This window comes from Vanellus vanellus (genome assembly GCF_965231255.1).
Source record: "Vanellus vanellus genome assembly, chromosome: 9".
NCBI classification, from domain to species: domain Eukaryota; kingdom Metazoa; phylum Chordata; class Aves; order Charadriiformes; family Charadriidae; genus Vanellus; species Vanellus vanellus.
In genome coordinates this window covers 24552701-24624789 of record NC_138914.1, presented here as the reverse complement: position 1 = coordinate 24624789, position 72089 = coordinate 24552701, and the positions used below count along the sequence as shown (strand labels likewise).

General features: G+C 44.9%; 1 protein-coding gene across 1 annotated transcript; it reads left to right on the top strand.

The window, feature by feature from the left end:
• Positions 1–14359: 14359 nt before the first annotated feature.
• Positions 14360–49737, top strand: WNT7A (Wnt family member 7A; the record flags this gene model as incomplete). The annotated part of the gene is made up of 4 exons (XM_082487737.1): positions 14360–14549; positions 15389–15615; positions 27208–27479; positions 49258–49737. The coding sequence occupies exons 1-4, from the start codon at positions 14479–14481 to the stop codon at positions 49735–49737; spliced, it is 1050 nt and encodes a 349-aa protein (XP_082343863.1). The 5' UTR covers positions 14360–14478.
• Between the last annotated feature and the right edge of the window lie 22352 nt (positions 49738–72089).

Below are 72089 nucleotides of genomic sequence, written 5' to 3'. Positions count from 1 at the left end.
TGGCAAAAGTGGTGGCATTACTTCTGCAAACGCTGGCTGGTGCGGACGCCTGGCGGGTGCTTCTCAGGGCGAAAAATGCATCTGGGGTCACTCCAGCTCTGTACTGCACCTGAATGGAAAAGCTTGCTGCAGTGAGACACCATCTGGGGTAAATAAAGCAGATTTTGGAAGACACAACCACAGGCAATCTGTGCCCTGCTGCAGAGGGAGCCGCGTGCAGAGCTTGAGGCCGCATCTGCCCGTGCACGTCCCTCACCAGACACAGAGGAGGTTCCACCTCGCACGCAGTCTGCGCTTACGAGGAATGTGCCGTCAGGCTCGCACTGGCGTACGCCAAGGAAAGGCTCTTCCTGCTCTTCTCCGAGACCCGCTGAACAGCTGCCAGCAGCAGACGCCAAGACAGCCACGGAAAGTGAAACTGCAGCGCTGAGGGGGAGACAAAACGGGGAGAAGGTGCTTCTCAGGCGCTGCTCTTTTGCTCAGGTATTGAGGACTCGAGTTTACAGTCACCACAAAATTCTGGTGCCCTTTGCAACAGAAAGCCAATTTGCGGAGTATTTTTAATAATACAATAAATAAAAGCATTTCCCTGTTCTGATATCACATGGATGCCTTTCCGTCTCACTGCTCCTGAATTATGAGAAAGGGTAAATAGGATGGTTGCAAATGACCATTACGAAAACTGTTAACAGTTTTATATACCTCTGCCACAGCTTCCTTCTGAACTCAACAGCCGCCATCCTCTCATTGCTCCCCACAAGCCTTTCCCAAACATCTTGGATGTCTGCTGTTTGGAGATGGGTCCATCAGCACTTGAAGGGTGGTCTGGGGGTAAGACGAGGTCAGATTACTTAAACATCCTACTATTTTATTTGCTTGTTTAGCTGTATGCGGAGTTCCCTTCTGACCACAGTAACATCCCTCCCCTCTGTTTTTAATTTAGGGTTTAACAAAACGATTTTCATATTTTTATGTCCCCAAAACGTAAAACAAAAAAACCCATAAAAAAACCCACACCTTCAGTCACAGCCCTTCAGCTTGGACTCAGTCATGCCCCTCTCAGTGACAGGACGAGAGTAAACCACGTTATCAATCCGAACAGATCAGTTTCCTTTATGGTGGAGTTGTTTCCAGTGTGCTGTGATGTGTATTACAAAAGCCAAAGATATAAATGATCAACTGGAAGCTTGAATTAATTTTTCCTCATGTCTAAATTAGGAGAGTGAGTAATTGCTGCAGTAATCGCAAGCAGAGCCTGTTTATCAATGCCAGTGAATAATTGGCTATTAAACAATAGTGCACTTTGCCTTTGAAAATTCACAACACTCTAACAGGAAACACACTGCCAGTTTTATATTAGCTTGATGATTGATGAGAGGAGTGGCAGGATTACAAACGCAGTTTGGGGAAAAGCTGTCTGACGTGTCTCCCCCCAAAATCATCCCTGCGCCTAAAGAGTTATCCTCACTGCAAGGATAAGCACACAGTGGGCTTAGATTACAGCATCTGAAGTCACAGGGCCAAAATAGCACAAGTCTAATTCTGTAATCAATCACCTCTGATTGCCGGCAGCCAAACACCGAACCCAGAAACCACAGGCAGGAGCTGCCTCTTGTTTTCTGTTTTTGTACATGTGTCTGTCTGCCACCCGGCCACGGCTCTGACCTCACCCTTTGTTCATGGCAGTGTCTGGCCCTGTTATCTTCCTTATGCCCACCCATTTTCCATGCCAAACCTATCCTCTTCCCACCGTGCTCCTCATCCCTTCCCTTGACAACTCTGGATGAGTCCCTGTCCTCTGTCGTACCACCCTCTCCACTCACCCCTCACCTCCACCTGCTTGTCACTGCCACCACTGCATTTCTTTCCCCTCCCGGCTGTTTCCAAGCCCTGCGTGCTCACCCCAGGCACCCACAGCTCCTCCAGCTCTCAGGACCTCGCCTGTGCTCTCTTCCTCTTATGGGCATCTTCCTTTCTCTGACCTTCCTGGAGCAGGAGCAGACATGGTGTAAATGGTTGGGGCTCCCTCCCGTTCCTGCTGCTTCCAAGCCCTTTCTCTTGCCCAGCCTCTCCCCATCCTCCTCCTCCTTCTCCATGCTTCATCCAAAGCTCTTTCTCCTCCTCCCAGATTCCTGCTTCCACTTTTGGTAGTGTTGAGTTCTGACGTGACAACCCAATAGGTTTCTTATGTTGGTATCTCCATATTCTCGAGTCTTCGATTGATCTGAAGCTCATTTGACTCTCTTAGTCACTCTGAAACGATTAACCTGCTGTGCTTTTCACTCTGCACTCCTCTTCCTCACCCCTCCACTGTACAAATTCCCCCTCTGGTCACTACTTATCCAGATAATTCAATTAGTTTTTCTTTCCTCCTCTGTTTGCAGACTTCTCCTCCCTGTCCTTTTCTCAGTTTGAAAAATGCTCATTTGCTTTCAAGCCTCATTTCAGTCCAGTCTAGACTACGGTCCCAGAGTCTGGCCTACTGACTTCATTTCACCCCCCCCACCTTCTCCCAAAGCTATTAACACAGCAGCAAATTCATTTTCTCTACCTCTCTGTACTGTCACCTTCCCAATTAAGCAGCTGTAAGACGCAGCTGAATCCAAAGTATATCTGCAACTCTGGCTGATGCAACTTCTCACTCCTCAACCACTTTCTTCTCCTTTTCTCCCAGGACAGACGAGCTGGCTGGTTTTCCTCGTCTTTGTGGTAGGCACTGGTCTGTTCTCCTTTCCAATGGCGTCTCCATGCCATCTTAGTTCCCTTCATCCTTTTTAATTCTAATTATTCTTAACCCTTCTCATTTAACCTTGAATTCTTCGATTTTCCCTTCACTAACATCCTTTAGCATCTCCTTTCTTTGAAGTGTACCAAAAAGTCTTTGATTCCCCTCTTGCCCTTCCAGACACCGCTCCATCCCATAGCTCATTGCTGTTTATAGAACCCTGATGTTTCTCCAACAGTTTCTGCCCCTCACTTCTTACTGAAAATTCTCTGGTCAAGGTCTCTCATATCTTCTTCTTACCAAGGTTTCAGTCAGACACTCTCCACTATCCTCAGTTACTTTTAGCTTGTTGACTGCACTCTTCTTGAGATCTTGTTCTCAGGATTCTGCACCCTTCATCCTCTGCCTCGCATCACCCATTCAGCACGTTTGCTAAAGAATCGTCTTCACCAGCCTTGAACAGATCTTGGTCTCATTTCCCCTACCATCTCATATCCAGGAAAAAAACCCAACACCCACCAAAGAAACCAAAAGCCCCAAACTTGTTTCCATGTACAAACTCAATGACCACCTCTGCAGAGATACCTCCCGTTTTACTGCTCAGCTCCAGACTTGTCCCTTTTGTCCAAATAAAAAGTATTAGTACCTTTCCGTAAGGTCACCTCTTATTTAGATCTACTCGTAACTCAGGCTCTCCCTGGCTAAGGTGAAGCTCCTGCCCATGCCTCCCCACTTTCCTTCCTCACTGACAGTATGGCGACGCATCACTCGCCCCGCGACCCATCACGGCCTCTGATCTCTCTCCTAACGCCCAGTTTATGAGTCCTCGCCTCCAAATGAGGCTTAATTCTCTTGAAGTTTTTCTGCATAGGATCCTAAGGACTGACAGCCTTTCCCAGAGGTCCCCTTGGTTGAACTCTCACCGTCTCACCCCTTGATTAGGCTGTCAGTCTGCTCTCGCCTTTCTCACAGCAACCCAATGCTCTGCAGCAGAGTTAGTTTCCTCACCGGCATTCTGACATAACATTCCTCCTTTTGCATCCCTCTTCTGGCACCTCCTCTTTAGCACCGAGTGTGAGTCACTTGGCTTTGCTTTCAAGGCCCTTCATGACACACTGTCGTTCACTAACAAGAACCTGCTCTATGGCTGGTCCACTACAACGGTCTTTATCCCTCACTATCATATTTCCAAGGAAGTGTCTCTCTGCTTTCTGGGTGCTGAGTTCCCACTTAGAGCTCCCTATGAATATGCAAAAGAGCACTTTGTTCTTCTCCTGCAGCCACAGTGGCTGCTCGCCATACTGACAAGCATGGTTTCCTGCTTGCTGTCTTGTCTTCCACCCTCATCTTCTACTTACACACTGATTTTTTTTCTTTTTTGAGGATGGGACCTTTTTCTTCTGCATTTGTAGATGGTACCACAGAAAGGCAACCTGCTGAATAAATAGGTCTATGTAGAATCATAGAAAGGTTAGAGTTGGAAGGGACCTTGAAGATCACCCAGTTCCAACCCCCTGCCCTGGGCAGGGACACCTCCCACCAGCCCAGGTTGTTCTGAGCCCCGTCCAACCTGGCCTTGAACACCTCCAGGGATGGGGCAGCCACAGCTCCTCTGTGGATCACCACCCTCATAGTGGAAAATTTCTTCCTAATATCAAATCTAAATCTCCCCTCTTTCAGTTTTAAACTGTTCCCCTTCATCCCATTACTCCCCTCCCTGATCAGGAGTCCCTCTCCAGCATTCCTGGAGCCCCTTTAGGCACTGGAAGGGGCTCTAAGGTCCCCCCGGAGCCTTCTCTTCTCCAGGCTGAACACCCCCAACTCTCTGAGCCTGTCCTCCCAGCAGAAGTGCTCCAGCCCTCAGATCATCTTTGTGGCCTCCTCTGGGATATCACTATCAAGAAGCTCTGGCAGGCAAAGCACAGTGATCTGTAGTCTTCTCCTATCACGCATCCTTTATCAAATGTATAAATCCTCCCAGGGAGGATTTCAGTCCATGACCTCTGCTCAGTTTGAGCACCACACTGACACCTTTCAAATGGTCCCTACTCTCTGGTCCACAAGAAAATAGTTTCACAAGAGCATATATTTCTGAGATGTCTAAAGGGTTTGTGTGTGCACTTACATATCCCTTGGCTGTGGCTCCCAGATGCTTCCCAGGAATAGTCCAGTAAAGGCTGAATTCTTTTCCGGCTTTCCCTTCTGACGAGCAGCAGAGCAAAGACCCTTACTGACGAGAGCGCTCACTCGAACCAGACCAGCGAGAACACGGCTGGAAAGCCATTTTAACCTGAACCACAAGTTGAAGATTATATCTGGAAGTTGCTCCTAGTTCAGAGAGCAAACACAACATATTTCAGTTGTCCTCTGTGACTACATTACAGTCTTAGACCAACACATGAAGCTCATTAGAAAAATTAGCAGTTCTGGCAGATGGACACTAGAACCAGTAATTAAGCTGCTGAGTGCCCTCACCTGGCCATCAGAGACACGACCCCACCTCCAGCTCTGGGCTCAGTGGTTGCGCAGGAGCTGCAGCAGGAGGGCAGGGCAGCATTGCTAACGCAGCATAAAGAAACCCGAGTGTCCTGATGCTGAGTCTGGTCATCTGGCTTAAGCCAGCAACCTCTGCTGAAGTCAGAAGAGCTTTTTCACTTAGGAAGAAATTTTTCACTCTGAGGGTGGTGAGCCCCTGGCCCAGGTTGCCCAGAGAAGCTGTGGCTGCCCCATTCCCGGAGGTGTTCAAGGCCAGGTTGGACGGGGCTTGGAGCAACCTGGGCTGGTGGGAGGTATCCCTGCCCAGGGCAGGGGGGTTGGAACTGGGTGATCTTAAAGGTCCCTTCCAACCCAAACCATTCTATGATCATATAAGCCAGTGAGGCCAGAACAACCCACAACCACCAAAACCCTGGCCCATAACACACACCCACCCCCCCCCAACCCCATGTACTGATTTGCCTCCGCATTACATCTTCTCAACTGTATGAAGTACATGCTAGGACTCGATCACGTTGCCTTCTATATCATTAGACCCCCAACAGTTTCTAATTATATGTTTTGATACCTTTAATTTATTTACTCCACAATTACTGTTTGGAAATGTATAACTGGAGGGCTGTGTGATCCCTGCGAAGACATTAGCAGGCCCGTGGTAAACAGATGTGCCATAAGTGTCTGTACAAGCAACCTTTCCAAAAACACAAATTATCTTAGTCAAGCATTTTCCATGAACGCATTTTTGACAGATCAGTTAATATTGTTTACATAATTTTAAACTAAACACTGAAGCCTATTTTGCCTTACATCTTGACATAAAATATATCTCTATTTAGGTAGAAAAGTTCCTGGCTTTGCAAGGAGATAGGAAATTATTGATAAGAGCCCTGATATCTGCAATACAATACCCTTTCCCAGGGTTCACAGAATTCCCCCCAAAGCTCTCCTATTAGCAAAGGCTGTTTCAACAAACTTGGCTGGAAAACAAAATCTAGTTCAGTACTTTTCCTTTTCTTTTTTTTTTTTTTTTTAACCTGCAGTGCTATTTTAAGACCAGTTTTATGGTTACAGTTTAGGCAATGGCTATAACGGAAGGGAAAAAAGTTACAATATTTCATAAAGTTTATGTGCCTTGCTCATAACTCTCTCTCACACCATGATATCACCACGGCCTTGTGCGTTTCTAGTGACACCTTGACATCAGCCTTGTAAAAGTGCATCTCAAATCTCTAAATAGAGGGGGGGAGGGGAAGAAAAAGGGAAGCTTCATTTTGGAAAAAAACAGGGTTTAAGTTCTATTCTTTTAACTATAGCTATAATTATAGTGGTATTAATGTCATCAATAGTAGCAATAGCATCAAAATGCCTTCTGCTGATTGTCAGATTTGTAAATACGTGTCAGCCCAAGGTCAATCTTCATCAGGACAAAAAGTAGACCTGTGTCTTTCTGTGCCTTCCTCCCCATCATTCCACTTTCTCCACCCTTTCTCTCCTTCCTGCCGTGAACACGAGCTTGCTTCCCCTGATCTCCACATGATTTCCTCATGCTATTTGTTACCTCTTCCCATACACAATTTTGTGACTCCGCCCTGCACACATTCAGGGAATAGACAACACCCTTGTTGTCCAGGCTGCTGTCCTCCACCCAGCCACGCGCGCTATCTGCTCTGCACATCGCCCTGCTCTCCCCGTCAATTCGCCCAAAAAAGAGCTCACGTTCCTTTTGCGGTGACTAGTGTCAAGCGCGGCTCCGCTTCCTCCTTCTCGCTCCCCGCTCCCGTGCTGTGAGCAACTGTCAGGCTTCAGCGTATTCTGGGGCAAACCACTGGGATCTAGCAGGTTTCTCCCCAAAAGGGTACACCAACAGGACTGCTATACTCAACCCCAGCTGGCCATGGCTAACAAAGACGCGTGTTTAACATCCAGTTTCGCAACCCCACTCCCTCCCCTCCACGCGTGCGATTGCTACTCCATCTCTGTAAGCCTTGGGGAGAATATGGTAGCTTCGGAAATACCTTCTTTTAACAGCATCTGTAGCTCTGGTTCCTACACTGCCTGGAAGACTGTGTCATATTTGCTGGATCAGATCCATGGTGTTTAAGACCTTTCTTTGGCAACAAATAATCTGCTTCGACCGTTCATCTTTTCACCTCTGTGTCCATTAATATGCGTAAAGGAAATGTCAGGTCTTTTTTTTTTTTAAAGAAAAAAAGGCAAAAATAGTATTTGCCTAAGTGCACATCGTGATGACTGAGGAATACTATTTTTTGCAAATGCAATGTATTCCCCAGTGTTTGTAATGAGTAACTTGTTATGGGGTAGAATCAGAAAAGTCTCCCAGGAAAAAGAAAAAAGAAAAAAGCCTGGATGAGCAGCATCCCTGCAAACAAATAGCTGTGTTTATACCCGTTGGGGGACAAAAGGTAGAAAATGGGAAAAAAAAAAAAAAAAAAAAAAGACAGCCATTATAGAACTGGAGGTCTCTATATCATATGCAATGGGCACCTGGTGACACGTGCACATCGCTTGAGGGAACAGGAGACACAGACCAGTGGGATCTGTGTACTTGGCAGAAAATGACTGACAAAAAGAAGCCCGTTTCTGCTATTGATGTTAAGGATTACTGTTTGAGAGAGCAATTTATTTCACATATATTAATCATTAGCTCCTTCTCTGGCATGTGCAGCCACTGCAGGGTCCAAACTCCAAGCGGGCAAGATGGTACCCGGGGGGGGGGCACAAGCTGCAGCCGTAGGCAAGGTTAAGCCCAATCCCCTCTGGGAACACAGCCCCAACACCAGTCCTGGCGGGTGTACGGGGAACAGGGGGTTACCTAGCCCCTGAGATCGCACACAAAAAAAAGACCACAGCATTTTCAAAACAGCACACGAGCAACCTCCAAGTTCTCCTGCCAGCAGTTTCCTTAACACTCAACAGAACTGATGATCATCTCTTCACACAGGGAGACTCCCTCAGCTCTGAGACCCAAAACCTACAAGTTCACCCCAGAAACAGGGCGGAATGGAGTCCACCAGGGCAGGCTTAGAGCAGCTTTATCAACCCATTACTTCAGTTTTAACGTAAAGTATTCTTTCACCCGTACATGGATTTAAAAGTCTGAGCAAACCCAAATCCAGAGAGACACTGGACTTACAGACCACATTTTCAGGAGCTCCTCAGGCTGTGTCCAGCTCCAAAAGCCAAGAGACACATTAGAGGCCACAGCAGAGGACCGCCTGCCCGGGACTCGCACACAGACACAGCTCTGCACCAGACTGGCACAAAATAGCTGCATCTTCCAGGTCACCAAATAACCAGTAAACACCTAAACAATCCAAACAGAGCAACTCTTTCTCCTTACCTCAAGTCTTCTACTGGCTTCCAGTCAGCCATCTCTCTCCTCATCTAGCTCTGATAACACTCTGAGCCCGTCAGTTACTAATTAGATGAAGCTGCAGGTAATTAGCTCCTAGGCGCTTGCCCAAACTACTGCTGCCTGCTGGCTTGCGTTAACTGCTGCGGTCACCATCACCCCGGCCTGCATGGGCCTCACCTGGAGCACACCTCCAAGGGACCTGGGGATCTCAGCTTCCCTCCGAAAGGGTGCACACCTCCTGCAGGTTGCTCAGACCCCTGGGCCTGGGCTTACCAGGTGCCTGTTTACATCACCGAGTTGATTGATCATGAGGTGAATGATCCCAACATGGCATGTGTTGCCTTTACATCGCCACAACTGTTCAAAACCAGACAAGACTTACTCTGGGAACCTGTCCCGGTCCAGCAGCGTGATCAGCTGTGCCAGGCAGGGAAGGCGGCTCTCGCCCTTCCTCAGCTCTGCCCTGCTGCAGCTCCCTAGGTAATTTACTCCTCGCGGAGAGAAACTCTGCGGCAGGCTATTTATTGCTCCTTTTGCAGTCCCCTGAATACATCTGTAAACTGAGAAGTTACTGTGGTTGCTGATGATACGATATATTGCGGGAGTGGGCCAAAAAGAGCCAAAGAAATTAATTGCCTTTGCGAATGTTATTTATTTATTTATTTGTTCAGTGTATTTTTTTTTAAACACCCTTTTAGGAGGTAGGAGATTCTTCATACGTGGAGCGTTGGTATACCAACCTCACATTTTTGCTACTGAAAGGACTCTCTAGTCTGACTTCTACGGGAGATGTTTTGACAACAAAACAGCGCAGCTATGATTAGCCTGATAAAAGGGAGCCAGAGTTGGAGTATTGATGGCATGTGCATCATCTAGGATCTAGTTACAAAATGGGCTTTTAACCACATTCTCCTGTGTGAGTTCATGTTATCAGAGGCCATCTTAAAAAAAAAAAAAAAAAGACAGACAACCTTTCTTTTTCATTTTATGTGGGTATGTTTCTTGTATTTCCTTATGTTTATGAAAAATGAGACAATAATAATCTTGACCAGAACCACACACTGAGCAGACAGGCGTTGTGCAAACTTCCTCACTTAACTTCACAAACCCACGTCAGCGCAGGGAGTAGGAGCTCTTGAACTAGAGGGAACTGTTTGGATCCAGTTGTGGTTTCGTGAGGGAGTCCAGAAGGATTGTATCGAGACTAACAGACTTTTCAAGCTTCTTTTTTTTTTTTGATCTAATTTATTTTGAGAATGCATTTTCAGAGCTGATTAGCTAGGGTACTAAATCATTGCGCTGCCTAACCCCAAAAAGCAACCCTGACAAACAATTAACAATAGAAACACCACTGTGGCAACAAGTGATGGATGGCCCAAGGGTGTAGCTTGGGCCCAGTCTTTGTTCAGAAGAAAGCTGCTGCTGCTAAATAAAGAAATGGGCAGTAAAAGGTGAGAGTGAACAGATCGTATCTGGAATAAAACTCCTCGCTCTGCTGGCGGATATGTTTCCTCATAGCAGCGAGCATCTCAGGAGAGACGGGCGAGCCCCATGGCTCTGGGCGGGCCACCAGTCAGAAATGGCCACATACCAGCCCTCCTTCTGCCATAGCCTGCGATGGAACATGCTCTCGAGGTTTCTCCTCTTCCACCGTGGGTGAAATATGGTGTCTGCGTGGATATACGGTCAAGACTTGTATGTAGGACTGTCTGCCGGTCTGTCTGCCAGCCTGCACACAGCAGGAGCTGCATCCCGGTGCCTGATGGCTGCTGGAAGGGCTCCTGGACACACATAGGGGGCGGCCCCCAGAAGCAGGGTGAGCCTGGCATGGACTCTCTCAAACGAAGGTGTTTGTATCAGGACTGCCACTTTCCAACGATGCAGGCAACTGCGCTTCGTGGAGGAGCAAGAGCTGCCTCCTAAGTTCCTGCAAGGAGACCGCATTCTTCCAAGTGAAGAATCCTGAAAGCTGGATTTTCACCTGCAGACACCTTCTTCTGAACCAGGAGCTCTGGAATTTCCTTTTAGCCCTTGTAAGAGCACAGTTCCAAGTTCATTTCTACTGCCACGGGCAATTTCCCCATTCCTACTTTTCTGACATGAATTTCTAATCCTTGTTCCAAGTTTTGTGTTAGTTTACCAATTTGCTTATAGCTTACTGCTGTACTTTGTTAAGAGAAACAGAATAGTTTCTCATAATACCGTATATTAGTTTTATTATGCAGATATTAGAAAGTAATAAATACATAGTGTAAAAAAGGAAGCTGGATACACATGCGCTGTAAAACAGGTGGTAGGTAAAGATCAGTTACTATAGACCACTGGAAAGACCACATGGTTGGAAGGGCCATTTAAGGTCTACAGCATTTTAAACGGTGATTAAAATGTTTGAGAAACTTTGCCAAACAAGACAAACTACCCTTCTGTAATCTGCACAGGAATGTTATTTTATGTATGCTTCACATGCGCACGCACACATGCACACACACTCACATATATCTAGGTCACAATTTTTTTAGGAACAAACAGAGTAAGAGAAAGTCATTGATTAGTCCAGTAAATTATTTATCTGCATTTTCTGAAGAGGCTTTGCCATTTTCCGCTCTTACTGAACCCTAAGACAACAATTTACTCAGCCTTGACCTATCCCATACCCCTGCGCTGTGTTAAATTGCCGACTTGCTGAGGTTGAATTAGACAAAACATCTCTAGCTTCAGAAATACAAATTAAAAAAAAAGCAAAACCGAATCCTAAATAGCTCCTGGAGCGCATTTTATGTGCCAGATCACCATAGCAGGGAATATGGACTGAAACTCTACAGCACATTTAACCTGACCTCCCAGTTTTTTCAGCGTTCAGAGGTTAGATTAGAGGGTAGATTTGTTCTTTGGAAAGCGCAGGTTGGGTTTCAGGAGGACACTCCTGAGACTGTCTGTGCCCATTTCTGCTCAAGGACTATTGAACCAACGTGACCAATTGTACTAAGAGCAACAAAAAAAGCAACAAACCCTACCTCCACCGTGTGTCCCGGAGTCCTCTTCAGCGTCAGCTCTGCTGCTCACCTGCAGTATTTTGGTGGTTGTCTTGAATCGCCCTCGCCCTTAGGAGCCCAAGTGGTGGATCGGGACGTCATTGTACTGAGCTATATATGGAGCAAGAAATAAAAACCTTTGTTCACAAACCTGCAGGGGCAAAACGCATGCTTTGGTGACTGGCTGCGATGACAGGGCACGTTCTGACACCCGGGAAACTTCTGCTTGATGGGTGAAGGGGACCGCATTGAGCACATCCACATTTCCTTACAGAACTGATAAAGCTTATGTTATACTGCTGCTTCATCCAGTCCGTCCCACCTTGCCTAACCTGCTGGCCTCTATACCTCACAAGAGCTAGGTGAATATAGAATCACAGAATCGTCTAGGTTGGAAGGGACCATTGAGTCCAACCATCAACCTAACACTGCCAAACCCACCACTAAACCATGTCCCTCAGCACCACATCTACACGTCTCTTAAATACCTCCAGGGATGGCGACTCCATCACTTCCCTGGGCAGCCCGTTCCAGTGCTTGATAACCCTTTCAGTGAAGAGACTTTTCCTAATATCCATCCTAAACCTCCCCTGGTGCAACTTGAGGCCGTTTCCTCTTGTCCTATCGTTTGTTACATATCTGCATGTATTTGCTATAGGAGCGTGTGTTGTGTGCAGTGCGCACCAGTTCTCCAAACCCCTCCGGTTGTTACCTGCCTGGTCCCATTCCGTCCCCCCCAACGCAGCGGCATGAGACTACCTGTCCCAGCAGGATGCACCAACACAGCACGTTCCTCCCTGCTCTAAGGAGACGACGGACAAGTGCGAATTGGAGTGCTCCCCTTCTGCCTGGCTCTGGGTGGCACTTTCCCTTTCTGGGGGTGGGTTCCCCCCCCAAACCCGACGGCTGTGCCCCGCCGCGCCCGCCAGGTGGCGCCATGACAAAGAGTTTGCGGGGGGCGGCGGTGGGCTCTGCCCCGCGCCCCACAACCCCAGCGCCGCTCCGGTCTCGCACACGGCCGGAGCGGGGGGGGGGGGGGGGGGGAAGGAGGGGAATGGGGTGCCGGCCGCTGGCTGCCCGCGGTGATGGGGAAGTACTCGGGAGCGGCGGGACAAGCGGAGCGCCGGCGAGGGGTAGGGGGGAGCCCCGTCCCTGCCCCGGGCGCCGAGCGGGGACTCGCCGGGCAGCGCCGCCGCCCGCCCCCCGCCAGGGCCGGTTGCCATCCCCGCTCCGACCCCGCTCCTGGGCCGGTCGGCGGGGGGGGGGGGCGGAGCTGGGCCCGGGCCGCCGCTCCGCTCGCTGCCCCGCCGGCGGGGGGGCTTCGCTGGAGTCCGAGGACGGATCCCCGAGAGCCTTTCGCTGGGTTTTTTTTTTTTGTTTGTTTTGTTTTGTTTTCAGAAAAACACTATCAGCAAGAACAATTCCCGCACCACACCCCTGTTATCATTTAGGTAACCTCCCTGGTTGAAATATTTTAAGTGGATAATAAAATAGTCACCATATCCGTGTGAATTCCCGCAACGAGGAGCCGGGATACTCCTCTCCCCCTCCCCTCCGGTGTCCCCCCCCCGGGGGGCACGGAGGCGGCTCGGCTCTGCGGGGCCCCCCGGCAGCCGCCCGCGTCCCCCGTGGGGTCGGACCCGCCGCGGCCAAGTCCCACGGCCACCTGATGCGAGCCCACTGCCACGCAGGGCCCGGCGGGACACCCGGCGGCCACCGGGTCTCTGTCATTAGAAGGATCAATTAAAAAAAAAAAAAAAAAATAAGCGGAGAGGGCACTGCAGGTACACGGCCCGTTTGGGCAACGCAAAGGCTTTTTGGTTGCCCGCGGGTGGCTGCGGGCCGACCGCCGGTGCCACCTCCCCCGCCCCGCCGCGGGACGAAGCGGCGGCACTGCCGGGGATGCGGCGGGTTAGCCCGGGGCTCGCCCCGCCGCCCCGGTTCATCTGGGCTCGGGGAGCGGGAGGGAGAGGAGCAGCGGCACGTTACCCGGGGAGGCAGAGCGAGGGGAGGAGCGTCGGGGCCGGGGCAAACGCATAAAACCAGCCCCAGGTGCTCGGTAGCCCCGGCGAACGGGCGGCTATCGCGGAGTAAAAACTTCAACCCCCCGTCCCCCACCGCCGCCCCCGTCCCCGGTACCGGAGCAGCGCGGGGTGAGGGCCGAGCGCGGCGGCCCCATGCCGCCCGGCGGGCCGGGGCCAGCCCCGGGGGCACCCCCCGGTGACACCCCCCGGAGCTCCTGCCGCTTTCCCCCGGGCCGTGCCCGCAGGAGGAGCCGCGCTCTGCGCCCGAGGAGGATCGCTGTGAGCCTCCTCGCAGGCAGGTGATCTGTCTGCCATTTCTGGTTTACCCTTCTTCCCACCTCCCCCCCCCCCCCCCCGCCTTTCTTCCCCCCCGGCTGGACAACTCCCTCCTTTGGAGAACACGCCCAAGTAGCTAAAGAAGAGAGAAAGGGAGGAAAAAAAAAAGAAAAAAAAAAAAAAGAAGAGGAGAGAGAGAGAGGGAGATAGTTAACATTGAACCTGGGGGGAGCGCCGGGAGCCGCCGGCGCTCAGGAGGATCCCGCAGCCCATACATTGCCAGCAATAAAGCGCGACGTGTGACAGGCATACAAATCCCGGGATAGAGGGACAGGCGAGCGAGCGGGGCGAGGCGGCGAGCCCCGGGAGAGGGCCATGGTGAGTGGCGGCGGGGGCCCGGCCCGGAGCGGGGCGCGGCGGGGGCTGCCCCGCTCGGCCGCGCTGCCCTGACCCGCCCGGCACCGCCACCGCCACCGGGACCGGCCCCGCGCCCGCAGCGCGGCCGGCATCGTTTCGCATGTGGGGCTGAGGACACGGCAAGCAAGGAATATGAACAGGAAAACAAGGCGCTGGATCTTCCACATCTTCCTGAGCCTGGGGATTGTCTATATTAAGATCGGGTAAGTAACTTTTTTTTTTCCCCCCTTCTTCTTCTTTTATAACAATTGCGCTCTCTCTCGCTCTCAGCCTATACCTGCCCAGACCTGTTACTATTTAACTCGGCAAGACTCAAAAAAAAAAAAAAAATTATGGTGGTGGTGATCACGGTTATTTCTTAATAGACAGGTAGAGCCCCCGCACCTGCGAGCGACCCTCGGGGGCGCGGCGGGGCGGCGGCCCCGGCGATGTACGGAACCGGAGGGGGACCCGGGGGATACCCCCAACCCCCCCCCCCGCTCCCCCCGGTCCTTCTCCTTCCCCGCGGCCGGCTCCCCGCCGCTACCTGCCGCCGCCCCACCGCTGCCCCGGCAGGGAAACCCCCGGGCGGCCGCAGCCGGAGGAGACGCCGCACCGAGCGGGGAAGGGGGCGGCCGGCGGCTCTCCGGCCTCGCAGCATCCCTGGCCCGGCCCCAGCAGCCGCCGCGCTGCCCGCCCAGGTGCGCCCGGCTGCGGGGGAGGGGGAGGGGGGGAAGAGAGCGTGGGTTATTCCCCTTTCTATCCCTCAAACCGTTCACCGGGAGAGGGAAAACCTTCCCAGCCCGTTGCCCGTGCGTGGCCCAGGCACGCAAAGCCACTGCACGCGCTTTAATTTACGAACGAGGAAGTTTGGTCCCGTTTTGGCAGGAGCCCACGTGCTCCTTATCTCTGCTTTGGCTCTGGAGAGAGGGAGAGGGAGGGGACAGGGGGAAAAGGTGGGTGCTTTCCGGGGGCACCTGCCAAAGCCAGAAGGCGGCAGGGTGCTGCGTCTGCCTCCGGGACAAGCCTCCCCCCAGCCACCCCTGGTGTCTTGTCGTTGCAGGGGTTTTTCCTCTGTGGTGGCCCTGGGAGCCAGCATCATCTGTAACAAGATCCCGGGTCTTGCCCCCCGGCAGCGGGCGATCTGCCAGAGCAGGCCCGACGCTATTATCGTCATCGGGGAAGGGTCCCAGATGGGCATCAACGAGTGCCAGTTCCAGTTTCGCAACGGGCGCTGGAACTGCTCTGCCCTGGGAGAGAGGACCGTCTTCGGGAAGGAGCTGAAAGTGGGTACGTTGCCTCTCTGCTCGCTACTGACCGGCTCCCACCTGCATGACACCAGAACGGGGGCACACGGGGAGTGCCACGGTGCACAGCTGTTGGCGTTGGCAAAGACCAGCTAACTCTCACAGCTTGTGCCAGCCAGGGCAGGACCGTCACCTCGAACATCCTTACCAATGTGAGGGACATCCGTGCTTCCTCCTAGCAGGGTACCTGCCACGGCCCTTGCTGCGGCTCAGGAAAGCACTTCCACACGTGTTAGCTTCCACCACAGTATTTCGCTGTCCTGCCCTCACAAATCCTTCCTGAAAGATTTTCCATTTGCGTGCATGGGACAGCAGCCTTATTCGGGCACTGAAGGATGCGAAGGAGGTGTTTGGTTCTGGTTAAAGGCAGCAGTCAGGGACCGAATGCTGAGCGGGGTTAGAATTACATTTCTGGGGTGCAGACACCTCAACACTGACACTGGCCTAATGTTTCTGCCTGTTGGGACTGAGGTCCTGCAATCAGCCTCATTATAAGAGATTTCCACCTCATGAAATAGTTATTCTATAGCAACTATGTCTAGTGCCCTCTCTCCCAGCATAGAGAACGGGTGTGTTCTGGTTGGAGATGTCGGCATTTACAAAAACTGTTCCGATCCACAGGCAGAAGATCCCATTATCCCATTTCCAGTTTCCTTCCCCCCCCCCCCCCCCCAAATATATTGAAATTCTTAAAACAAGCATTAATAACGACAAACAGAAATACCTCAGAAAACAGAGCTGAGGTTAAAACTCTCATACCTCTGTACTGCAAAATACATGGCGGTGCAACTTAGTCAATGTGTACTGATTCCCCAGCACTTAAAATACAAAGAGGGAGGAAAAGTCTCTTCCAAATACAGGTAGAGCCATTTTTAGAGCCATCACTGAAAGCTAATCACTCACGGTACGGCATTCCGCATCCAGAAGTTGAAGTTGGAATCTGTGGTTTCCAGCCTTGAGGTCTTCCTGCCTCCTCCCCATCTAAAATGTAGATGCAGAAAACCAGTCAAACAATGCTTAGCGTGGTAGAAAACGGGGGTGTTTCACGAGAACGGAAGAAGTGAGCAAGGCCAGAAGCTAGAAGAGCCCCGAGCAGTCGTACAGCAGCTGTGCCTGGCTTCTAGCTTGTTGGGAAACCCTCTGGACTGGACTGGCTCCAGGCACCGTTTAGTTATGTATGGACAAATGGCAGGATACGGCCCTACTACCTCATTCCTTGCATTCTCATGAAATGCGGAGATACAGCATTGCCGCTCTGCTCTGGAACTCCCGAGAACATCTACCATTCACTGAACGTATGTTTTATCACATGTGTGCACGCCGAAATGTGCATTTTCCAAAACTTAGAGATATTTAAGGAAAGAACAGCAAGAGAACGAGATGACTAAATCTGAAAGCCCCGTGTGAGTTACCGATCTTTCGACACCTTTGATAATCAAACACAGTGAGTCAAGTAGGGAATGTAAAAACCACCCTGCGTGGCATTGTGAAACATCTGAAAATGGACCATTTATTCAGATTAGCTCATTGTTTCTGTTCCTTGAGCTGAGCTATTCCTGTCAGTGATCCATGCAAGTGTTTGCCACTTATGTCAGTGAAGAGTCCATTTGGATGGCTGACAGGTTTGGGCTCATTTAGTCTAAGAGTAACGTTTCCTTAAACAGAAAATGTGAGAAGGATTTCTTCTCCAACAAATCATAAAACTGTGGAGTTATTGTGGTCTGTTGTATAAACATGCACTCAGTTCCTTCCCCCCCTCCCAAAATTGAATTATTTAGCTAGCGGGTTATATTTAGGTCCTTTTAAAGAAAGTCAATATTAAAGGAAGTAGACTTTGATCCGTCTTTGAGGTGATAACTCTTAATACGTTCTATCTATCCATTACGAGGCTAAGATGGATAGGGCAAATTCATCATTGGTTTCGGAACATAGTCAAGTGTTGAATGGCATCCAAATTATAAAACTCATTTAAAGGATAACCAAAACCTTCAAATTTAAACAGGTTCTACATTTACATTGGAAAATAAACTTTGATAAAAATCACACAGGTTTGAAAAGGGTGAATTTTACTTGCACACAAGGAGTGCGTGGTGTCTCAAGGATAAAAATACTCAGCCCCTCAAACACCATGAAATATTATAACAGAACCACTCCTGCTCAGGTTGTCTCCTTGTTCTTCCACTTCTTCCCTAGCAGCACGGATAGAAACCTAGAATATCTGACACAGCTCATCCTTCTATGGCTATAAGGAAAAAGTGTTCCCTACATTTCTCTCTCTTTCCCCAAGATCTCTGTGTCGGGGTGTGTTCTTGGTTCTCCTTCAGAGAAATAAGGGCCGTTATTCCACGCTGGTTAAAAAAGGGTAAAACCTACATGCCATAAAGCCATAAGTCAAATTTGGTGCCCACAAGCAGGAGATCAGGCCTGTGTGCCTTACCCTAAACAGGAAAGCGAGAGAGACGTGTGACATGAAGGACCGTATACTCTATAAGATGTATTTTAAGGTTACTGTGCACAAGAACAATCCGGGTTAACGTTAGGGCAAAGATACTGTACCCGTGTAGCTTTTTTAATTAGCAGCACCAGCTCTAGATTCTCCATCCTTTGACACGGGGCACGATACAAAATACTATTCAAACAGCAACGAATATGTTAGTACCTCTTACGGCATTCAAAGGCTGATTATATTTCTCGGCCAATTGCATCCTTCGAGTTATTACCTCGGAAGCACGCGGGGCACCTTTGTCTTGCTGCTTGCAATAAAGTCAGCGGGGCCACACATGACCTCATCCCGCTTTCTCCGTCGGAGGGCTCCGCTCTGCCTCGGGAGCGGCACTGATGGAGTGGCTCTATGATTAGGATATGACTTCAGAATGACAGTAACGTGGCTCGCCTTGCCCCTGCGCCGCTCAATGTGTGCAGCAGGCAAAGTCTAATATCAATTTGGGAGGATGTGCTTAAGTAACTCTGGTGCTAATAGGATTTGCGTATGTTAGTCCATACAAATAAGTTCCCTTGGATACCACAGACTCTTGTGAACTATTTCCCGACCCATGATTTCGATGGCACACCAAGCTCTTCAAGACCAGGTTTCCTTACTTTCACCTTTACTAGGTAATCTGTTTTATGAGCGTTTCTTCATAATTTAAATCAGTTGTTTACATTTTCTTGTTGCCGCTGCAGGGTGATTCAGGAGGTCTAAGTTCTCTGCCGCTGTGCGGCTGAGGGACGGTGGCATGCTCCTCCTCTGGGCTTCTCTTTGCCTATTTTTAAAATGCCACCAGGGACACTAGCCTTGGAGACACACTTGGAAGTCTGGAGAAGGAAAGCATCAAACAAAACTTTCCTGTTCTAGTTTGTAGTATGTGCGTATCTGCTTTTTAACAAATTCACATATAATCTGTCTTCCAGGGCTAATTTAGTTGTAGAATTTTAGGTAGCAACCGTTTAAATTCATCCATGCTTCATATGGCATATTTGTGAGCACAGACTTGAGTTTCCAGCTCGTTATAGTGTGCTTCCAACCAGCGCACAGCATATACTCTCCGTTTCTTGTGTCGTTTTATCTAGTTTGTCCTTCAAAAGAGAGATTCTTCCCTGCTGACACACTGTGGATATCTTATCGTGACAGCTGGCGACAATAGTGCTGATAACATGAAGAGAAATAACAGCGTAAAGGTGACATCAGTTTACTCCAGCTGAGGACTTGGTCCAATTACGACAGGAAATGATAAAGTTCGCAATCAAGATCAAAACAAGGATTTTTTTTCTAGACAATTCTGTAGACACCTTATTAATAATGTAAAGTCACAAAGAGAATTTTTAAAATAACCATGGAGATGACGCAACGCTGCAATTACGGACACTTTTAAAACCAAACCTATTTGTTACAGTGGTCAGCAGTTCTGTTCTGAAGACAGCCGCAATCAAACCCAAGGTTTTAGAGCAGGACAGGCCAACAAACTCCTGCCCGCCTCTCTTCAGGTGAAGCGTGGTTCAAGCCTAAACAGCTGAGCAACCAGAGGTGCCTTTGATAGAATCTGAAAATCAGGTTTGAGCTCTGACGAATCCCAGCAAGAGCAGGCACTAAGGCGAAGTCTTCCCGTCAGGCGCCCCAGTAGCCCCTTTTGCAGCACGCAACCTTGTGAACAGGCGGTCAACAGTAACTGTGCCGTTTGCGATAATCACAAGCCAGGGAGTAAACTATCTCAAATAATTGCCTTAGGATATGCATACATTTCATGGTGTCTAGAGGACAGCACCATATCGGCATCACAGGGTAAAACCACAAAACGATGTCCTTTTATCCCAGCTGAGCAGCACTGCCACTCTGCGGTGAGACTTCCCAAGTTAAACTAATACAAACTGTTTGACTTAAACTCTACTAAGTGACATGGCAAAGTAGAAACTTGTTTCAGTGCAGATCTATGAAAAGAAAGGCACGACAGCCTTGCAGGAGCTGTCATGGACCCTGCATGGGAGAGGATGGAAGGGATCAGCTGAGGGCCAGGAACACGTGTGGTGGTCCCGAAGAGCATTACTGCCAAAAGGGTTTCAACCAAGTTTTCATCCTGGTCTTACTAAAATCCACCAATTCCTTGGTTTCTTCTATGCTGAAAAACTTTTTGGTATAACCCTCTTGATACCTTCATCCATCTGACATTACTCATGTGAGTAAGGAAAGCTGAAATCAAACCAGGAATCTACATGGACAAACTGGTCTTAAAACTTGTGAGCGTAGCAGGCCATGTGCGTTGTGCACGATGCCTTTGGCTCAGGGATCATTACAGATGTGCCCAGATGTACACATTCAAACGGGAGAGGCTGTTAGCTTTCCTGTACGCTGTTAGTACTGGACTGAATTTACCAGTGATTTATTTTCCATATGTTAAAATAAACTTTTCTTCTATGGCGTACAGCGAAAAGGAAGAGGGGACATTCCCGCTCTTGCCTGTTGAAACAAATGACAGCCACCCTACATGCCAAACTCTAACTAGCTTGTTCAGTAGCCATCAGATACTATCTTTTTTTGCTAGTATGCAAAAGGCAACAAGTTCTACCTCATTCTCCTACCTGGTCTGGTAGAGCGAAAAGAAAAATAATAGAGTAAAACTTCATTTTGTCACCATGTTAAAGACAAACACTTTTGAAAACATCCCGGTACAGGTGTGTTCAAGAAAGGATCAATCATTTTCTAGAGCTTTTTGATTTTAAATACCGGTGTAGTCTCTTGTGTCAAGTTTTAAAGTGCAATTCTTTGAATTACAAAATAACAGAGTGAGTAAACAACCACAGGTAGGTCATCATGAAAACACCCGCTGTTTTTATATTGCATACCTGCACAAGTCTGTGGGAAAGTAGGTTCTAAGTGCTGCTGCACTCTTCAGTGTGGTCAGTATTTGAAAGAAAGAGTGAGAAATACTCTGTTTTCTGAACCAGCGGTGTTACGAATCTCCCGAGATATACAGAAAAGAAATATTGTTGTAATTAACAGGAGTCTTGCTACCTACTCAAGCAGGGTCAGGATTTGCGTTTTTGTGCTAAGTTTCCAGCCCTTACGACCGGTTTTTAATGTCAGTATCTTGCACGAGAACAGTTATTTGCAGGCAAAACAGGGGCCAGGCTGAAATACGGCCTGAACCTCCAAAACCCAGCACGCTGCTTTATGCCAAAAAGTCAATCTTTCTCAGCAGGGACTGTCACTGTAAGATAAAACATTGCCCCAAGGTCACCGCAGTTGGAATTCCCATCAGAAGGTTTTCATACCTGCCTTCAGATGTGTCTTGTGAGTACATGTTTCGGAGAAACAAAAAGATTACATTTCATTAGAAAGGCAGAAGAGCTCTCTCGCCCGGCACAGGGTCAGGATGTGGGGTCTTCTAAAGTAAGGCAGCGGTGCGGAGGGATTCGAGCTGTCTGGGAAGGGGGAACTGTTGTCAGAACTCCAAAACAGTGGCTGTGACTTTTGTAATGCACACGCCTTGAGTAGCAACTTTATAAGTTTAAAGAGGGGTATTTTCAAAAATAGTCACTCTACCTGGAGTGGTTCCTCTCCAAGAATTTCATGTGTTGATGAAACAAACTTTAGAGCTTGTGAAAACGGTCAGTCATTAAACCTCCCAACATCTGAAACGCCTCTTAGAGCAACTCTACTGATTTTATGTATTGGTGCTAATCTTTGCAAAGAACACGTTGCCGATTTATAGGGACCTGGCATTTTCATTTCAAGTCAGTACAGTATTTTAAGGCACCAAACCCCTCAAAACTTTGAACCATTACAGAAGGGGGAAGAAAACCAGGAGGGGGATATTTAAATGATTTTTTTTTTAAAGCTACCATTTCTATTAATCACACGTGCTCGGTTAAAGAAAGATAAAAATAAAAAACCTGCAAGACCATACATACTCTACCAAGAAAGGAGGAGGCACGCCCCAAAGTAGGCAGAAGATGAGTCCTGTTCTTCGTTTTTCCTAGCTGTGAGTTATGACCTCTATAGAGAGATGTGAAGTAATGTTAGCTATGGCACATAATTGGCAAGGTACGTTGTATTTTCCATCTTTCTATTTTCACAATCATATTTCAGCTCATGTCACGGCAGACAACTCCCTCTCTGACCCTTTGGCTTTAAATAGCAGAAAATACAACCCATGTTTTCCAGTGAGATAAATAGAAATTTGTCTTTTTTATTTCACAGCTTAGTCAATTTATGAGGGGGACTGATAGGGCGGGCCAAGCTATTTAGAAACATACTTAGATCCTGAGAGGGGAACTGCTGAGCACCTCCCGACTTCCCACAAGTAAATCCACTCCGTATCTTGCAGGCTTAAGTCCTGCTTCCTATGCGACATCAAGTTATTGTGCTTCTTTTAAAAACCAAGTTCTTGTTTCTAATCTGTGTGAATGAATCTTTTTATAAGCCGTTCAATTTTAAGATTAAGCTTTAAAAAGTTGTTAGCTAAATTAAAACCAGAATGCAGACCGCTCTGCACAGCTGATACACAGGCTGATCGGCCAAAGCCCAGTCCCACAAATGTTTATACACAAGAGCGAAGATACGCATGTGAGCGTGTGCAGGATTAATGCTCCAAGGTATGCATGAGTCCTGTAGAAGCGTGCTCAGTGGTAGGAGAGCCACCTGTGCTGGTAATAGTTATATTTTCACTTACTCGTGATAATCTTAGTTCTTCCCCTTATGATATCTGACACCCCGCGGTGGTGGTTGACTGTGCAGAGCTCAGACACAAAGTTGAAGACAGCTTGGGATTGTCATGCGCTACCCAGCAAAGGGTCTAAAGACAGGACTCTGGTGCTTTGGAGGATGACTTGTGCCAACAGAGTGGAAGCCATGGATGCCAAGCTATCTGCCATCAAAGCAAACGGAGCTGCAACAGACCACAAACTTTATTTAAGTCCAGGAAAAAACAAATCAAAAGAGCAAGGAGATATTTATGTCTGACACACGAGGGGGAAAAAAGCCTGTGTGTTGATACAGCACTGAGGACAGCCCCAGCTCCGGATGGGGGGAGCAGATCCAGGCAGATGTCGATGCCCACACCCCACTTCCAGGCCAAGTGTTGATGGTGGCACTGCTGGGGTTGGTCCCCCCTCCCCACTGCCAGATCCTTTTCTGAAGTTTCTAATGCCTGGGGTTCGGATCAGGTGTGTGCTCATTTGAGACAACGTGTGTCATTCGGGAGCTGAAAGGAGGGCTCACGATTCTTGTTCGCAAATAGCTAACTCTCCACCTTTCTCCGCAACTCCTGTAGGTCTCAGGCAGTCATCATTCTTTCTTTTGCCAATTTACTCATCACAGGTGGTTTTATGTGCACCCTTGCAAGTCACTGGCTGGAAAAGCCTCTTAAATTGACCCGGAATATGGGATCACAATTTGCACCAATCATCCCACAAAGATCAACTTTGTCCATTATATGCATGTTTAAATTAAATTTTTACCTTTTTTTTCCCCACAATATTTTAAAAAAATAATTATAGATTTAAGTCCAGTTGCAGTTTAAGGACGGGTTCAGTGGGAATTGACTGCAAGAAGATTTAGTTCTTGTGTCCCCACCCGATGTGTCTAGCAAACGGGTCAGAAAATTGTTCAATAGACAGTTTGAGTAGCTCACGCCAATGAGTACTTTTTATTTAAACCCTCTCCAGAAGCTCTTTTCTGATCTCACCGCTGAAAACATACTAGTTTACTCTTCCAGCTACTGTCTGATCTTTCTAGCCATCTAGAGAAGGCAATGACTGCAGATTAGGATTTTCTGCGCTCTTTTCTTTCTGCGAAACCATTGACGTTACCATCAGCCTACTGACTAGCTATTTTTGCTTGGAAAGAAGTGTTTTGCTTATTCTGGTCATTAGCCAAAGTGGGCTCTGTGTCTCACACGGTGTGATGCATTGCTGCCAGTTCTGTTCTTTCCTTATGCTATATTTTGTACCGTATCTCCTGCTTGTCTAACTTTCTTTGTCCTCCTGAACCAGAAGCGCTGTTCCCACCTATGAAGTATTTTGTGATGCTACAGTCACCGTCACCTACAGCTTAAACACCAGAGTCTCAGTTTTGTGTTGATATCAAAGCCTGACCTTTTTCTAATGCCAAGATCCTGAATTCTTTACTTCTAAATTTTCAGAGGGAAAGTAAGGCACAGGTCTAAGTTGGCCATCAGATGCACATACAAAGTGTAGGCTGAAAAGTAAACAAGAAAGAAAATAAAGGAGGATCGTATCAGGTCATTTCCCAGATTGTTCATCTTTCGGAATCCAGAAATGACGAGGTTGCACCTTTCAACCTACCCATATTTTGAGATTAGATGGAACATGGAGCGGTATTTCCTTGGTGAGCCTGTTGTAGAGCATCAGCAGAAGCTCAGAGGAGACAAACCCTTGCCTGCAAGCAGCAGCTGCCTGAGCCTGCCGTGTTAAAGCAGTGTTTCCCTCTGAGATCCTCCAGGCATTTCAACTGGCTGCTGAAATCAGACATAGAGGAGTAGTATTCACTATTTAAAAGCGGCAGGAAAACCTATGTACTCATGTTACCCCATTTGGTTGCAAGACCCCTCTTAGACTGTGTCGGTAGCTAAAGCACTGTCACAGAAGAGGCTCAAAATGAACTCAGCTTACACCTCGCCTGTGTGCTGACGTGTCTGGGAACCAGACAAGGGTAACGAAGCTTAAAAAAGTGAATCATTTATGGAAAACAGGGATAGTTTGATGCAGACGTGACAAGTCTGTGCCACTTCATCAATACTGCACAAGTGCCAAGGTACTTCCTACCTGGATCAATTCCTCCAGACACCTGCTTTGTTTACCTTGTCATCTCCTAACTTTTCATTCTTAAAAGCTGCTAAACTTTTCCCCCAAAGCGACAAACTTATAAGATAACTTGATTTGTGTAATATATTTTATGATCAAGCTTGACATTGGATTCAGGTTCTGCCTGTGCTAGTTTTATACTCTCTGTGTTGCATTTTTCTCCCCTCTAAGAAGCAAAAGAGCTGCTTAGTCTTTACAATGTCGAGTATGTCAGATTAAAATGGTTTCCCAGTCTTTTTTATTCTAGATCTTGAAAACAACTTGTGCTAGATCAGAAATCAAACCGACCGAAGGAAAAACAGAACCAGATGCAATTTTCAACTCAAAATATTTTTTTTTGCTGATGTCCCATTTTCTTCATGAAACAGAAATCTGGTGTGGTGCATTGCTCCCCTCTGAGCAGAGAAACGGGGACTTCTTATTGTACCTTCCCCTGCTCATCACTGCATTTTTCATAGTTTTGCACTTAAAATAGTGAGGATATTGTTAAGGATAAACTGGAGGAGGAACTAGAAAGGTGGCCTGTCTAGTCCTCATGGATTCACTCTGGAGCGGAACCCCACTTCACCGCCTTCTCTGGTCTCCCCGCGGGGCCGCGCAGGGGCACTGAGAGCACAACTCGAAATACACCTGAAGCCTGGGATTTCTATCCAACGCTCAGATTTTCATCAAAAGCCACTAGTTCTAGAAAGCCTCATCTGCAAAGTCCACGGTCATAACAATTCAAAGTTTTATGATTTTTCTTTTTTGAAATAAGGGAAAACAAGAAATCCTCTGAGGAAGCCCGATACTTGACTACAACTTCCTCAATAAACACAGCGCACAGCAGTATCAATGGGAATATTGCCCATGCCGATAAAAGGGCACAAAGTTGCCTCTTAACAGATTTTTATTACGTCATCTTGTTTTCCATTTTACTTTCTTGCCATAAGGAACTGGATATTTTTCATTAAAAGAACCATTTAGTGACAGGTACAGAAATCTAGATCATATACGTGAAAGGGATGTAGCCGAGAATGAAGTGCTTGTAAGATTTCTTTCCCAAGTGATTATTTTTTTGTGAAATCCAATAAACAGCAGAAATGTGCTTGTTTCATGTATAACAAACTATTGCCAGCAGCTGAGGTCTGCCAGAACTTAACTGGCGGGTGTTTGGAGAAGGGAAGCTGATCTTCCCATCTGCCCTCTCCTAATTAAGAGCCTGCTTCCGATCCTATTGATGCAAGGGTACATTTTGTCATTGGAGAAACAAGAGTAGGGGTAAGTTCTTAGTTTGGGAGACCCAAGAATTTTTAAAGGGCTGTTTGATATACATGGGCAACCTCTGCAAACCTCCTTGTTTGGAAGGGGCCCCTCTCTCAGCAGAACTGGTTCCAAAAGCCTCCCAGATCCCATAGGATCCACACGTGGGAAGTCCACACACCAGAATGACAGAAAGCTTCGAGAAGATAAATTAAATCATAGATTTAAAGTGAGAGCCCCCCCCCAACAAACAGAAGTCTGTCATTATAGCCATATTGCACAAAATAATATTGGCTTGATGGTTTCCACACAGCCCTCTGGTGAGGCTGTTACTTGGTCTTGCTTTTGTCAGGGTACCTACAACAGGCCAGGATTATTACTTTTTTTTTTTTTTTCCATCCTGTGAGAAATTTGGAAATTAAAACCAAAACTTATGTCATTGAGTTTGCCCAAATGTCTGCGTTGAAAACTTTGTGACACCAACAATGTGAAAAAAATGCTCCAGTTCAGCTAAAATATTTTCAGAACAAGATTTCTAACAGAGGTTGTTTGCCTGTAAAAATACCTTTCAGTCTAGAATTAAATTTCTAAATAACATCCCATTTCTGAGCAGATTCTTTTAGAAGTTGAATATGGACGTTTTAGTAATTTCACCCCCAATTCCACCTATTTTCTCTTTTTTTTTTTTCTTTCTTTTTGAGCTCGAGCATTTGCCACCCCACCCTTTTGCTATAAAGCAAGTTTAGTTTGCCTACTTCTCATACCACCTGGAAATATATATATACGAAGTTACCTAAATAATACTTTATCTCCTACTACCTCCATGGGCGAGCTATCATTTTAGAGAGTGAACATCCACAAAAATCAATACTTAGAAGAGACCTGCTTATGCCTGCAGATTTACAGCGCTTCTAATAATAGCCTTCCGATGTTTGCACTGCAGGAACTTGCCTATCTTTTTCTAACTAATGTCACCACGTTGTATCCCGTATTTATGGCACTGTTTTAACTGCAGGTAGCAGAGAAGCAGCATTCACATATGCCATCATCGCTGCTGGAGTAGCACATGCCATCACGGCTGCCTGTACGCAGGGCAACCTGAGTGACTGTGGTTGCGACAAAGAAAAACAAGGACAGTACCATAAAGAGGAAGGATGGAAATGGGGAGGCTGCTCCGCTGACATCAGATACGGAATAGGATTCGCCAAAGTCTTTGTGGATGCCCGGGAGATTAAGCAAAATGCAAGGACGCTCATGAACCTGCACAACAATGAGGCTGGGCGGAAGGTAAGCACCTCCGCTCTCCCCCCGACAGGGCCATCTCCGGGCTGGGACTGGAGATGGGGTTCGGTCGCGTACGGTGCATGAGAACTACAGTGCGCTTTAATGCTAACGTCATGTTACAGTAGACAAGTAGGCACCTTTGCAAGTTATACAAGCTTGTTGGACCATCTGTCTGTCAAATATTTGTCTCGATGTTACTCTTTACAATCGTAAAAAGAAAAAAGCAAACAAACATTTTATCTGGGAAGTCAAACGGTACTTACGATAAAAAGCTTGCCTGCTACTGTGTGGGTGAATGGGATTCTCGTCAGGTTCAGACATGAACCTCTCCCTCATTTGAAAAGGGATCATTTTCAACCCAACTGTTTAAACCTTGCTCTTTGTGTGAGGACTACCTCTACAAGGAGCAAAATACTTTAGCAAAAAGACCACAGGCTGACTCGCTGTTACACCATTGTATGGATTTGGTTTATCCTTTTGCACAGCAACATTCCCGCACCTTCCCCACTCTTTAGGACCAAGTAGCTGAAAGCAGCTACTGCAGAACCAGTGCTTGGGAAGACGGGAATTCATCAACTTCCAACACGTGTCTTTCCTGGGGATCCTGGGCACCCACTGCCCCGGATTTGCTGCCTTTGCTGTTTGCTGCACTGGGCCAGTTTTCTGATTGTCAATGGTGGCCGCAGCAGACGCAAGACCCAACCTGGTCTCCGCTCCTCGGATGCCTGCAGGTCAGGCATTGCCCAGCATTCCTCGGAGCAGTCCCAGTGGTGGAGAAGCTCTGATTTCCAGCAGGTAGGAATAGTCAGGGGATGGCTGTGCGCTCCCCGCACCGCCCCGTGCAGGTACAGTCCAGCCCTGCTTTCCGTCAGGGAGTTTTGCTGCTCCCATCTTACAGAAAGAACGCAAATCCTTTTGCTTGCTTCGCTCTCTGTTCTACCTTCTCCGCTGTTTGCACTCCTGTGCATTAGTACTGATTCCAGCATTGCGTTAGTGTGACTTAGAAGCAAATGGGAGAAGGAAGTTAGGAAGAGCAGTTAATTTGTGGATACTATTTTTGTTGTGGTAATTACCCATAGGCTCTGAGACATCTCCACTTATGCTGGAGCCAAGCAGATTGTATTGAAGCAAAGCCATTTCCACCCCAAACAAAAGCCTAACCTTTCTCTTTATTTAATGCTACTGTAGTTTTACAGGTGAGATGACGGTTTTTACTATCCCCAGCATCCAGGTCTGGCTCTCTAGTGCAAACTTCAAAACACTAGCAAATTTAACACTGAATTCTGAGAATAACTCAAGGACTAACCATTAATGTTTGCCAATGGATTGATTCAGTATCTTTATTACTTGGCTTCTGGTAGCATGAAGGCACACACTGAAAAGCCTGGTAAGACACCACCGCCCACAGTCTGCTCTGCTACACAAGCACAAATCCACTGAAATAAAACAATAACAGAGAAGTTTCACCTTTGTGGGAAAGCTACTTCCCTGAAAGGTCTGCTTTTGTTTGATAGGTGCTAGCAGTAAGATTCCCAGGAACTGACACACCAGCCTGTAGAGGACCGCAAACATAGATGGAATGGGCTACTGTCTTAGAAAATTGTTTCAATTACAGAGCTCAAAGATATAGACAAAAAAAAAAAAAAAAGAAGCTGCATTTCTTCGATCTTTTATAACGCAGGTATGGACATAGGGTAGAGGAGGAAGGATACCAGCCCTGGAGCTGGCCTCTGGGAAGGCAAAGCATTCAGCAGCCTCCCCTTGAGGACACGAGCTCCTTGCGTTTCTCACCTATACGCTCACAATTTGCCGTCCTAAAGGCTTACGCCTGGAAGACTCAGCTCTGCGCATTGTTATCTGCGAGAACAGTGGCGTGTGCTATCTCTGGCGATCGGCCATTTCTCCAGCAGGCTCAGGAACTGTTCTGATCTAGAGATACTTCTACGCTTCTTCCTGCATCCCTTACAGAGCAAAATTACTGATCTTTGTTCGAACAAATCTCTCTTTGAGATCTTCAGGGGAAAGAAAGAGTAACACAACTGAGAAGAGGCATGTTACTCCACCATCCTGTAGAGAATGAATAAATGATGTTTTTGCTAGAGAGATTCCTTTCAGGCTTTGCTCTTATGTGAAAGATCACAGTATTTAAAGACTATTGGCAGAGGGAGGCCATTATGGGTATTTGGCAAGTAGCTCTCTCACAACCTAACCCTTTCACAACAAAGACTGTCTTGTTTTGAGGTGGTACTCTGCCTTTTGGAGCAATATGGATGTTATCAGCCTCCACACAATCTATTCGTGGTGGCTTTCCTCTGGGCTACAAATTCTTGTCTAGTTTTACTCGCCCATGGCTAGGTTTTTGATGATATTTACGCACCTAGGAGACAGACTGGCACCTACTGGGCTGCAAAAATAAACTACACGTTCAATTCTTATTGATTTGTTATCTTCACCTGTAGGCACCACTATGGTGTTCAGAAGTCAGTCCCCTCCACTTCTTCTTTGGTCTTGCGACGTGAAACTGCGCTGTGTGCTGAGCCCGCTACCCCGGGCGTTCATGAATGACCTGTGAAAAGGTCCTTCTTTAGGATGACACCAGCTGCTGGTGATTCAGGATGCACTCTAGCAAACCATACATATATTATTATTTAGTTGCCTTCTTAACAATCACCGGTAAAGTCATCTGCTGGGCTTCCCAGGGAAACCGAGCATAGGTAGGACTGCAGGGTATAAACCAATAGAGGACCACCAGGAAAAGCCTGATCCAGGCTTATTGGAGATCTCAGTTCAAGCCTTTCCACCTTCTCACAGTCTTGTTTTACCTAGGCAGATGTCTCTGCTTCCTGTGGTGCCAACAACAGTCTCTCTGAACCTACTGAATACGTGACTGTCAGAGCGATAGTACAATCATCTGTCAGCTCTTTCTAGAAGAAAATGCAAACTGCCTGGGTCAAATGTGGAGGATTTTAGAGGTCGTAGGTGGAGAACATCCATGTTCCTTTTCCTCAACAGCCTTGCTAGTGCAATGCTTGAGAAATACTGATGTGCGCTCCCAGGATGCAGCGAGAAGCACTCCCACCTGAGATCAGCGTGTGTGAAACGTCTCCGTTTCCAGCTGCTCCCACACTGCAAAATGATGCAGAACGAGCACCCACGACACCCCCGCTGCTGGGGTGGAGCCAGCAACAGTCTTCCTTGCTGTTAAAGGACAGGGCTCTAACTCTCTGTTTCTCTCTCTGTCTTGGCGACAAACCACCGGGACACAGTTTTGTAGCTTCAAAGTTCCCAGGCTACTTGGAAGGGAAGGGGCAGAGTTCAAAAGAGGGGTCGCATACACCCAACAAAACTGGCCCCGAGCAGCCCGAGAAGCCTCACATCATTTGTCAAACCTGTTGGAGAGCAGCTATTTCTGACCTCCAGAAACAGAATTTAGGGTGTCTTTCCTCTTTGAATTAGTATTTCCTGAAATGCTGATTCACTGCAGGAAGAAGCAAGCAGTACAGGGAGAACGGGAGGAGAATTCATAACAGCTGGGTCAGAAAAGAGAGATAAAACTTGAATTAATTTAAAGGCATAATCCTGATTTGCCCTGCAAACTTCCATGAGAGGGGTTATAATTACAAGACTGAATTGTCTGTTAGCAAATTTGTCTTCTCAAGTAGAAAGTTAATTAAATTACTGCAAGTAACACAATAACGTATGTCTGACAGATATTTATGCTCCAGGAAATAAAAATGTTACTCTCCAAGTTATCCTGCTAAAAAATAGCAAAGTGGGTACTGAAAGGTTCTACGTATTTTGGCTGTAAACTTTTCATTTTGACAGCATGGCAAGGTACATGACCAGATTGCTCTCTCCTCTCTTTTTTTTCTCTGTGACATTGAAATTCCACGAATGGCATCTTGCATCAGCGTTACATCATATTAAGTATAATGCAATATTATGAGTCACTGTTATAAATCATGGGCACAGGCTGCATTAGAAGGCTTTTGCAATTCAAGAGCACATCAAGGTGGATTTTTATTCAGCATCTCTCTTTGGAGGCATACCTTAGGTGCACTAACTTTGCAATGTCTCCTCATCCTCTGAATCAGTAGCGTTTCAGTTTTCCCTCTCAGCCCTGAGGCTCACAGGAGGAGCAGAGTACGTGCCTAGCAGAGGTGCTGCAAATACCAAGCAAAGCTAGGGGAAAGCAGAAGGTGTTTCTGAAGTGGATCGTGCAATGATCATCATAGACCGAAGGGTTTAGTATGTTATCCTTTAGGGAAAACTGTACTAATGTTGAAGGGAAACACCAGCATTTGGAAAGCATGGAGTTCAGGAGTTCTCCCAAGCCCTTCTGCAAAGCCTACGCTTATGACACTCACCCCTTTCACTTACTAGCATCTCTGACCTCAGAAGGAGATTGCCGCCATTTAAGTTTCCTGAAGTTCTTCCAGTTCTTGCGTAGTGTGCAATCACCACGCCACTGCAAGAATTTAACTATCCTGTAGAGGAGACAGGTATTTCTGCTTCATTCAAGATACCTTTTACTTAACCAGCCTATTAGCCTGACTGCCAGGAGCAGCACAGAACACAAGTTCTTGCAGATGAACCACCTGAAAGGTCCTGAGCATCTAGCACACTGTTAGAAAAGAGACAAGACTAAGAAAAGAGGCTGCCAAACAATTTTACATTTGTAATTTCTCTGAATTTAGGCATGAAATTCTGGTGATTTAATAGTTCTGCCTGAACTATGTCTTAAAGCAGATGAAAACATGGCGCTACTCCTGCTTGCGCCCACGGCTCGGTTCAGCTGCCTGCAGTGGAGAGGGAGCGCGGCTTGTGGGCTTGTGCCCATAGCCCAGCAGTCCAGCGGCTGCCGGCGGGAGCTCTGTCTCCAGCAGATGATGAGGGATGCGTACTGCCTGGCAAGCACAGTGCTAGCAGGGTACGGCTGATGTGCCAGGAGGACACGGGACCCACAGCGGAGCCAAAAGATTCCTTCCCACACGTATGCACCGGCTGTAACGTGGCCCTAAGCAATCTCTGTGCACAGTGCAACTGGCGCATGGTAACCAAACCCATGTACTTCTGTATTCAGCTGTCTCAGCTCCATCAGAAAGAATGTCTCTAATGGCACACGCGCACCAGAATAAAGCTCGCCTGTGTCTGGAGCTGCTGAAAATTACCATAGACTCCAGAGAGTCTAGGAGACCAGCTTGGAGCAGAACAGAACTGGGTGAGGCTGCCCTGATACTCCTGGCACCAGCAATCAAGTGATATTATAGTATCAGCAGCACAGCCACATGTTTCGCCGCATTCAGAACTCAACAGTGCTCTTGCAATTGCACTTAACATTTTCCAACAGTTTTTCACTTTTTTCTTTTTTGACACGGGCACAGAAATGCTCCTGATTTTTGTATTCGGAAGCTTCCAGTTCTTAATGTTAGGGGTGCTCCTTAAATACAAAGCTGATGAATAATTTCCCTCTTTACTGGTGGATACTAACTCCTGCTGAAATGATCACAGCTGTGGTACGTTCCTGATTTAGAGCGGCTGGAAGTCGGAAAGCATTTTTCAGGAGTCACGTTCCACTTCTGGTTACAAATTCCAGTGAGGGATCCTGAAGAGAGAAGCACACCCGGAACTAGCTGTGATGCCCGTTTGCTCAAGAGCGTGTTCATTCACACCCAGCTCCCCTTACCACTCCCTCACTTGGACCTCCATTGCCGGCAGATGTGTTGAGCGCGCAAGAGCAACAAGCACAACGCTTAGCCCAGCGCTGCACCCACAACACAAAACTGGTTGAGCCCTTTCCCAGGTTTCTTGCCTGGCTGATAAGAGACCAGGAAAAGGGCATCCATGCCCGTAGGAAGATGGGGAGCTCAATCAAGGGGCAGGTAGGTGCCCCTTGTTGGGAGTGGCAGTTGCGGTTCTGACAGATGAGGTTGCTAGACACGTTAACGTGGAGCTCGGCAGCAGAGAACGGGGCAGAGCAGTGGCACAACTGAATCACAATGACGGAGATAACTGTTCTGAAAACACCACCAGAATAATCTTCTGCCAAAGGAGCACACAACACTTCCACTCACAAAGCAACAGTAGTCGTAGCAAATCAAAAAGGCGGCTACACTGCTAAAATGCCATGTAACATCTAGAAAATCTGATGTTAGGCGCAGCAAATATGCCTATGTAGAATATCCTGGTAGCTGGCTTGCTTAATTAAGCTGTACAATATTTCGCCTAGATTAAACCGGGAAGAACAAGAAGGTTTATACGCGTGGTTTGGGCCTTACTGTGAGGCTGCTGGAATATGTAAAAAAATGCTTCTGACAGCTCTCAGCCTGACATGGCTGTCCAAGCAGTCCTGGGTGCAGTTATAGCACGTGATCGGAGGGAACCCCAGTCCCGTCCCACCCTACAGCTCCTGTGTTTCACAGCCCTCTTGCTCGAAGTACCTCCCTTCTCTCCAAGCACCCCAGCCTCAAGGCCCACCACCACAGCTGTAGTTCAATGCAAGTAGAAAAGAAGCATTAGATGCAACAAGGTCTTTCCTGGCAACTTCGTCACCAGAGGTTTGTTGGGGGGCAGCGGGATTTCCAGAAAGGCCGAGCACTGAATTTGGAGGAAGTTCAAGTCACTGAATGGGAAAACTCCCATTGAGTTGACCACAGTGGGACCTGAGTTGGGACCACAGTGGGACCTGAGTTGGGACCACAGGACACAGCTGAGTGCATCCAAAAACCCCATCCCTACTGAGCGTTTGCAGTGCACAACAAGACTGCTGGGCAGTTTCCTGGGTGTGAAAAAATATATGCATCCCGTGCATTCTTACAGTATTTTGTTTGCATTTGAAAGGATCAAAGGTCTATTTTATGGCTTTCCTACTTTTTTTTAGATAATAGTCTTAAAACAAGTCCAAACTTGACAGACAAGCTCTGCATCTTCTCAACAGCCCAGAGGAAAGATAAAGGGAACATTAATGTTAGTCTAAATTATGAGAGGGAATTGGACTGCACAGGAACTGTAATCCGCAAGAATGAATTTTCATTCCACTCGTCCTCCACTTTCACCTAATCAGAAATTGTGATACATGGTCCTACTTGTATTTTGGCTTTCAACTCCCTCCTGTATCTTATGTGGTTGAAAACTGAATTCCTGATATACGCTGAAGATTAGGGAATGATAAATGCTATCACTTACCTGCAGTCGCAATTTTAGAGGATTCTGGCATTATGAGCAAAACATGCATTTCATGTATATGATTACTAGAGCTGACAATCTGTCATGCTGCTGACAGAGATAGCTGAGACCGAGGGCCAGGGTCTGTTAATAAATAACAAAGATCTCAAATTCCGAATTTAATATTGTGCACCTTTTCTCGCTGAAATAATCAGGTGCTTGCTATAATGATTTATTTGCTCGGCAAAGCCACTGGCTGGATCACACGTTTTTGGACATTTTCTAATTTAATTTGGTCTTTGTCTTTGGACAGTTTGCAACATTTCCCCCAGGGCATACACTTGTCATTCAGCACTCCGAGGGCAACATCACGCAGAGGAAAACAGTTGCTGTATAGGTTATTTGGTTCTCCCAGTGTTTTCAGCACTTTCGGATGGGACCCTCGGCAGAGTCTTCGGTGTCTCTCCTGTTGCAGAACTAAAGCCCAAATTTCCAAAAAAATACCGTTTTGAAACAAATGCAGCTATCACAAATCATAGTCCCTTCAAAGCAAATCCGTGCTATGTTTGGGTATTGTAAAAATTATGCTGCTCATTTAATAGAAGTTGTAAGAAAGAGAAAACATAGCACCTGTTAGGCTTAACTCTGACCTATGAGCGTGGCTCTTTTGCCTTGTGTTATTTCTATTAGCCCGTGCTTTTTGATGTTTTATTGAGAAATTAAATCAGAATCCAACATTTTTGAGCTTCATACCTAAATTCAGGCCTAAGTCATTCAGAAATAGCTGATGAGCACAGCTCCGATTCTCCCATACTCCCCAGATGCCATTTGTCACACTTCAAGTTTAGGTTTCCAAACCTAAGATGCGACTTCCTTGTATAAAACTAAACACTTCTGTCTCCATATTTTAGCAATTTTAGCAAAACCCAGCAGAAGACAGGTGTTGGCCAAGTTAGCAGGAAACTAATGGTTAGGCCAGGGTATTTGGTGACAACATTTTTAATACAAAAACAGGCCGGGTTTATACTACACGTGAAGTTTACGCTGAATTATGCTGGAGATCCTGCCCTGCGCAGTCTCATTCATTACGTTCATTGCGTAACTCTAGGTTTGCGTGGTTGAATCGCTGCTACCGTGCTGTGTCAACGGGGACAGAAACTGGAATCTTCTGCCATTACAACCCAAACCTCTAGAGTCTGAGCTGAAAGTATCTCCAGGAGCATTTCCAAGAGCCTGGAAATGATGAGCCAGTAACATGAACTCAGTTACCTGGGCTAAGCAGAGATGTTTGGAACAATACATAAGAGAGGTCTCGGTAAAGATGAAAGTTAAACCAAGGTTTGGTTCAAATGTGTTATTAGCTACTTGGTGGCAGAAAACTCTGAAGTCATGAAGCCCTGAACGCTCACCAAAAGCAATAATTGCTAGCATTTGCTGTACAAATGGAACAGACTTTTGCTTTAATGGAAAGAATTTCCAGGTATTTTGAAGTAAACAATTAAAAAATCGATTAAGTGAAGAACAACCTTTTAGTCCAAGGACACAAACAAGGCCTGTTTTGGTACTGGAAGAATGTAGAATGGATCTATTAAAGGGTAAGGGTTTCAAGTAATTGCAGAGAGGAAGCTTGGCTCTGCATGCCCAATTAGTGCCAAAAGGCACAAGTATTAATTTGCATTAGAACCGGTTACTGAAATGACCCTGAGCCTTCTGGTACTTACGAGTGAGCTGCACCTAATGGACTACATTTGGTTCACTGGGACAAACAGAAGGAAAGTGTCGGGATTCACAGGCTGTAAATCAGATCTAAGCTTTAGCAGTAGGTTCTCCTGGTAGTGCCAGCTGGTGGCCTACACTAAGGACACTAGCCTTGCCTTAAGCGTACTAGATCTTATACTAAATATAAGACCACACACAATTATGAGTACAACCATGCATTCTCTTACAGGGCTATCCCCACATGAGATTTGAATTGAGTCATAGCACATACTGTTATCTTCGGGTACATAAATCCTGCAGTCATAAAACAATTAACTATTGAGATGGCACAATAGTTAGCACGTAAATAAAGAAGTTCAATAAGGAGTCAAGAATATGTGCCCAAAAGGCTTGGATTAAGACCTTGGTTAAAAAGAAAAAAGCTCCAGGAAATGTAAACAGTGGAGATGCTCTCCTGCAAAAATATGTCTTACAGGCGATAGCAAACTCTTTGTTTGTGAACTGCCGGGGATCTACCACCACTAGCGTTCATGGAGTATTTGTAGGATATGTATACTCCCCGTGGTCTTTTATTTCACAGAAGTTTCTTCAAGATGTCTACCCTTTGTCATATTTGGTTGAAATGACTAAAAAGGCGCAGCCATTACCAATGGGACGTGAGAAGATAGGAAGGCAGAAGGGAGACAGATATCTGTCGTTGTAGGGACGGACATGACACTGAACATGAAGTTGCAGCAATCGTACTTTATTCTACAAGCAGTGCTCGGATGCTTATCTATGCATATACTCTACCATTCTACTTTTGCCCAATCTGTTCTCACATCACACACCAGCCAGCCAATACAATTGTTGATCATGCGCTGTTCATGATCTGGTCAAAGCCAGGATGTTTGCCACCCTTATCTTGTTCGCTTCAGCTCTTCTCAGGACTCTCCTAGTCTCTTCAGGGGTACATGGGTATCTGCTCAAGGTCAATGTTAAACTCGCATTCTGATCCCTCGGACCAGCCGAGGTCTCCCACAGACATCAAGCGAGCACTTAGACTTTGTTTTCTCAGCAAATCAACCTGAGAACTCTGCTGTATTAAAGTTGGAGCATATATAGGCTAAAAGGTGTAATCAAAGTCTTAAAATATTTTCCAGAACATTACAGATTTAAATAACTATGCTAAGGAATACCTTAGCATTAAGATTTTTTTGCAATTCTATTTAACAGAATTATACTTTATATTAAAGGTCCTCGTAAAGAGAGATTGATAAAATTAATATCTGATTAATACATTAGAGGTATGCTGCAGACATACCTAGTTTCTTTTATTGATGGGTTTAGGTACTGCTGAAACTGGTGTTCAGAAGCTATTGATACAGGCATCCTATGATCTTCTGAACTAAGACCTAGAGCAATTGGTTAACCCTTTGTTAAAAACATCAATCTTGACAGCGAGACTCATTTATACATGGCTTATAAAGAGGAACTATTAATGGTACTGTTGGATGTTGCTACTTAACTCATCTATAGGTAGTAACCAGGTAGATCTGTTAACAAAAAGCAACAGCTATGTCTGGTCTGGAGGGTGAGCTGACCGAGGGGAATTACGTGCATCAATACGGTGCACCTTAAAGGTGAAATTCCGTTAATAAGCGATTGCTCACCTGTAAGACAAAAGCTTCAACTATTGATTAAAATACCTGTTGGAACAAAAAGGAGAAAATCTAGTAAGCCAGGTAAGCAAGACTGAAAGCCAAAGAGGTTTGCTTAGCCTGCGCTAGGCATTATGCATCAAATTAGGAAATTCCACTTTCTTCTGTACAGGAGGAAATTTTCATTGACAACAGGCCAGAAGATCCTTGTTAAAATTCTTGGCCTGGATACGGGCATGCTGATCTTGGCAGCTGCGAGGCTACAGAGATAGGCTCTGCTGGTAGGATCTTATCTCTGATAAGTGGAAGCTAGTTGAAAACATGGAAGTGTGGATCTGTTGTCCCAACTGCAACTGGAGGGGGGAAACTCTGATGTATAAAACTTAATTTGAAAGTCATCTTTGTGAAATAATTATTCTCACGAGAATACTACCATTAACACCAAAGTCATGTTACTTTATGGTAACATGAACATTTTGAATTGTAAACACAAAGTGCATGGAAATATGTTATTGTGATCAAGTTTCTGCCCTATGATAACTAAAATAATTGCATGATGATTAGCTGGAGGATTAACGGGAACTTTCTCTTCAAATGACAGGAATAGCCATCACTTTCCTGAGCGGCTGTTGCCCAATGTGCCAGCACGGGGAGATCCCATCCAGGGTACAACCATCCTTGGCAATGGGCTTGAAGCCTCTGCCACAGTCTAGGTCACGTTATCTCTGCAAAACAGTGTGGCTGAAGGGAATGGAAGTGAGTTTGAGATAGCTGAGGTGTTCTTGCCTGCTGAATAAACACAAGGTAGGCAGAGCAGGCAATGGCTACACCTCCAGTGTCATTCACCAAGTTGTGAAAAGTATGTTGGGTATTAGGATTGAAGCGTAAAGATGTCTCTCTGTGAATCAAACATGAAGATACCTGGTGTTTCCTTCTAGACCAAAGGAGTCAATGAAGAAGTTAAGCTAAGAAATACTGCGTTTTTATAAAGGCAGTACTGAAAAATTAGCGTAGAAGTACCTTGAAATCACCTGAAAAGCTTGACAGAAAGAAAAACGTGCTTTGTTTACTAAAACTGCCAGCTTGGAGAACAAAAATTTACGTAAGTTTTTCAGCATGAGAAACATGCTTTGCATAGTATTATTTGCCGAGTACCTAAGGGTTAACTCTCATAGTCTGGTATGCAACTAAATGAACCTATAATTAACTGTGTGTGGCTATTGGTTAAAAATGCTTGGAAGCACTATGAAGTGATAGTATTTTGCAACTAGTACTCCTGCCAGTACCTGGCTTTATTAGTTTAGCACAAGAGGTGTTTTCTGATGAGTTGTCTGGAACAAGTAAGACCGTTATTTTGGTTTCTATCACACTGTGGAAACTTTTCTCTCGACAGCTTAAGCATTTGTCAAAATACTCTACCTGGTTGCTCCCAGTTCTTTACTGTCCAATGCCAGCACCACTTCTTTTGAGCGCTTCGCTACCGGTGGGGAGAGTTACACTGAAGATGAAATTTAGTGGGAATGAGTCAACCCTGCACCATTCCTCTCCCTGTGTACATTAGCTGTGACAAGGACAAATTCCAGTTGTGTCATTTCCTGTTTTCCCTAGTTTTTTTTACGTGAAGAATTACTCAGGCTCCGTGACATAGCCCAAAGTGATGGGCAGCAAAGCCATCCCTGCCCCAATAACCTCCAAAACTTTAACCCATTGTTTCTAAACTGAGGAGCATAAGTAAGTTTGAGTTCCTCTTATCTGGGAGTACTTCCAGTTTCTTCAGAAATAGCATGCTAAAATAGAAGCTATAAGCACAACTTCTTTCTTCCTTTTTAAAAAAGAAACCACTCCATCCTACGTTTAATGACAGCTTGATGCATTGACATTTAGAAGCCCAGAGTATGGCTGAAGATCACTGTCCCGAGATCAAAACTAAAACCAGACACACTGGACATAGGATTCTAGAAGAATTATATTGACTTCGAAGAGGTCTAGGTCGGCAGACATCACTCACTTACGATTTCATTGACTTCATTACTCTGATCCATATCCTGACTGCAGGATTGAGCTCCTAGACTGAAGTAGGGAGTAGGGAAAATGGCGTTTTTAACAATGGACATTCCTCATCTTCTTAATACACGGCAAAATACCGCATAGATCACTATTTTAGAGAGGTCTGTTTTAGAAGTATCAGTATTTTGGAGTGATTTTTAATTTGTGACCGGAATGCAAGGAAGGTAGATACGATGTAAGAGCAAATGTTATGTCGGTAACATGTCCAAATCCAGAAAAACTGCTGTCTCATTTTCTTTGTAAATTGTCTCAGTGAATTGTCAGTGAACACCATGTCGCTTCTTCATTTTCGAAACTCCTTGATCGTCATCTTTTGTTCACTTCTGGCATGAACATGCTATCCAGTATCTTTTTGGAGAGGAAGACCTGTACTGTAGAAAACTTATGTAGTGATAGGAAGGTAAACTAGATAACATAACCAACAGCTCTATCTGTAACTCGGTAACACCATCCCCCTTTCCAGTCTATTTTAGCTTCATTGGACAAAGTGCCCAGGTAGACCAGACAACAAGACTATTCAGTATTTCACAAGCTAAAATCCATCATATCCGCGGTGTCAGTTTTGCTTGGACAGCAGCAAATAACGATCCTAGATAAATTTTCCCTTAATCTCACAATCCCATTTCAGTAGGGGCTAGGACATCACACTTTCACTTAAACAAATATAGAATGTAAAATAACGTGTTGAATGGCTTTAAGACCATTCAGCTATATTCCAAAAACAGTGGGTGAAAGCACATTAAAAGAAACCAGATTTTTTCAGAACTATTTTTTCCAAGCTCTTTTTTATGACTGATCTTGAAACTTCCTCTATGATGACACTTACTTGGCGCTGCAGTGATCCAGTCTAATCTAGGTGATAATGGGACTCCCAAGACTTATTTTTTAAAAACAAGTAGTTTATCAAACACATTGACAGCTATCTTTTTAAATTATTTCCATTTTTTTTCCGTTAAAATACTTGCCTTACTTCTAAATAGAAAAATCCACAAAAAGGCAAGTCAGACCAGTCTTGCAGACAGCTGTGCCGAGAAGCCGTTGCAGCAGTAACCCCGCAAGAAACTGTCAAGCCAACTTTTAAGTACCGCGCTTTTGTCATTAGCAACTCCAAAAACAAGACCTGCCACACCAGGACCCCCCCATCTCACAGCCTGTTTGCCTATAGACAGTGGGAACATCCTACTTTCAGACTATTTCCCGATTGTAAAACTCACCTAAGCACTAGTTTGGTCATTTGTATCGAGAAAAAATGTTTCTAACAGGACTTCCTGCCAACAGAAGGAAGGGTGGGTAAGAAGGTTTAGTATTTGATATTACACAGGAAACTTTGTCACCAACCACGTCCCTTAAGAGTATGTGAAACTCAAGCTGAAGCTCGCAGTTCCAGCTTGTGAATTAATGGTTTCGATTTCCATTTTGATGACCAGAGAGAGAGCGAGCCGAGGGTGCAGGTACTTTCCCTCTGGGGAAAACTGGAATGTGTTCATGAGAGACGTAGAAGGGCAAGGAATCCCACAGACTAGCTGGCAGCTGTTATCAGATATGATGGAAAAGGGAGGGGGGGGAGGGAGAAGAGAATACCTGGCATGAGACCTGCTCCGAGGAGGGACTGTCTGACGTGGCAGTGTGGATTTCTGCGTGTATCATTCCTTTCAAATCCATATCAGATTTTGCTGAGCTATTAACATCAGGTGTTGCCACATCATGCCCGCTATCTCTGCAAGCAGTATCTTGATGAAGATAAATAAAAACTTAAGAACCTTATTTGACTTTCACGGCCCATGATTAGATTTGCAGAGCTGTCAGAGAAAAATATTGAGGAATGAGCAAGCTAGATACAGACTGAGCCACATACACGGAATCCGCTTTCATAGCTACTTTTGCAAAACTGAGAGGGTTTTGGCAGAATATCCTCGGAGCAGCGACGGCAGGATGTAAGGTGTTCTCCTAGAGGGACCCCTCAGTGACACAAAGCTGACGCATTATGACAGCTTGTTTTATTTCACATAGCAGTTCCTACAGTTTGAAAAAAGGCAAAGGCCGTGCCTTACGGTTTAATTCGAGAAGCGCGTTAGTAAGCTGTGTGAGAATCTGTCTCGTTAAATCTCTTTTTTCAAAACCAGCAATGTCCTTTTCATCCTAAGTCCAACTATTCTTCAAAAATAACAATTATGAAAGCATCCCGTGACATTTATTTTCTACTGCTCTTTTGTTTTGTGGTCCCAGGAGTGGTGATAAATTGATTTAGTACATGGCAAGTCATGAAGGTTATCAGAAGCATAAGAAAAATATGTAGGAGAAAATATTTTGTGCTGCATTCCTCTTAGCTCTTACTGCCTTGCTTTCAGACTTCTGTGTTCTTTTGCTGTTCTGCCCAGAGCTAGTCATTGAGCGAAGGGTACTAGGTCTTCTGTCCTCTAATTTCAACAATACAACTTACCCAGGGAAAGAGCAGAACATCTCATTCAGTTTGCGTGTGCTGACAACGATGCACGAGGACCGTGACCATACCATACCATACCAAAAGATTATTTTTTTTTTTTTAACTCATTTGATATGTTGTGGAAATAGAAGTTGCATTTAGAAAATAAGTGCTGCATATGGTCAACTTTTTTTTATAAAGCTGAAATAAAGGGTAACTAATATCCCAGGACGGGAAGTGTAAAAATGATTACAAAACTCTATAAAGTGCATATAAGAAATATAAGGAACTTCCTCCTTTGTGGCAGCATAGAGAAAAGTCAGAAATAGTACACAAAAGGTGAAACTTATGAGCGTGCAAAATTTCTGTAGTCTTCATTTTTAAGGGTATCATGAGTTAGAATCTAGAAAAAGTGTTTCTGCTCTTTAAAATAAGACATCCATTATTGAAGGTAGATGGTGGTATTGGGAAATAGCACCCACTTGCGATGTTTCTAGCATTATGTCATTTAGCAGCATTCTCTTGGCTGTCTTCATAATTAGCCCTCAGACCAGCATCTCGCCTGATTTTCTTTAGGCATCTATTCCGAGGAAAGTGCAATGGTGAGTTGATTGATGTAGGTCACGTGCTGTGGTGATTTTCCAGCCATTTTTTTATTTAAACCAAAAATTTTTTTGTAATAAGAAAATGGTTCAACCTGCCAGGGGTAGCAGAGTTTCTGGGACAGTCAGGGCTCACAGTGTTCAGTGTATCGAATTTGTTTGATACTGACTTCAGATATTATTCTTTCGCACAGATTTGCTGATCAAAAACATGAGAAAAAAAAATATCTTTTGGCTGTGCTTAATAAGGTCTTCAAAATCTGTTCAACTGAAATATGAAAGACTGGCTGGAATGAGTCACTGTTCATATGGGACACAATCGGTACCAAACTCATCCGCAGTTAGTTTGCCATAGAATATCAATGCAAAATATGTTATGTTTCTTCAGGACACATTTTATAACAGCTCTATGAATACAGTTAGTGAACATCCAATGATGGGAAATAATCTCTTCTGTTTAAATATGCCTTTGCTAACTTTTAACTTGCAGTTGGGTACTTTTTTATTATGCTGTTTCTCACAGTTCTTAAAGATTTCATTGGGTTTGTCTTTAACAGCAGTGTTTCTTCTTTTAAGCTCTCTCATGCTTATTTTTGTTTTCCAGCGAAAAAGCACCAAGTGTTATTTCTACTCTCCCCAAGTTTCAGAGTTCCGGTGTTGAGACAGCCCTACTAGTTACTTAAACAGCAGCATCTTTCTGAGATTACTGTCACACTTGACCAAAACAAGTGGCAGAGTCATTTCCTGGTCATTTTAGTTAGACGTAGTCCTTTTACTGCTTGTCAAATCAATCTTACGTATACATCCACTGCCCTCTCCAATGCCCAGTCTCACTCCAGACCTCATTGCCACTTGCACTAGAGATGATTTAGTTCTTAAATACGTTGTTGAAAGACTAATTGTGACACAGCTTTATTAGCTTAAAACAATTTTTTTACTCAATGAATCCTTTTTCAAAAGCAAAAAAAAACATATCTCTAACCTCATTCCTGAAGTTTGAGGAGCTTTGTCTTATAGCTACAATTGCTTCTGAAAGTAATATAAATCATAAATCCTCACCTGCCGCAAGCTGAAAGGGGCACGTCTGCATCTGTCCATTGGCCTCTCCAGCCCACAGAAATGTCGTGACCGCTCTCCAAGCCCTGCTATGTTCTTCTCTGGAGTGAAAAATTCACTCTTGGTTTGCCAATAGTTGTGTTTTCTTTGACCTATAGCAAAGGTATGTGTGCAGGCACTTGTAGGAGACAGGTATTTCCTGACCCAGACGATCTGATGTCAGACAAAATTAGGAAAGATTATGGCCTTGGTGGGATAGGAATCAGTGTCTGTTGTCTCACTAATTACATCTGCTTCACAGGTAGACCAGACTCTGAGTTATTTCAGATGATGCCGTGAAGGGTCCCTGGCCTCAGGCCTTATGGTACCGGCAAACTGGGAGGCAGGATTTAGTTTCTATGGGAAATCCTGTTGGTGAAAGGAGAATGCATGGGAGGTGCGACAGTCACGGTATTTCATGCTGTAAGACCTTCAGGACAGCTTTGGCATCGAGTGCTTTAGTGTTCTGCTGACCAAACCCAGGGCTGCGCAGTACCTGACCCCACGTGAGTGGCCATGTGGGGTCCCAGACTGCCCTGGCCGATGCGTTTGGAAGGTCAGCTGGATTTAGGTGCTGGAAACCCAGGGAGGTACAGACCACTGACTAAGTCAGGTAACAGAGACACTGAGCTGAGAAAAAACACTGCACAAGGGTGGCCAGTGTTTCTGAGCATGCCAGCCATGTAGCAACCTCATCCCAGCACCCACAGCACCCGTCCCACCACCTCCACACACCTCCAACGCAACTGCAGGGCACCAGCGGCAGCATTCGTGCGCAAATGCCACTGCAGCACCGTGTCGCGCCAGCCAACACGTTCTGCTGGTTTCACGGGAAACCAGGACTGGTGGCTCAGCCGGGGTACCACTACCCATCCCTGCCCACTGCAGGACCACAGTGCTGGTCCCAGCCAGGTAGGGAGAATCTGCAGGGTTCTCCAGAGCTACAGCTTGCCACCCTCACATGACGCACCCTACACATTCTCTGCAAAACTAAAGGCGAAGAAAAAACATGTTAAGTTCCTTATGGCAGTGCCCAAAGGTACTATATCTGAAGATAACATCAACAGAGAGAGCCAGCGCAAGTTCTCTTCACACAAACTATTTCCCAGAGGCTAATGGCAAGGGGGAGAGAGAGAGAGAAAAACAAGTACTGACAGTTTACTGTAGGAGCTCAAAGAAAAAGTGGACAAAGCTAAAAGAACTCCAGCTCTTTGTTCGCATTTAATCCAGTTCAGAGCATTCACTGGTGCATACAGATTTACTTTCCATGACTGACGGAGCTGGATATGGTCATTTGGTAAGAAACAGAGGATCTAGGATTAAATTTTGTGCCCTTCGGGCTCTTACATTTTAGGAAAAGTCAGTCTATAACATATACAAAGTTTTAATCTAATGTAAAAAGTGTGAGCCGCTCGCTAATACCTTCAAAGAAACAAATCCTGATCTTGAAAGGTGAAGAACGCTTTCTCTTTAGAACACAGAGCAAGTTTTTAAGGGGTAGAGCACTTCTTTCAGCTCACGGAAACCAAGGGAAAGACCGAGGACTCCTGTCCCTACCCAGAGAACCCCCCGTTTTATTTTCTTCCTTCTCTTTTCAGTTCTCGTCTTGAATTTATAAAGGCACTGATTTATCAGAGGCTACTAGAATAATGTAACGGTATTAAAATACCACTGTCCGCATATTTTAATGCAAAACAAATAGGCCCAGCACCTGATATCGCAGCACAATAAAACTATCAAATCACCATTGCAAGCTTTGGCTTTTGCTCAGGATCGACAGTTCAAGTTACAAGTAGCCTATTTTCTAAAAGCTATAGAGTCAATTCATCTCTGGCTGAATTTGCAAAACACGCGTACAGGAGGGTACGCATACAAGAACAGAACCAACAAAAGGGTTTGTGAGTGAGAGGTAGCGAGGCTGGGCTAGAAGGGGCAGAACAGGAAGGGAAAGTTCACTTGCAGAGCACAGTGGACCTAAATTAGGCAGATGCGTTGGAGCAATTTGAGCAGAGTGTATGGGAGACGCACCCCCAACAAGTACCAAGAGAAAAGGGGAGGTTAGCCAGTAAATCTTAGGAAGTGCTATCTACCAAGAAAATAAGAACAATAAATGTGGCATAGCATTAAAAGACAAAACTCTTTCTCATCCCTCTGCCTTCTCCTGTCCCCCTCTGAGCATTTCTGGTCATCTAAGAAGGACCCCAATACTTGGTCTCAACCAGTATCGCTCAAACTTCTCACGTTCAGACAAAACCAGACCGTTTTACCCTAACTGCTAACGCCCAGCCTTAGCTGAGACCAGAAAACCAGAAGCTCATTCTGGTTGGCATCGTGTCACCCGGAGCAGGAGACCATGTGACACGAGGCCACCCGGTTGCTGAACTGCTCCAGCCACTTGCTCAGCTCTTTCCAGTGGAACTATTCCGTCCCTCAGAGATTGCTGGCTGCAAATGGGATGCTAATGAAATAAACCAAAGGGCAATTTAGGCTGTTTAACTACACTTCAGGAAAAAAGCCCTACCTGGATAGATGACACTAAGCCATGATGTATTTTGTATAAATGCTTCAAGTCAATTTGGCGGATCCTGATGGGAGGCGAGTTAGAAATATTTTGTTGCAAGTTTGAACATCGTACCAGGATACAAGGCCAGCCGCTTGAACGAGAGCAGTGATTGAATTAGGGCTGAGCAATGCATCCCTGGCTAGTTTCAAATTAAAAAAAAGAGAGCTTTTAAAAAAGGTACAAATGAGGCTAAAAGAATTTATGTTATTTTTCCGGTTCTGTGCTATAACTCCTTTTCCATCTCCTCATCTATCTTCTAAGCGTACTACCTTATGAATGAGTGAGCAATAAAAGAAGTATGCAGTGGCTGAGAGAGAAACTCAAGATAACAAGATAATGCAAAATGTAAGCCAAAGCTTGAGCAGAACTGCAAGATAAGATGTAGATCTGAATTTAAAAGTTTCTCCCATCTGAGTTTTAGGGCAGTCATTAGATAGTTTGTATGAAAATCTAATTCAAAAACAGTAGCACTAAATGTGACCTAATATATGCTGAGTTCACATCTGTCAAAATTTGGATATATACTTTCCAGGGGTTTTAATCCTGTTTTCAGACCACGCGTGCTGACGCGTCACTCATAGACTAAAATAACTTTTTTAAAAAAAGCTATTTTAATGCCTTTGAAATCCCTACCTTCATTGAAAAGGAGCAGAGGAAGAAAAATGAGTAAAGATACAGCTATGAACTATCCTAAGGTTGGGCAATAGCAATTACTGCGCCTTGGTGACACGGGAACAATCCCAAGACCAAAAGGTATGAGAATAATAAGCTACTACGTGCAGGCTGTAAATTACTGCCAGGAACAGGACGGAGCTATGTTCGCTAGTGTTCGCGCACTACTTTTCTGCTGGCTGCACAACTTTAGATGTGCTCTTTCTCCTCGCCACCCCCAGCTCACGCTGAGATTTTAGACTTGAAGTCCCAACACGCATGTCCAGCCTTCCAGCTGGACTTGGCTCCTTCAGTGCAGGCTGCCGTTTCCAGCCGCAGCCGGTGAGGGTGTCTGCGGGGTAAGTTTTCCAAACATCCAAAACTGAAGGAGGAGGAGGGGGGAAGGTTTGAGCAAAGGGTTAATTCACATTTCTGTATCACTGACCTCCCTCCGGCCTTCGAGGCCACCCAGGTTTGGAGCTGCGTGGATCAGCTGGGGTTTCTCAGGGGAAAAATTATGTGGCCACTCCCGGAACCCAGATAATCCCTCTGGCTGGGCTTTCCGCTGCTGGTATCTGCCGGGTTAGGCAGAACTTAATCATCAACATTATTCCGTTCTCTTTCAAGCAAAGGCCAGTGGGAAATTAATTGCTGGAATTAGGTATGTTTTCTAAGCCTTAACCCAATGTAGCTGGTAAGTGAGGTTCGCTATAGGGCTCAGGACAGAGAGCGGGGACTAAACTGGTCTCCAGTTCTTTTTGGCAAAGACCAGGCTGGTAACCAAACAGCAGGAGGGAGAAGACACAAGGATAAAGTTTCAAGGGACATGAAGGTGGAAGGGAAGATGAAGCTTGTTACCTTCAAAAGGAAAGCAGTGACAACTCAGGCATAAGCATGAGAGACCCCTACAAAGAAGAAAAGACGAGATGGGGTGAAGTAAGCCGTGATGTTGAGGTGTTTGAGACGCTTTTACAGTATTAAGGAGGTAGAAAATTTTTAACAAGAAGTGATGACAAAACATGAAATCAATTCCTCATCTTTACTCTGACTCTTTATGCTCTAAGGCGGACCTGGTTTTCTGGCAAAGCAGCTGGGGCGTTTTGTATGCTCCGTTAGCCACATGAGAGGAGGCGAAACACTTCAAACCCTCCCGGAAGCGCGAAGAAGTTAATACTATGGTATATTAAAATAATACTTAGATTTCCAAATTGGAGCATTAACTTGCAACAGGTGGGACCAACAGGAGGTTGCATCAATAGAGTTTGTCTGCTTGTCCGCATCTTGCACCAGCTTATGTCATTTGCAGGTGCAAGAACTGAAATGCAGTTTATTTTTGAAACTGTTTCCAAAAATTGAGGTCCAGTGCCTATTGCTGAACTTTCAAAGCGTTCCGCATGTGGCATTTCCTGTAAAGGTGTGATTTTTCTGCCAGTTCCTAATTTCACTGCCATCTGCCAAAAATTGCAACAACAGACAAATCCGAAGCACTGTATGACCATATCGCAAATGAAAGTGAAGAAAAGCCGTGGTTGAGGAGGGTCCTGTTTTCCCTTTGGTCCATGGGCTGTGAAATTAGGCAAAGTTATCTTCCCTGCTTAACTCGAAGTGCTAATGGGGCACGAGCTTTGCAGGCAGGACTCGGCTGACACTGGTGAGCATTTGCTAGTTGGGACAGCAGCGTTACCGGGCAAGCAAAGCCCACAGCTTTGGTGGGACCATGGCTTATGTCTGGCGGCACCTCATGCCAGAGAGCAAACTGTCATTCGGTATGCATCAAATAACCCTGTTGTTTTGGTTTTTTTTTTTGTGCAGAGACTAGCTGATATTAACGCATCGCTCTTTGTTCTTCCACATACAGATTCTGGAAGAGAACATGAAGTTAGAGTGCAAGTGCCACGGGGTCTCGGGATCCTGTACCACTAAAACGTGCTGGACAACCCTGCCTAAATTCCGGGAGCTGGGCTACATCCTTAAGGACAAATACAACGAAGCCGTTCAAGTTGAACCAGTGAGAGCAAGTCGTAACAAGCGTCCAACCTTCCTCAAAATAAAGAAGCCGCTTTCCTATCGCAAACCCATGGATACGGATTTAGTGTACATAGAAAAATCTCCCAATTATTGTGAAGAAGACCCCGTGACGGGCAGCGTGGGAACGCAGGGAAGGATGTGCAACAAGACGGCCCAGCAGTCCAACGGCTGTGACCTGATGTGCTGTGGTCGAGGTTACAACACCCACCAGTACTCAAGAGTGTGGCAGTGCAACTGCAAATTTCATTGGTGCTGCTATGTTAAATGCAACACGTGCAGTGAAAGAACAGAAGTATATACCTGTAAGTGAGTACGCGGCTGGGCGGGCTGACGTGTCCCCGGCCAGGAATACATTTGCACATGCACTCAACGGACCTACACAAGACTGTAGGAAAGACCTGCTCTCCCAGAAGAAATGGTGATGAATGGAGCCCTCTCTTTTCTTCTCATGTTTCATTGCTTATGTGGATACACATTTCAGACTCTTACGAAAGTCGGCCAGGAAACGAAAACAAACAAAGCCCACCTCGAGCCACCTGACACACAAAACAAGAGAGAGAAAGATCATCACGGTTAATCTGCGCCTCTAAAGCAAGAAGCATTGACTGCCTCGTGAAGAGCCACCGGCCGGAGAAAGATCTCCGAGCGCGGCAACTAACTCGCTTTGGAAAAAAGATGGTCAAAACCTTCAGTGTATAAGGAGCGGGGAGGGGTAGGGGAGATATCCTCACCCAAGGGCTTTGCGCAGGAGGGGATGGACGGTGCCCCGGGTGAATTGTCCCCGGGAGCGTGCGGATGACACAGATTCAGGCTTCTACGCTTGCGAAAAGCTTCCGCTGGTCTCGCCCATCTTTCCACTTCATACCGTTCGCTACAGCGAGTAGAACTGTTGAAGTTTTCTGTAGACACTGCTTTATCTGCCTATTTTGTGCGCGTGTGTGTGCTGCAGATTTTAGCACAGGGATTTGGGACACTTGGGCATAATAATAGCAATATTTAACAATTTATTCAGATAAAACTAATATTAATTTATTTAATTAAAAAGAACTCTACCAACGTTTTTGGAACTATTCTGCAATTAAAGTAGATAGCTGGCTTTCTTTGTGGAATAATTTTGTAGAAACAGCAAGGAAAAAAACGGAGCTGTATATATTATTCTTAACTAGGATATTTCTATTAGTTGGACTTGCAGGATACGTTCTACAGTACTAGACGTTTAAGGACAAAAGCTGGCATCTTTATATATATGTACATACACAAACACACACTGTTGGTTTGGGGTTTTTTTTTTTGGTTTTTGGTTTTGTTTTGTTTTTGGTTTTGTTTTGTTTTTTTTTTCCTGTTTGCTGCTAGTTGTCTGGAACAAAAGTCAAGCGGTAGGGCTTGCAAATCTTTACCAGGTTGGTTTGTTGTTTTTTTTTTTTCTTCAATTAAAGAAAAAAGAAGCGTTAATAAAATCCTGTTTGGAATATGCCTAAAAATAAGAAAATCCAGACAAAATTCCATCTTTTGGAAAAATCAACCATAGGATAAGAGAGTATATTTTGTAAGAGACTATTTTTATATAAATATTTTATTTATACTACGTCTGCTTGTTCAACCTGTACTTTTTCTCAAAACAGGCATACAATTTGTAATTCTTAGGCTATTTAACAGAGAAAGGGGAATTAGTTTGTGGACACAACAGCAGCAAGCTGGATACATTCAGCTGCAATTGGTGGATGTGTCAGAAAGCAGAATGAACTTTCTCTCCGGATGTGTGTACAAACCGGCGCTTTTCCTGCAGCTCAATTTGCAGAATATGCAAAACAAGAACAGGGTATGTAGCATCAATTTTGTCACATGGCTTGAATTCATGATTGGTATTAACTGGATGCTCATTTATCCCATTCAAGAAAAAAAAATCCGAATTAGCTTCCCACATGCGTCAGTCATTAAACTGTGGCGTTATGACTAGCAAATGTGCTGTGTGTGCTGTCAGTTAAACCTCTATATTGTGTTACTGTCAAATTTGATTTTAATCAGTGGAAGACTGTAGACTATGACTGTAAAAACTATCATGACACACATCGTCTGATTCTCATAGATAGGATACAAAGCTTACTTTTTGTCCAGCTCTTTTTGGCATTTACATTCTTCTTTCCGCCCAAAAGGCCAGAGAGCTCAAAAATCCAGAAAAACATCTAGGCAAATTTTAAATTGTTTTTCAGAGCCCAGCTAAGCCATTTTGTGTTCCATTTACAGTATTTCCTTTTTATCCCTGCTAACTTCTTCCGATAGTTGAGCGGTAAATATTTCTCTGGTTTTAGAATCCTTCCGTTCCTCCTGCTTGACTCATTTGTGACCGATAAAACAAAAAATAAATCTAATTTTTACGTTGTTTTGCATTGGGTAAGAAACACGGCCAAGTGCTAGCGATGATATCGCATGTTCTGTCTGGGAGAGACCAGATTCTTCCCCACGTCCAGCCTACAGGATCACACGCCGTTAATGAGGCTAAGAGGCGCACCAGTAAGGGAACCAAACCACCACTGAGCACCCTGTGCCTCTCACTGGTGCCTGCTGATAACAGCTAACGTTGCAAGGAGTAGATGATACAGATCTACCTGGTGTCCGTTGATCTCTCCGAGGCAAAACTCCCCCCCCCAAAGACTGCGAAAACAAAGAAAGTTGTCTGAGAAAGTAAACAGAAGCATCACAAAAGATGTTGCAAAGTTTTGCCATAACAACCTAACCTTTTAGATCCTGTCTGAATGTGGCATGGTATTTTTTAACTAATTTCTTGTATATACGTTATTTCTGTAAGAACACAAGCCCGTGCAGTACCTGATCCTAGCGATGTATAATTAGGTTTAAATATCCAGTGGCCTTGCAGCCCTGCCACTTAACACAAAATAGAATTTTTATGCAATTCAGACGCCAGCACGAGATATCAAAGTAAACCGATTAACATAATTTACTTTCAAACTTGTGACTTGTCAATATAAAGCAATATAAAAGCAATTCTGGGGGGGTAATGAGTCACTGCTTTTAGTTCCTCTAAATTCCACACATCACAAATTGATAAGACATAAAATGTAACGAAGTACATACAGTATGGATGTTAATTACAACACTATAATATGTTTAAATAATTCAGATCTGACATTTAATTTTGGACTCTCCCTCCCCCCTTCGAGTTTGTATTGGTTTTTTACTTAGTGGATACCATATCGTAGCCAAAAGTGTGTTTTCTTCACTGATTAGAGTTACTTTACAAATTATTACTTTGCAGCATGTTTTTACCATAGGAAAGTAACCTGTAAAACTCCTGCTTCCTGTATATTTCAGTATGCAGTGATGTGCAATGTACAGCTAGCAGATTAAATACTGAAGGACAAATATCTTTAAACAGTTTTACTCACGATAATAAAGAACTGGATGCGCAAAGAAACAAATTTGGTACACACTTTCCCTATATTTTACAATGTTGCTGGTGACCAGTGCATTAATTAGAGAAAAATGTCGATTTGTTCGACAACTGGAATATCAGTTTGGGAAGTATGAATTAAAGAGCAAGGAAAGGCAAACGCTGCATTCAACTAGAAAGTATTTGGAAATTTGGCTGCGTCATTTTAGATAGGAGAAATCGGGCCCATCAGAATCTGCCATGAGCCTGGAGTTAATTGGTCGTTCTCTAAACGGGCTTGAATGGCATGAAGAATAAACAGGAGAAGGAGAAAGATTTACGATTTTGTGGATATTCCTCCCCCCGACAACAGTTTGTTCTTTGTCCTCAGGGATAGAAGAGCTCTGTTTTCACTTGGTGAAGAACCCCACAATGGGAGCGAAATGCACACAACTGCAGAACAATACAGCTCTCAACAGAAAATACATCTTTTCATCTCTACTAACCAAGGGAAGCGCTCGATTGCTGTCCACGTTAATAACCTAGCTGAGGCGTTTAAAGAAAACATACATTCAAGAAGCAGGAAGAGTAAGAGGAGGAGGAAGCATAAGAGAACAAGCATTGCGAGTTGGGAAGCTATTCTTTATGAAATCTCACCTCCTTATTCGATAGCGGAACCGTGATTCATGGAAATGAAGCAGTTCTGCCTCGGGATTCCTAAGCACGTTTTAAGGATTTTACCTCTCGACCTTTTCAAAAGGACAACTATCCTGAATACAAGTAGCTTGAATACTCGAAGTACCTACATAAAACACGAATCAGTCGATGATTAAGTTTTCTTTGCCATGTATGCACAAACCTAATGGAGATATGTCTTTCAACAGTGATAATTAAACTGAAAACATCCTTAAAATGTACTCTCAAGTGACTCATTTGGTAAAGTTATTGTAAAGGTACATAGTCGCTTAGAAAAGGAAAATTATGGACACGTACCATATTACACAAGGTTCTTCATGAACTATCTTGTGGATTACAAAACTGTTTTTAACTGACCACACTTAAAAATCAGAATATAGAAAAAATCGAAATACAGAAATATCGCCGACTGCGGTCAGGGTGCGCATATTCAAATTAAGATTCAGAATAAGTATTTCTGACAACATTTTTACATTTATCATTATGATATTAGGAAATACGTGCTGTGAATGTCCGAACTGAGTATATTAACTAATAGTGCCCCCAATTTGTAATCCCAAGACATCAACAGAAGAAGAAGCTCTCCAACCCTGCTGTTGGTAGGACTACACTGCAGAGGCCTAGACAGGGTTGGCCAAATCTGACTGATACTGTTGCTGTCAACCGACAGAGGTACAGTCCAAGTCAGGCTTGAATGTTCCAAAAACTGCCCAAAATTGAACCAAGTACAGGAATTTTATCTCACAGCAGAACTTCAGATGATGAAGCTCATGTAGGTTCCAAAACACGCTCCCTTAAGTCATGGTTATCTCGGCTGGTTGTCACCATGGCCAGGGACCTAATTTGCTAACCTAACTCACGTTCTTCTGGTTAAATATCATACCAATATTTCGTCAAAGGCGGGATTTTAATCTGCAACACAAATTAAGGGAATCCTTCCTCTGAAAACAAACAATTAATAACATATGATTAAGTCCAAATGACGAAGAGATGTAGTTGGGTCTAAAGGACTCCAGGTGTTTGAGGAAAGGTATCAGAACTTTGTGATACCTGGGGTGATGCTGTAAACCCCCAAAAGGCTTCTTCTGATGCTCTGGAGTTTTATGAAATTACTGATTTTTCCATTTTGTTGTTATTACATATTCATAGATCGATCAATGGCACATACCATGCAATTTGCAATTGGGAGGGCAGAAGCGAGTCCCAGAGAAATCACACTTCTAAGTGTAGCACACTATATTTACTACTGGTGCTCTCAGTTCACAGAGTTCTTTACCTTGATCTTGTTTTGTTAGCAAAGTTACTGCATCACACTCTAATTAAGAAAGATGCCTGCTTTGTAAAAAGGTCTGATATCTCTGGGAGAAGAGGAGATTACATTTACCTTGGAGAAAAGTTTCCAGGATTGTGTGCATACAAAAAAACCAAAAAAGAGGTAAAAAGGATGGTGTCAAAATTGCACCACATACCTCTGATTATTAATGCATAGCCAAACTCTCTTACCACAGACAACTCAACCCTAGTTTTCGTGTTTCCTGTGCTAGCTTGCACCCTTGCCCTATACCACCAAAATTCATGTTGTGTATATCATACCAGATCCACAACTGTTTTTTTTGTGGTTGCTGACACAAACAATTCACTCACAGTACATCACAAGCCTGACACTACCAGCACAGAAAACCTTCATAGAATTATTGAATGGTTTAGGTTGGGAGGAACCTTAAAGATCACCCAGTTCCAACCCCCCTGCCCTGGGCAGGGACACCTCCCACCAGCCCAGGTTGCTCCAAGCCCCGTCCAACCTGGCCTTGAACACCTCCAGGGATGGGGCAGCCACAGCTTCTCTGGGCAACCTGCGCCACGGGCTCACTGCCCTCACAGTGAAAAATTTCTTCCTGATATCTAATCTAAATCTTCCCTCTTCCTGTTTGAAGTTACTCCCCCTCATCCTTTCACTACATGCTCTTGTAAAAAGTCCCTCTCCAGCTCTCCTGTAGGCCCCTTCAGATAGCGGAAGGGGCTCTAAGGTCTCCCCGGAGCCTTCTCTTCTCCAGGCTGAACACCCCCAACTCTCCCAGTCTGTCCTCACAACAGAGGGGCTCCAACCCTCGGATCATCTTCATGGCCTTCCTCTGGACCCGGTCCAACAGCTCCATGTCCTTCTTATGTTGAGGGCTCCAGAGCTGGATGCAATATTCCAGGTGTGGTCTCTTGTGCAACTCTAATTTATAAGAATGCACAGAAGTTTTTCTTGGGAACAACACATCATGCACAACCTTCTGTTACTGCAGCGCTTCACTTTCCCATCTTCACCAGCATGCCTGCCTCCAGCGTGTATGGGCTTGTTATTTTATTCTCTCCAAGAAACTGGAGTTTTAGCTCTCTGATCCATTCCCAGTCACTAATGGTTTGTGTGTCCCTGTTTTTAGTCTGTACGTGGGGCTACAATACAACGAAAGGGGGAGGACCCTCAACACGAAAACACATTCATCCTGTCTCACAGCGTACCATTACTTTTTCAGACCAATACAAGAAATATAGATTTACTCCAGTCATCTAATACACCATGTTCTCCTAACTCAGCTTTTCAGTATTATTGAGAAAGCTGCACTAGTGGTTATTGAAAACAAAGTTAAAGAAAGCGGACCAGAAGAGGTGTTCTCTAATCGGCTAAACTTGCATACGAAATTGTAGCAAAACCTGTAAAGAAGCAGTGCTGAGTTTTGTTCTTCATCAGACAGACTCACCGATTTCAATGGGACTTCACATGAACTGTACCATAGACAGTGCTTAATGCTACTGGTTAATCGCATTCACTCATTGTTCACAATGAGTCACTAATTTTTCTTACTATCTCAATGTTACTGAGCTTGCTTCACTCACACGATGTCGGCAAACACGGCTTTAACTGTTAAGATTTTACAAATTAGGTTGAGAGACTCACTCCCGGATCCTTTAGACCATTTCTTCTTTTATCCTGAAATCTTTTTATTATTTACACAATAAGTGGCCGTAAATGCCAGAACACTCTTTAATACCTCAACGACAACAAAACCCCAGAACTTATTTTTGGCCACATAGAACTTACAGAATAAATGAAACCAAAATCTGTTAGAGGTTTCTGGTATTGTCCCAAGGATTACATTTTACTATCGCACATTTGGAGTCATTCTCAGCAGTGGAGCATAGAGATTCTTCAAGTGATGGCAACAGCATCTTGCAGAAAAGGAATTTCTACCAAACTCCAATAGACTGCTTTTTAGTGTGGTCAGAGAAAAGCAGTTCACCAGCTGAGAACTTGTGTAACAAGGACCCAGGTAACGTAAGTAACGGCCTATTAGAGACAGGGCGCAGCCCAGAAACGCTGTGGAAAACGGAAGAAAAACCACATAGGAAGGAAAAACCTCTGAAAAATTCAAGGCATGGAGGGGACTCTGCTGAGTCTACCAGGGAGCACAGCAAGGGCTTGGCTGAATGGACAGATCGGAGCCCAGGCTGAGGCTGCCTACTTGTTACACAGCTCATAGCGCCATTTCAAGCCAAATTTGGCTCAAGCCAAATCCAAACATTTATTCCATTGAATCAGCAAGAAACCTGTTTTGCAAGTTGTTTCTCGTGCTTAATTTCTTTCCTAGCAACTTCGCTTTTGCATGCGGGGCTACAGAAAGATGCGCTATGGGCATCACACCTGTCCACAACTAGGTGATTTTGCAACGATTGAAATTTGATCTGAACTGATTTAAACTGCAGAGGCTGTTAAATACCTGGCACCTTGAGAAAGGCGCTAATGAAGGACAGAGAAGATACAGTACAGGTAGCAGCGTTAGACCATAATGCCATCACACAGGGACTGAAAGAGATATAAATTATCACCCCCCCAAAAAAGGGGTTTTCCTATATTAAAAAAAAAAATAAATCAGGATAATTCCTCTTGGCCGTCCATAATGCTGTGGTGTCAAGCTGTAGCAATGTTCTACACCGAGCCTGGCCTCCGCCAGCCACTATTATCCCCACAAACAGGCAGGAAACGGGGAGACACAAAGCACGAGCGGGTTGGCCAGCGGGCACAAAGGAAGCCTGTGAAAGAATTAGGACTACGGCCCAGATTTCTCAGCTTTTGCCATCCTGTTTGAAGGAACTCGACCAACGTCTGATTCGCTTCCATTTATAAAAGACGTATCCAGATTTTAGCATTTTGGAAATATATTCACCGCATGTAGTAGGTTCAGCGCGTGTTGCGTGGAGCTGAAATGAGGAGACTACTTCTTCTCAACCTCATTAAATGCTGAGCACACAGTAATTAATATAGCCTCCACATTAAGTATGAGTCACACACCAGGGAAATCATAGAAACCTGGTCTCATGTTTTGTCTCCTTAAGTGAAATGATCAATAAAGATGTGAGGCAAAGGAGGTAGCAGAGAGTAGTAGGCTTTTTAAGTCAGAAGATACGGACAGTGGTTCCGCAGGGGGAACAAACAGCCTCTGGCAAGCTGAAACTCAGTGCAAAGCCTGAGGGTCTCCATAAAGCAGGGACAAGTCGCTGTGACGCTTCATCACTGCAAGCATCTTAAAAAGTTAACAGATATTCTGATGGAAAGCGTTCAATAGGACAGTGCTAAACCACACTGTATTTTCTGCCACCAAAAGAGGGGGATGTGAGGTGACTCCCTCGGGTCGATGAGTTGTACCAACCAAGTACAAATTGTGAGAGTCAGAATAGAAGCTAAAAAAAAAAATAAATAAATGGATTAAAGCCTTTCTGAGAAGTTAGAAAGGCAATTTATCTGCTTCTGTCTCTCCTTTTGTCCTCAGCTTGGGTACCAGTCAGATTATTTTGATGCTTGCCCATCTTTAGTTGCAAGCCACGTGAGCTGAATTCAGATTAAACAGTAAAAAAAAAAAACCCAACAACTTCCCAGAATATATATCGTGTTTATTTAGGCCAGACCAACTTGGACGAAAGTGCCAAATCAATCAAAGCCTAAAAGGAAGCTGGCAAACCGTCAGGGCCTCAGCACATCCTAGCTGCGCTTCCTCCATGGGAAAGACAATGGCGAGGGGCTGAGAATTTCGTAGCGTTTATAAGATAACATGGGTTTATAGAACAGCAAGGCGAGAGAAGGTGATACGCAGACCTTAATTAACGACTGCACACCAAAGTTGTCATTTTGATGACTTGTTTGGGCAGGAGTGGTCGTGGCTGGGTGATAGATTATTCTCTCTTTCTCCTGCCACAATGACATCTGCTTTATTCACAGATCAGCCACCAGTTGCTACAACAACGCCAGTGTGCTTTAGAAAATGTTGTTGAGCTGCTGAGAGAATCTTGGCTACCCATTAGCAAAATGTTAACTATGCAAAACCAAATAGCATTTGGTTTTGTTGTAGGAAAGAAGTCAATGCTCCGCAATAAGTAAGAATGTCAAAAAGAATTTACATTCAAAAAGTAGAGAAGGGCTTTAACCCATGATATCACCATGATTCAAAAATCCCCCTGGAATTCATTAGTGAGACATTAGGCCTGAAGAATAGAGAAAATAAATAACGGGTTTTAAAAAGAAAGAACAAATACACTTTCCTCTGAGCGGCTTCTTGTCTGCAGCATTTTAACACGTCCGTTGCCCCTTCACTTTTCCTGTTCATTGTCTTAGATTTTTACACAGTAATCCTTTGCTAATAGGGTTTTATTTATTTTTATTTCTTTCTTTTCTTCCCACTTAGCACTTTGAGGAGACACTAGGTGCAGTTAAACCATGCTCGGAAACTGATTTGGCTGCCAGTGAAGTCCCTCGCACCCACTTCAGTAGAAGGAGAGAGAACCTCACGCTCCAACATATTCCTTAGAAAGCCAATTACAGGGAAGCGTTTGCAGGCGTTAGTGGGAGGAACAGCTTTGTCCTCTGGCCAAAGAAGGCAGCCCTGCGGCTGAGAGCTAAACAGTGCTCCTCATGCCTGAGGAAACAGGAGCGATGCCGGGAGCAGGTGAACGTCCCCCAGCAAGTCAACTGTGGACGGCATAGCGAAGAGATGTGGTCAACAGCACTGCAATCTCCCGCTGCTAAAGTAGCTACCTTCAGGAAGAGACGTCCGAGCGCCGACATTCAGAGGGAATTTCCCCCAATTTCTAGGAAAGCGCCACTTGTCATCTCCCAAGTGATGCATGTCGGGCTGCCTGCCACCAACGGTGGTATTAATACATGTCGGGCGGCATCTGCTAGAGAGAGGTTTCCCCCGCTCCCGATCCCTGCTTTCTTCTGAAATAGAATGGGTCTATCCGTCTTGGTCATAATTTTTCACCCACCTCAAAGTTAAGTGAATATAATTCTTAATTTGTTTTCCACATGACTCAAACAATTTTCTTCCTTTGTCTCCCCAGCAAGAGCAGATCGATTTTACAATGTGTTGTACTTCAAATTTAACTTCATTAAATGTTTATAACATTAAGAGACTAATGACATAAGCCCTGTCTGCGGTATTTATAGGCTTTATGAAGAGGCTGAAGATCTGAAAGGACTGAAGTTCAGGTTAATTCCTTGAGAACTAATTTCAACACCCATTCTTATCTGTAAAAACAAAATACTACTACTATTGCAGGTCTATCCCGTTAATTTAACTGCAAGTTTATCAACCACATTTACCGTTGGAATTTGAAATCTAAAACCAGCCCGCAATAGATCATAGGTGTATTGTTTTTCCGTCACAGTAAATAGATTCCAAATGTTAATCTAATGATCTAGTTACATAACCAAGCTCAAGAAATTTTAAGCTACTGATTACTGGAAGAATATATGTGGAAAATAATCAGTAGCCATTTTTGCTACATTCTAAACACTCATTATAGTCCCCTCCCCAAAGCAGCTTACTGGGTTGTATGTGCCCTCGCTTTGATTATTTTTAATAGGCATTTTCATGTTATGATTGTAAAACACATTTTTAAATGAAGAATGCACCTATATTTTGCTGCTCACCACCCTCCTGCCCAACCACCATAGCTCTGTTTTTCCTCCTCCTGAGCTTTCTGCTTCTTCCAGAGACTCTTTCTAGAGCTGCTGATCTTCAGTCCGTGGGAATTAAAGGGAGAGCGTGAATATTAGCGCTAATGCTGAATTATCACTAGTTGAATTCTATTCCAATGCACTGTTAATTTTCAAGGGAGTACAACTAGCAAGTGGTTTTGGTTTGGGTTATTTTTTTTGGTTGGGGTTTTTTTTTGCATATTTTTTGTTTTGTTTTGTTTTACTTTAGTTCACAGTATAATCAGAGCTTCAGAAGTGCCAGTGGCAAACTGTGTTCAGCAACCGATGGCTGCCGGAAGCCACTGCTGATGCGCACATCTGAGGCTGCTTCTCTGAGCGGGGTCTGTCCCGACCGCTGCGGGACGGCACCGCGGGAGCACGAGAGGAGACATACCTTTAAAGAAAGAGTGCAGTACAAAAGGTAATTTTTAGAAGGGCTCTGCGTATCGCAGGTACGGCAAGCAAAGAGAAAAGCTGTATTCGCCAGCATTGTTGTCATGACTACAAATTGAAATCTCTATCTTTCACACGTACGGTATGTAATCTGGGAAAAGTCCAAAGAGCATCCTTAAAAAGCCACTACCATCCGATGGCAGCCCAAAGCCTGGAGTGTGGAGCGGAAGCAGTCGCGCCGGCTCAGCCCCGGAGCCGATGTGCTCGGCGAAGCCGCGCTGGCGGGTGCCACGCTCGCCTGGCCACCGCCCGCCCGCACCCACAGCCATTCTTTCAGCGGGTGTATGTGCAGTATTGGCCAAGAGGGCAGTTTCTTTCACAGTTATCCAGTTAAAAACCAGCACATATCCCTACTGCCCTATGGACTGCCAATTTAGGCTAATTATACACTAGGAACTTTATTTCCTGAAAACATATATTGCCTTACCAAGGGGTATGGATAACATCTTCATCTGCCAGGAACAGGATTAGTTTTGACAGAGTTATGTTTACAAACATAAAATTTATCACTTTTTTTTTTTTTTTAAATAGCACCTGCATACACCTGGAACGAGACAGTAGCTAATGATTTATGTCGGATGGTAACAACGGCTGTTTTTGCTGGAACCGTGCCATAACTTAGTGTCTGTTACTCTGCCCTACTGGGTCAGGACAACACATCAGTCAAGTAAATCACTTAAGTAAATTATTGAGAACTTAAATTGACTTTTTCTACATAATATGTAATTACTTCCTTGAACCAACATTCCCTTACATCACCGATCTAAAAAGCTTTCTATTTATTTTTTAACTGAATATTGATCGAATTTAAATTACAGCCAGCATGTACTATTTATCCGAAGTTCGGGTTCTAGGGAACAAACTTTCCAACAACTTTGTCAGCCTTTGCTTGCGGTTACTTGCCACCCACGCGCCCACGTCACTCAGCACAGTGAGCCTCGGAGCTGCAGATCTGCCCGTCACGTTCACAACGCAAAACCCAGCCTGATGCATCTGCTGATACCTACAGTGCCAAGGCACTCCAAATTAAATTGCTGGGAGGCCTGGAGATGCCGAAGGGAGCGCGGCAGCACAGGGAAAGCTGAAAGACAAGTTTGCAACATCGAGTTCTCACCAAGATGTTGTGAAGCAGTGAGGGTTTTTGCTGTAGCCAGCAAGAGAGTTAAAGCCCAGAACTGAGAATTACAAGCGTAGAATCTCCATGGGAACTACAGAGATGTAGAGCCCCGCAAGGCCGTATCTGCTAAAGACTGGGCCTATCCCAAGTCTAGACGAGAAACCGAACAGGCAGGGATTTCTCATGTCATCACAGAAAGACAGCAAGAGAGATTTTGGCAGATCACATTCTGCTCCTGAGCTCTGGCCCCGACTTCAAACACAGGGTGCACATAGGCGGCACTGCAGCAGTGTCAGAGCTCAGCAGCCCTGGGTCGCAGAGACCTGCCCAGGTCGGCTGCTCCGCACAGCTTTTTGACCCGTGCTCCATAGTGGGAAGACAATTCGATCGATAGGATGGGGGCCTGTATCATTGGAATCATCCGGGTGTTAGGGAAAAAACCCTCCGAGTGCAAATACTCCTGCCTGTCAGATAGTTGTTATGTCCTGTTCTCAATCATCCTCCCCACAGCCCCCCTTCACAAACCTATTAAAAAAAATAATCCCTCTATAAAGTATTCTCCCTGCTTTAGGAGACAATCAAGTGGAAATGAGCACCAACCATTTTCCAAAGTGTCTGCATGCAGGTTTGGTGGAGGGGGGAGAGGCAGGAAGGAGATTCTGGAGTTGAAGAAGGAAGTTTTCGAGTTGGAGGAGCCTCACGATAAAAGCTCTCCCACAGACACAGATCACACACCCTGCGCTGCTTTGGGCATAAATAAAAAGCCCCTTAAATTGAAGTTTGAAAGTGTGGTCAAACGACCCTGGGCTGCAAAGTACGTCTGACTTTAAGGAAAGGCTGAGGAGGCGGTGCCGACCCCAGCAAGGGCTAGCAGGAGATCAAACCTGTCAATGTGCAACATTTAATATTCCTTAGTCAGAATCGTTTCCGGTTAAAATTGGCAGAAGCGGTGAATATAATTCTCTTAGTATTTTATTAGTGAGATGGGAAGCTAATGGGAAAGGGCAGCTAAAAGTACTGCTGCTAAGGCTAGAAAATACATTAAAGTCAGCGCTGTCGTGGATTACACCCAAGGTCACAGGATTCAGCCACGGGAATTGATTGGCGATATTTACAACTCAACAAATTGCTTTAAGCAAGTGTGACATCATGCCCCACGCTATTTACCAGAGGAACTACATACAGGGAGGCTATAAAATAGCTTATCAGCCCGTGAGTAGGTTAATGTAGTTGGTGCGATCTTCAGCTAGAAGAAGTATAATTCTACTCTCCCAATCTAATATTCCCTATGAAGCCGCAACTGCGTGAGACTAGGAAAGCAAGAAGGGTGGTGTCAGTCAAGCTTGTGTATTCTTGAGCACTCTGCTGACTAACATTAATGGCGATTCTTTTAATTCAAATGTGAGATTAGAGAAAGCCACTTTCTCTTTAATGTATTTAATTGCATTTTAATTAAAAACCATTTACAAAAAGCAAGGTCCTACTTGTATCTGTTGCAACAGCATAAAGTGAACCCTCTCAGCACAACAGCAGACAAACCAGCGCGCTGTGGCCACGTCGGCTCCTGCCTGTATCCTGAGAGCTTCTCATTAGCACACAGTTACGGACGCTTGGACCGAATCTTTGTTTTTCTCTTTCCCACATACCGCCCTTCAAGTTTTACAACACAAAAGGTTGGGTTTATGCTGGTGTGTCTTCCATTAGTTGAATGGGTCAGCGCAGACAGACGCCAGGGAACCCTAAACCAGGAGTCATTTCATAGGTTGTCCAAGGCCTGGGAAGACACGAAGCTGGAGGACAAAACTCCTCACCTGCCGTGTTAGGGGTATGCAATGGGACGCTTCCTCCACGCGTGTCCCAGAAGAAATCCGGAGATAGGAGCACTCCCAAACCCCACAGACAACAGGGGTTCCAAGAGGGTCTGGCTCTGGCTGAGAGCACCAGCCCGGCGCAGCGGCCAAGGGAACTGCTCCTGTTGTGCTAACATGTGCTCCATCTCACCCTGGTGCCGCGCAGCTCCTCCGCAGGCCACGGGCTGTGCCCCCCAAGCACCCCGCTGGGCTGCCCACGGGCGAAACGTCTCCTCCAGCCCCGAGCGCCTCGCTCAGCAGAGCGCAGTTTCTCACTGCGGCCAGGGCAGGTTTTCCAGTTGCTGAAGGAGGCAAGTCCCCTTTCGCGTAATTGTGTGTGCTTCAAGGTGCTCGCGGACTTTGACCAACCGGTTTGCACAATCAGACTTTTTCTCCTCCTTATTGGAATCTGTCATTTTCTAATGCATTACATTACACAGTAAATTGAATGTGGGTTTGTTGGGTTGTTTGGGGTTTTTTTCCCACTAACCTTTATGAATCCTCTTGAGTGATCTGTGGATGGGATCAGCAAACAAATTTTGTTCTAGCTCTCCAAATCCTGACACATGAATTGATTTCAGCAGGACACATTAAGCGAATGATGGATCTCTGCCAAAAGGGCATGTAGGATTTTGCAAGGGGGAGGGGAATAAGAAGGAGACTTTGCTTTCTCCCTTTTTTCTCCTCAGCCAGTCTTGTTAAGAAAGGGCAAAAGCACTTAAATTCATTGCTCTCAAAGTAAATTGGTTTTCTTTTCCACCCCCTCAGAACTCCTTTTTCTTCCAGGTTTATCCCATTCCTGCCTTCCTCACCCTTAAAGCAACAAGAGGCGAGGTGTCTGCCCGTCCCCAGAGCCGCGGCCGCTGCGCTGCTCCGCCGAGACGCGCGCTTCCTGTGGGTCCGGGTTCCCACTGCCCGCCTTGGCATTGCCACCTCAGCCCTTTGCTTTCTAAGGCTCAGCTGACAGTTTCTCAAGCGCATTAAGGCCGGCGACAAGAGCGGGGCTGTTGTAATAAACGACAGTACGATCACAGGCTTGAGGGAGCTTGTTCCTCTCCGGTCGCAGCTCTCTTGAGAAGTTTTCAGAGGCTGTAGTTATCGCCTTATTCTGTATGCCGAGCCAGAGCTTTTGATGCTAATTTGTTGGCACGGCAAACTCCTGCTGCAAACGATAGATCCCATGACCTTCTTCAGTTACAGATAACACAAACTACAGTTATATTTAAGTGGCATATTGGTTAACCTCAGTGGCTTGCAATACTTTCCTTTGACTCAATTCCTCTCATTAATATAGGGTTACGTTACAAAGGCACCTTGGAGTTTCTCTCGGGGAAATCTAGCCAACAAGCTCTTTCTTGTGAGCGGTTTTCTGCACGGAGCTTCTGTTGTAGCCAGGCCGTGCGTTACAAATGCTCTGAAACACCAGCAGCGACGGAGACCGTAACACTGCATTAGGACAGGTATTCTGGCAAAATGCTTTCAAAATCAGATGTGCTCCGTAGTAACTATTATTGCTGCTATCACTTTCAAATCCTCTGAAAGGATTTGTGGGCAGTATCATCATGTAAAGTCTGGTTCTGGCTCACCACATCCAGTGGGACCATTGGATAAATGGAGACCACTAACAAGACAATGGGACTAGGGGAGTGATTTTTGCCTTCAAGAACACAAGACACGGCTACCTCGCTAAGAAAATCTGTGAAATCTTGCATTTTGGGCGAGTTGTGTAGTGTTGCACTCCAATTTTCTCACACACGTAAACGCACGTTTCAACATTCAGTGCCTGACACCAAGAAACCTTTGCCACAACCCTTGAAAACTCATTGCCATCGATCATCAGCGTTAATGCGCTGGCTGCTCCTGGCTGCGTTAGCAGAGCACGCAGCACCTCTCTGCAATGACACCCTTAGGAACCCACATCATGGGGCAGTCACCAGCGACCGTGCGTCAGGAAGCTCATTATACACGCATCACTTCTGTGTTGGTTCAAGGAGAGACTGAATGCCTAGTGGTCACGAAGCCTCCCTGAGACCTGTCACTGATGACAGTCAACATTTCAGCTCCTGGGGAAAGCTGCAGACCAAACTGCCCCAGAGTCTAGAAGCAACAATAATGCTGACAAGGATAAAACTAGCCTTTCTGGAAAGACTCGGACAGGGTCCTTTGGTAACTCTTCTGCTTTTAAAGCCAACACGCTTCCCTCTATTGAGGAATATGATTTTCTTTCTTATTGAATAAAACCTGATCTTTTTATATTAACCTAGTTAAAAAATATGAAAGCAAGGAGGATGCAGAGTTTGGGTCACAAGGAAGAAAGCCATGTCCCATCTGTGTATTGTAATAAGCTGCAAAACCAAATATACCACCACAAATATGCCTTCTGAATACTGAACACGTGGCTGACCAAACCAAAACTTGTGATGCTTTCCACTGTCAAAGCCTAGGACATGCCATTCTTCAGTACTGCTCCAAAAAGCCTATTTCCTATCATCCCAAGCACATCTACAAAACATTGTTTTCACAAGAAAAAAAAATCATCATTTCTTCATCTTTCCTTCCCAGAACAGAGTAGTGACTTTCTTTCGCTAATAGAGCAGGGTGGCCACCCCAGGCTGTGTACACTGCTTCTGCTGCAGCCCTAGATGTGAAATCGGATGGAGGGGTTAATCCATGTGAGTTCTTGCTGTCATTGACATTTCAGTCAACTTTTTCTATGGCTATTTGCACAAAAATGGTACTCTCAAGAGCAAAACTGGTAGCGTCCACAAAGTATACTCCTGTCCAGAGCTTTATACTTGCATGGGCTTTTAGTCGCCTTTGGTAGAAGGTTGGTTTCAACCAAAACCAAAAGTCAAAAGAGTTATACAGCTTTCTCTGCTTTTCAGAAGGACATTCAATAGCAGAACAAAATATTCAGTAACTCTTAAATTTTACTTCATGTGGCTATATCCTATCTATTGCTGCTTTTACATATAAATATCTAAAAATTTACACAAGATTTCAGTGAACAATGACATTTTCTTCACACTAGTAGTGGTGAGGTACAGCTGCAGGAAATGTAGCCCTGTATGTTCTACACCCTTCAGCTTTGTACTTTAAGAATGGTATCATCTTCATCATAGAAACCCTATTCCACATCGGAATTGAATCCATGGCTCTACATCTCAGGAAGGCATCGCTCTCCTAAGATATAGCACAGCAGAACCTGCAGTATGTAGTGATAAAGTTTACATCAAACGTGTGCACAGCTGTCAGATTACAACAGTGTTTCAGGGTACCACCAATCTGGGTAAGCACATACTATACAGGTGATGATAGAAGTCCAAAAATGGAAACGTATGGAAAAACTAGCGGGCTCCAGACTTTAAATTTTTATTTTTTTTTTTAAACAAGGTTGTTATTTTGCAGTTCAGTCAACACGGCACGTAATTTAGAGCTGCCCTTCACCCTGGTGTGCTGCTGCAGAAGGGAAAGAAGGTGCAGACAGCTCCTCACTCCTCAAGATAAACAAGTTCTAGATAATTGACCTTGTTTAAAGACATATAGAAGAGTCTAACAAGCAAAAAAGCTACTGCAAGTAAGCGTCTCCCTCTGAAAAACAGAGAACAAAAAGAATGGGTACCAATCCATGCAGGTAGGTTTCATTTACAGCTGTGATTCTTATCCATTCCCTTCTATTCTCCATCCCAGTACCTCTGTCTTTCATGCACCAGTTCCTCTCCCCTTACTCTTATTTCTTTATTGTCACTAGTACCATCTCCCCATTCACCGCTTGATTATACAGAACCAAGTAAACTCAATCCAGTAATGCAAATCTGCTCCTTGTTTCCAATATATCGCATCTGAGTCAACTACGTGCCAAAATTGTCTTAGACCTTCTAAAAGCTGATGTAGTTACATCAACAAAAAGTCATTATTGAATTGGCTACAGATCTGCTCATTCATCTAACTCCTCAATAGTTTGTTCAAGAATGTTAATTATGAGAAGCTTATCATTAACCAGCTTGCTTTTGTTAACAAGATTTTTTGCCAGGGACAAGACTGCTGAAATTCTGTTCTGTTGTCTGACTTGCATCTCGTTGAAGGTTATGAACTGGATTTATACAGAATGAAATGATGAATGGGGATTGAGTCATTTCACATATTAGCATTTCATACTTGCTTAAATGAGACAATTAATTAAGATAATTTCTAGAACATGTGTAATTGTTCCTATACATCTCAAGTAAAAAAATACTATAACTTCACTATGTCATAGTACGTCTGGGCATCCAAATATCTTTTAATCCTTTCAGTGAGATTTATGATCATGCAAATGATACATCTCCTCCTTGTTACTAAAATAAGGCACTAACAGACGACGGAGATGCCAGCACCTGACATATCTAGAATAACATTTAAATCCACCCAGCGATGCACCCGCACCGCAGCAGGTGCACGCTGAAACAAGTGATTCTCCTGGAAAAGATTTTTCTCCTTTTTGTACTTCCTGGAAATATTTATCATCAACTTAATATAGTTAAGGAAAGCATTCTGCTTTTAAATATGCTAGGTCAGATTCTGCTGTCAGTAAACAGGGTACTCGGGTGCAGTAAGACCCCGAAGAGGTGAAGTCTACCTTTAGTCCCACGTACAGAGGAAGCGCAGAATCGTGGTGGTTTACGAATGCAGGAACCATCCACTGGGGATGAGTTATCCCACTTGCTTTCCCTTTTCTCCCAGTGGCTAAAGGTGACAAGCAGCATACAGCAACCAGTAAGACAGAGAGGTCTTAAAAACTGTCAATTAATAGAAAATCAGAGGGGCTTCCCAAACACTCAGTGCCAAGTGTCACTTGTTTCTAAACCACAGCAAAGAGAGAGAGCGAGCTTCTGCCTTCCATGAACTGCATATAGCGCCAGGCTCATTCCATGGCATGCCATGCAGTTACGTGGTGGGGGTAACATCACTAACCTTTGTATTTTACGCAGCTGCAAGCAATATTGCCCCTCTGTACTCTTCTGGAGCAATCCCTGACTTACAGGCCCTTTGCCTTGGCACTCATAATTTCTGCAGACCCCAACAGCTCCTCCTCCGGTGCACATCGCTTCCCTTCTCCACCTTCTTGAATGCCAAAGCACCTTCAACTCTTTCTAGACTGGCTCCATTTCCTTCCCGTAGCAGTCTCAATACGAAAGGTACCTTCTTTGATTGATATTAGTAGCACAGTATTTTGTGGTAATTACATTAGAGTGATGACCCCCTCCTTCATTTATTGCTTTGGCAATTAAAAGGCATTAACAAACAAAGTCAGAGATCGGTAGGTTTACTGAATGACTGAATATTTACAAGTATATTGTACTCTAAATTATTCCTTAGCTTTCAAGAGTAACTATTATAATGTACATTAATGTATTACATTGAGCACTTCTTCCTATTAGATTCTAATGTAATGAAATAATTTTCTTCCTTCAAGAGATGTATTCATATCAACATAGGAGAGAAAACACAATTATTCCTTTCTTCTGTGGGTTATTTGGAATAACTCCGTAGTCCATTCTTCCAATTGGCTATTAAAGCATGGGTAGTTCAACTCAACTGAGCGGACTGAAATCACACACGTGTTTGAACAATGAAGGAACGCAATGAAATGGTGCTCTGCTACATTTAATGATGCAACAATGGAAAAACAACCCCCAAACCCCCAGGTCCCTACAAAACACATGAAAAACTACATTACAATGCGAGATATCAGGGCGTGTATTATTCAGGACAGCTGAATTCACATAGTCGAATATCATTACATGATAATTATACTGCTTAGGTTTGCATTTTGCGGGGGGCCTGTTATTTCATGATTTAGAGCACATTGTCTCACTCTCCAAGCTACAAAGCATTACAAATAGGATTTGCAGGGTGGGTGTTTCAGTTTTTAAAGGAAAACTTTGCTATAAAGCAAGTAAAATGAAGATCTGTATATCTATGCGGGAAAAGTGGAGATAAGTACAGCATAACCACGACCAGCTGACTCCCATTAGACTACCTATTGAGGCTACGGAATTCTTTAGTAGAAAGACACTCCCTGAAAACAAACAAACAAGCAACTCCCCCCTCCTCAGTGAAATGCACCTCTAATACAAGACTGTGTGGGAAAATTATCAGTATTTTCTACAATGGCTAAAATCGTGCCTGGTGAGCACTGAAGAACCATGACTGCATCATGAGCCAGTGCAGGGCTTTCATTCTGCAAACCCCTTGTGTTCACCTAAACGTGGCTTAGTAATCGCTGGCAAGAGGCTTGGACTGGATCGCTTAATACTGGTCAGTTCTGTCATACACTTGTGCCATAGTCTCATTTTCTAATGAATGAACAGTGATCTGGACTGTGCTCTGGCGCGATGTGGACCCGTGTATTTGATGTAGTCTCACACTGATGCCCGGGTAACTTTCATTTAACTCTCCTTCCGTGCTTGTGAGTTGGAGTACAGCAGCCAAAATACCTGAACAGGATAAGAAGCTTTTTGAACTTTCCAACCCAATTTTTGCAGACCGAATTGGAACAGATAGTCATGTCACAGTTATCTTCAGTCCTGAAACTCAGCTTTCCGAGCCGTTTCAGCACAAATTCTGAGGCTGTCCTTTGAAACGCAGATAAAGTCCTTGACCAATGCTGTTGTGAACTAAAGTAAATTCAGATTCTGTCAGGCTGTTTTGAAATGCGAGATTTGGCTCAGAACAGATTATCTTCCAACATTTAAACATTTCATTCTTTTCTTGGTTTTCATTATCTTTCATTTGTTGGGGTTTAATCCAGGAACAGGGAATGACTGGGTCCTTTCGAACTGCCCCTTCTGATGGCTTCTTTGGCACATCACTCCCTATTCACCCTGTCACTTGTGAAACCGTTAAAAACACCTTTTGATCTCACTGGCCACATGCATTTCAATAACAGGGCCCTCCTTCTGCTTGTTCCCCATATTGCCTCTTACACCCGGACTTAAGCCGGTTCACAGTTCAGAAGATTCTCAGAGACGGGAGGAACGGACACATTCTGACTTCACAGATCACACTGACAATTTTGAGTTCCAGTAGAGTTAAAAAACCATTACAGTTTGGGACGTAACAGAGTAGTCTTTCTTGAATTTCATGGGTTGTATGGGTTGCTACCCTTTTTTCAAATTTCTTAAATATCTTCACATTTTTGCCAGAGCACAGCCTTACTGGTTTTGCTGAAGTCTTTAACCAGTGATCAGTAACTCTGTCAAACCACAATAGCATCTGAGAGATGTCCAAGGTGCTACTCACGGTCTCCATGGAATTACTCTATCGGTTTGACACTTGTCTTGTCACTGTTTAAGACCAAATTAAAGTGTGGGGACTAAATGGCTTTGGATACCAAAATCACTCTAATCACAGATATATACAATTTTATGAATTATACCACTTCCCTTTCCCATCGGAGAGGCAATGTGGTTCAGGAGAAGGGTCTGGCAGGGCAGCATAGCGGCGCAGCAGTCCTGGTGCAGGGTTGTGGGTTACCTCAGGTTCTCCCTGTTCTCCTGGTGCCGGAAAGATCACTCCAAATGGCGGTGCAGGCTGGTGGGGTCCCCTCAGTATCTCACGTTCTTCCTCCTTTCTGACTCTGAACTTTCTCTCCAGGCACCTCTGCCCCCAAGAGTCTCCCCCAAAATTCTGTAGTTTCCCTACTTAGAGGACTGGGTGGAGAATGCCTCCTTGGCGTACTGCTATATTCTAACCTGCTGTTGTTGTTGATGTTCACAGTTTCCTTAATCAGAACACTTCTGGACAGGCTTGCGCTTCTTCAGGATGAACAGGTTATTTTGATAGTTTGCCTATTTACTTCCTTAAGCATACAAACACTAATCAAAGTTCGTTCTGTTTGGGACAAGGGGTAGGTCATACTTTGTATACCTCCATTAAAACGTCCGTGTAAGATGGATAAATTGATTTTGTCAGTGAAGGATATATATACACATCTCCTCTATAGATGAGCGATGTATGAAGCCTTGGATTTAAGTTCCACGTTTCAGTAAACCTACAGAAGCATGAAGGTGGTGCTCAAGGACCCGATGCTGATTACGAGAAGAAGGGAAGTGCTCACGCCCAGCAAAGCAAAGTAGTTCCACAGAAAACAGATTAA